The sequence below is a fragment of the Aquila chrysaetos genome, chromosome 4, assembly GCF_900496995.4.
Source record: "Aquila chrysaetos chrysaetos chromosome 4, bAquChr1.4, whole genome shotgun sequence".
NCBI classification, from domain to species: domain Eukaryota; kingdom Metazoa; phylum Chordata; class Aves; order Accipitriformes; family Accipitridae; genus Aquila; species Aquila chrysaetos.
In genome coordinates, this window is record NC_044007.1 from 74,503,818 (window position 1) to 74,575,906 (window position 72,089).

Genomic DNA, 72,089 nt, shown 5'->3' on the forward strand with positions numbered 1-72,089 from the left:
GCAGAAATTAGCTGCCAAGTAAGCTCAGTTGTTTTATCTTAATCTGGCATCCTTATGCAGTATATCCCAAACATCCTAGACTGAAGACTGAAAGAGCACTATTGTTTTGTGTCTCTGAATAAGTATGCACACCTTCAAATATTTAACAATGCTCCTGTTGGCTTTGAATGTATTAGTAGTTGCAGAAATATATTTAAAATAATTAGCACTAGAAAAAAAGATTTTCAGAACTGGAATTCCTGTTTTTCCACATGCTGTGTTTCATAGGAGCATGGGAAACATCTGTAGGTAAGCATATGATATTGTCATGGGCAATGATGGTCCTTGCCAGCTTTTGTAATACAGGTATCCAAACAGCATGAATTCGCTTTTTTCCTTATGTTCCTAGAAATTTGGAACTCAAATAGTTCATTTTAACTTCAGCATTGCTAGCTTAAAAGTGAACAAGTCTTATGTTTTATCACCTGAAATGATCTCTGCTGATCCCACTTGCTCATTAGAATTCAACTACCTTTCTCCTGAAATTTAACTACCCTAGATTGTCCTACTGTACAAAAGCATGTCATCAAAGATAGCTACCTGTTGGAGGAAGGACAAAGAAGAAAATGCAAAATTAATCTGAATGTAAGGAGGAAAAGCAGAAATTTGCAAGGAGGTCATAAGCTAATCCTTGACAAAATATGAAAGAAAATTACAATACGTGTTCTCAGAGCATTATACCTCTGAACAGATGAACTATCTAAAAGGCTGAGAAAAGTCAGATAATCTTGCCCTCAAGCTAGAAAAAGTAACTGGAACTTCCAAGATGCTCAGACTATTGCCTGTATTGTCATGTAGTATATTGTCATTTTGAGTGCATTATGGGTGAGAATTCAGATGCAGCAGTTTGTTGGGGTTTTTTATTTAGTAGAACAATAGATGTCTAGTTGCTAAAAAGTTGAATAATAATGTTCTTATGAAATGTAAATAGCAATGACTGCTTTTCTGGATGATGTTTATGTAAAAATGCTATAATGACTGATGTCTTAATTTAAAGATCTTATGATTTGGGTAAAGAGCGTGATATCTTGTGTCCTGTGAATGGAATTTTAGTTGCAAATGTGCCATCGCAATGTGTGATAAGCAATGTGAGGGCAATGAATGAGTTATGGATGATCACAAAGGTGCAAAGCAGTACAGTGGAATAATGATTTAGAACAGAACAAAACTGGATTTTCTAATTTATGAGATATTCTGCAATTTCATATATAGTTTATAGTTCTAAAATAGAACAAAAGAAAAAAACAGTAAAAAAGTCTGAATTGCTTTGGGTTAATAGGAACAACTCTGGTAAGACTAAAATACCTCATTCTCATGTGGCCCTTAGTATTTCTGTCTTTATATTTATATGCATATAAATATATGTTTATGTGTGTGTGTATATATGCATGTATGTATATTTAAAAATGCATATTTTCTTTAAAAGTCTCCCAGCTTCAAAAATTGAAATGCTTCTTTCTGGAAGGTAGCTCATTTGAATGAAGTATGTCAATTGAATTGAAAAACAATTTGGAAAATCGGTTCATAATTCAGTTTTGTTCCAAAATATGTTAGTAAAAAATAGAACTCTGACTGTTTTGAATAATGGTAAATTGAAGAAAAGAAATGTGCTCATCATGGGAGCAGGCTTTCCCTTATTTTTCCCGTTTGCTGGCCTCCTAAATGCCTTCGTATGTCTGGTGACACAACCTGTTAAAAAGATGATAACATGCAGAAATTTGCAAGATAGCACATGACACTTAAAAACTGTATTGCTCTCGTCACCTGAGTTACAGATTCATCTGAGGCAAAGTAAATACCATCAGTTTTGTTTTTCAGTGGTTCTTTCATACTGTACTTTTGGGCCAATATCGCTCCATGGAAGAGGCCACCCATCCGACTCCATGGATCCACAAAGTATGCAAGACCTGTTGGCAAGTATGCAAGACCTCGTTTTTTTACTGCAGCCTGGGTTTGGACACGCTCCCATCACTTCGTTGTTTGCTACTGCAGGAACATGGAAGTGAAGGAATCTGTACACAACCCCCTCTGCCCTAAACTATTTTTCTTTGAGAGCTCCGTTTGCCCATGGCACTGCAATTTTGCTGTGAGAGAGAGCTGAGCCAGCTGGTTTTTGTGTCTACATCATTCTTTGTGAAGAGTGTGCATGAAGTTTAGCAAGGTGTTAGATCTTTTCCCCCAAGGAAAAAATGAAAAAATATATGACTTTGCATAAATATCATGCAGTGTTGTTGTTTTTGTCTTATCTTTAAACAAATAAATAACTTCCAGAACTATGAAATGCATTTGCATTTCTTTAGTCAGTGCTGAAGCAGGACAAAAAAGATTTTTACACTGAACATGAATGTAATCCATTGTGTAAATATTGGCTGTCTGCCATGTAGTTATATCTTTTACCAGCACCTTGCATGGTGAGTCAAGACTGCTAATGTGTGCTGGTCCTAATCCTACGCTGCTGGAGACGACAGTTCTTAACTGAGGCCTAAAGGAAGTTGAAGAAACATTTGGAAAATTTCACCTTGAAGCTACCATTAATATTGTCCTCCTCCTTGTTTTTCCATTATAATATTAGCCTGAAATCACACTGGGCTTTTCTCTTTACTTCTAAATTCTGTTTTCCAACACAGTGATTCCCAAACTTTGGTCTTTGTGATTTGTACTGCCATGGAAAGTGGTCTAGCTGGCTCATGAAGCTTAAAAGAAAAGTCTGCAAACTGTCAGCCTCAGTGCCTGCGTTGATCTTGCAAGCAAGTTGAGTGTTTGAATATCATTCTGTGATTGGAAAATCTGGGAGCCGCTACATTAAAAGGTAGGAATAAAAAAATGCATAGAGCAACAGGTTAAAAATTTCAGTACATCAAGCAACTCTTTCATTCCTTACCCAGAAACAACAACTGTGCAAGAACCTCTCAGGTGCCTGTAATAATGCTCCTGATGGCACTGCTGAATATCTTAAGAAGAAAAATTGTTGATGTCTTTTTTGGGGGGAGGGAAGTGGGGAGGAGAGGGAGAGGGCAGAACTGCTGTATAACCTAACAGCAATTTTTCTATCTCAAAATAATTTTTTCCTTCTTTGGTTCTGCAGCTGAGAGCTGGCATTTTATCATTTCAGCATGTCATATTGTTACATTGCGCAATGATGTTATGCATCGAAATGTCAGTTTCACCTAAAAATTGAAAGTTATGCCACACACCCATTTTCAGCTAATAAGATGGCTGTTAGTTCATGTAGCAGATTTTCAAGGCAATATGAAGAGATGAGCTTGTCTGAGCACTGTTATATATTATTCACAGATCTCAAAATACACCTAGTTTGCCTTCATAAGTTTTGAATTCAACACTTCCTAGATTAAAATTTTTTTAAGTTATTTTTTTAATGAAAAAAAATAATATGTGTTTGTTTTCTTAATCTACTAAAAATATTTTGTCTTTGTTCAGAATAAATGAGAGTGCTTTCTCCATGGTTGAATTATTCTATATTCCATAGCCTAGTAAACAAGAATATGCATTGCTCCTTAATATTTATTTCCTGGAGTTGCGTAATAAATGTAGAAGGTGACATGGTGTGATTATGTCTCATCCAATTCTGTGTATGCTGGAAACGAGATTTGAACATGGAAAATCCTTTCCCTGGCAGCCTCCTTCATCCTTTTTACTTTCCTTAGGGCTAGGCTGCGTGAGGGCCCATCAGGAACTGGGGCAGCCCCAACAATTTATCACTCAAATGTTCAGAGTCAAGAATGAAATAAATCTATGGCAGATTTGCTAAAAGAGAGAGCATGTAAAGCATGAAAGTTTCAGCTGTACTTCTTCATGCTCTTAACAGTTTCTAAGCTCATCCGAAGAAGAGCATGACTAATAAAGCTGCATCATTCCTTATAGTTTTTATCAGACTCAGCACTAAGAATGTGTCAATTTTGTGGATCCAGTTTGGTTTAGGCTTTGGAATAAACTGTAAGATTATTTCATGCCTATGAAAATTACTGTGTAACTTTCTTGTAAAAATTCTTTGGTGGTATGGGTTATGAGTACTGGAATAAGTAAACCAGTCCCAGAATCTCAGAAAATCTGTCTTTCAGTGCTGCAATACAGAGGGAGAGGGAATGGAGATTGTAACACAGCTCAAGCCATGGATAAAAAGCTATAGATCCTCCCCTCTGCAGGCTGATTGAAGCTTGCATTTTCTCTTGGCCTTTGTGAGTAACTGCTTTCACTGTCTGTCTTTTCCCTAAGTGATGTCCTCTTTTGTTGCAGAGGGAATTAATTAATTTTCTTAAGATAGTAGTAGTGAATTGAAATAGGATGATTTGGTGTATCTGAGTTCTTTTAGCAATGGGCAGTGTCTTGGGTTTTGCTTTTTTTCAGTGAAAATTGTTTTGGTTTCTTCCACAAACTTTCACCACTGCTTTTTGGGGGTTGTAGCAGCAGCAGTGAGTTCAGTGAGAAAGAACATCAGACCTACTGATTGCTCAGGGGTTTTTCTTAGACAGTGTTTTAGAATGCTGTGTTGCAGAAACCTAAAACTTCTGTTCCGTTCTATTCTGGTCTATTCTATTCTATTCTGGTCTGGTCTATTCTATTCAATTCTGTTTTGGTCTGGTCTGGTCTATTCTATTCTATTTACTTTTTTTTTCCCCTGGAAGGAGTCATGCATGATGCAAGGTTAAATACACACACTACCAGTCTCTTCAGTATGGTAGAGCACAACCCAGGCAGATCAGTCAGTAGAACTGGCACCTTACAGTGAGGTTCTTTTCAAATCGTATACATAATGCATATGTACATTTTGACTGAGGCCACTGAAAACTGTTTGTATGCATTTGATACAAGATCCTGAAGATTAGATCTGGAAAAAGATTTTCTACACAAATGTCAGAACCCCTTTTATATTGCATTGCTGCTTCATGCAGGTTTAGTCTGAGATTTTTGGATGGGTAACTGCTTTAATTTTATTTTTTTGAAATTAATTTTTTTTCATTGAAGCAGGAGAGCACACTTACAGGTTATTCAGTATTGTTTATCCGTTGTTTTGCACGTTGTATCCCTGTACAGCGATGTAGAATATGGACCTTCATAAGTGATTTTCTTACACTTGTATTTCAACTTACTGTTTTCTATCCAAAGAAGGCCTTACTGGACTTTGCACAGACTAGGATACTACTGAAAACGGACAAAGCACCACAGGCTGTTTCTGTGCTGCTTAGTCTTCAGAGCTGTTGGGGGAGGGGGGGAAATGGAATTGCTGTTTTACAGACGATCCTGGGTTGTGGAGGCTTTGGTTTGTTTGATGTTGGAATGAAATGTCAGCAGTCTGGAACCTCTGGCCAAGGTGAACAGTCCGTTTTGGCCCATCTGTCTGCTGGAGATCCCGAACACCAGATGGGTGCCTGGGCATCTGGGAAGCTGGAGAGCAACATCAAGTCGCTCTACCAGCTGGCCGGGCAGCCAGAAAACCAGCAGCAAATCAAGCAGCCAGCAAAAGGATAAGGCATCTGGCCAGGGCGAGAATGGTGGAGGCTGTCAGGAAACTGGGAGCTGGGCGGGAGCCAGCCGTGCTCTCGGTCAGCTGGCCAGAGTCCCTGCTTGATGTCTCGCCAGATGATCACTTGTCGTCCCACGAAAAGTCATGAGGCCATCTTTGCAGTTTAGGAAAACCAGGGGCAAAAAGGTCTTTTGGGGGGGTTATTTGGTTTATCGCTCTTGAAAGGCTAAATGGGGCATTTTCCAGCTTTTCCTCACTACTACAAAAGTTAGAGATTTGCTAACTTTTTAAAAATGACAATCAAGAGTGTGATGTAGGCCCAGAGCCACAACTTTGAGGGATCGTCTGCATTCTAAGTCTTGTAGAACTGGGCAACTGTAAATAAATTTCAGATAAGTTAGTTCATTTTGCAGATACAACTTCAAAATAGCTTGCAAAATACAACCACAGATAGTGGCTTAAAATCACCTATCTTTCCGAGTACTTTCTGCTTGTAAATTCTGAATGTGGGCTGAATGTAAATTTGAAAACTCTGTCATGAAAACAGAAAATAGAAACTTGATCGAAAATTGATGCAGTATTTTCATATTTCTGTTCTTTCTTCGGACGATTCTGCTTTCTGGAAATATTTACATAAAATCACTGATTGGGCAATATTTGTAAGTGGAAGCTTTTTTAATTAAACCTAATGGAGAGAGTGAGGAAAAAAGGTTTATAAGACCTTCTTGAAGTCTAAAATAGAATCGGTAACCTTCAAAGGTAAATACAATTTTAAATCCATTATGCAGCATGATTCCGGATAAGCATTAATTGACTAGTCAGCAGTCCATATTCAGCTGCTTGAACATTTGTGGAGAACACACTCGAAAAGCTGCAAACTCAGCTGAAGTGAAATCACATACACTTCCTATCTGCAGAATGGTTTTGGTAGTACTTGGCAAATTCCGTTTAAGAGTTCTCTTATAATATTAGATTTAAACTCAGCCTCGTGCCTGGAGATTGCAGCTACAACTCTACCTAGATCATTCTGTATGCATGGGAAAGGTTAGAGTGAGGCAGATGGAGATTTCTTTCAAGTGTAGAACCCAAATCTTAGAGAGCTGTGGCAAGTCTCATTAATCACTCTGCATCCTACTTCATAACTAATACTTACCGTTTAAGAATAACTGCTTTCCTTTGTCCCTGCTGCAGACTGGAATATAAAGAGATGTGGTGGTGCACGCTGTGCATGCAAGGACAGTTTCTGTTTTAACCCTCCACCTGTGTCTGCAGGCTCTTTTTAACATATGACAACCTGAAGGACAAGCAGATGCCAGGCATTGCAGATTGTAGCTTTGCTGCAGTGATAGTATGAGTTTATAGGGTTAAAATTATTGTTGTATTTATCATTCACTTGTGTTCAATTTTACTATTATGGTGATGGTAAATTTAATAATGGGTTTACTTGCAGCCTGCTTGTGCTAGTCATTTTGTATATTCTTCACAGGAAACCGGAAAAAAAGAAATCTAATCCTGTTAAAATCTGGAGCCCGGCTATGCAGGTCAGTCATTTGCAGCTCATGAGTCAAAACAAGTCCGCTGCTCCAGCATGGATGCTGATAATCTTTGTGTCCATTTTGGTAGATACGCTAGCCTGACCAGAGCCATCCACCAGAATGATTGACGTGAGCAGTTTCTTAGGGCGGCAAAACAGCCCTGCTTGCTTTGTCCCTGCCAGTGCCTTGGAAAGTCAACTTCTTGCTGCCGAGAAAGGCAGAGAGCTGTGGGAGCAGTAGATATTGTTTGACCAACATGGGGAAACATATCCCCTCCAGTCCTAGTTCTGCATGCAGTACCAGCAGGTAAGAACAGGTTGGGCTTTCCAGGACTCGTATTTTGACTCTTCCTCCTCCTTTTCCCACTGACTTCTTATCTTTAGGACGGCTATGTTCTGCTTTGCCTCTTCTGAGAAATCGTGATACGGCTTTGAGTTCAATCATGACAAAACCAGCCAATTGACCTATGAATAACTTTTACATAGCTGAGTTATACCGTTGAGTATACGGCTGACTTAGGCTTTGTCCGTATGACTCCATTAAGACAGAAATGACTGCCAAGTATTTTGACCTGTTAGGTTGCTAATGGTAGTGCTGTAATAGTTGAGAAATTACAAAGTGTGATTTCTTCATCTTATGTATATTTTAGACTAATGTAGTAAGAAATAGCTTGCACTATTGCAGGTAGGGGGGTAGCCTGAATAAATGTTCTTTTAAGTCTTTGAAAACATCTGACACATCTTTCTAATCAAGAGAAAAATATGTTAACTGGACTGGAAGCAGTTTATGGCTTATTTGACTAAAGAATGCAGTCATTAATATGCAAATGAAATATATTAGCCTTCCATTTGCTATTAGCATAAATGGTATACTGGTTTTAGTTGCAAAGAAGTGGCATAGCAATGCTGAAAATTTTGTAAGATGTTTTAAATAGTGTGCTTAAGGTAAAATGCAGCATATATAAATATGAGTAGGGATTAGCAGGGTGAAATGACATAAACCAAACTTCAGATGACAGGCACGTATTTGACATCCCAAGGTGGGGGTTTATGGTTGACTCATTTCTATTCTAAGCTATGCCTGTGAGATCCTTCCTGGTACTGCAGTAGAAAGCATGAAAAAAATCTAATGCAAAATTAGTCCAGTACTTTGTGTGTTGTTCCTAACAATGTTCTCTGGCACTGGTTTGGGTTTTTTGTTTTTTAAACTGCTTAAGGTATATGCTGGTTAAATAAATAATGATACAATCTAAGATAGTAAAAGTAAAATCTGGAACAATCCAGGTGTGTTTTTCAAAGCTGGCTACAAATCTTTGGAGAGGCTAGTTCAGTCAGTGCAGAAACTTCTGACTGGTGCCTCCTGCTAGCTCAGTATCAGGTGCACTATGTATAAGAATTCCATATGTGGTATCTATTTGAAGTGCTACCATTAAAAAACAACAGCGATTAAATAGACATTACTCTAGGGCAGCACCCAAAAAAGAGCCCTGTTACCCATCCAGGAACCCAAATATAAAAGGTAACTTCCCGTTACTTATGTGGCTTTTTGAGTTAAGGACTAAGTGACAAAACAAAAAACAGGTTGCTTTCAGCTCTAATCATGACCTTTTAATACTCGTGTCTGTTTTCATTAAACACCTGTTTTCTTTAACACCTGCTTCTGGCTATTTTGTGCTGAGCAGGTGTGTCAGTTCTTTCAGGATCTCAGTAAGAAAGGCACTATCACTCAAAGCTGGTTAACTAATTTATTGACTAAATGATGGAAGCTGTAGAAAGGGTGATAGCAATCTTATGTCGCTTCTGATGCTGGGAACCCCTGCTGCAGCATCGGCTGAACTGTTCCATGTGGATCATGGCACACTGCGCAGGGTTCCCAGCTCAAAGTCCTCCTGTACTCTTGTAGGGTCTGGCTCACAACACAAATTCAGTGGTTACTGATAGCAGTCAAATCTGGAATATGAACTTAGAGAGGCTGTTGGACAATATGCTCCCACACCCTTATCTCAATAAAGGTATAGTTCCTGAACAAGTGCATATAATATTTCAAGTGAATGAGACAATGCACTATTACGTATAATTATGATCGAGTGTGTATTGAATACATGAGCTTTGCTTAACTATGCACTGATTACTTCTACATGGATTAATTATTGTATAGAGCAGTTGCACAGCATCCATGGTACAGAGGCATGCACTCAAGTAATCACGGATACTCTGTCATAGGTGGTTGGTAAGTGCTCATAGACTATTAAATGTGAAATCTATATACATGAGAAGGAAGCAAGCTTGTGGATCACAACTCTTTCAGTAGTCTTCTGGCTGCACCATAACACTGGTGACTCGGGAATTTGGGGTTATTTGGGGTTGAGTAAAGAAAGGAATTGCAAAATTAAAGGACCCCGAGGAAAGTGATTTGGCAGAAGTGCCCTTCCTGATATGACATAGTTCATTTTATGACATGTCTGTTTTCCTTTAAAAGAAAGGTGGCAGTTCTGATGGATATACAATCCTTTAGGACTTCTTAGAAGAAATTCAGTGTCTTAAATTCACACTGTTTAAGCAAATGAATTACAGACTTTGCATCACTCATGATGATAATGGAATACAAAAATGATTAGGTTTGAATCTAGCTTTTGCAATATGGTGATATTTAACATGTATTAGGTATTATCCATTGCATTAGAAAGTACTGCTGTTTTGTGTGGGATCAAAGGCATGACCTCTGCATTGTAATATAGCTACAAAGCATATTTATTATATTATAGCTGAACCGATATTGTTGTTTTCTTTAATCTATTATTTAAATGGGGATGATACTCTCCATTCTGAAACATACATAAAAATGAAGAAGAAAGCACAGCCAGTATGTAAAGCTAGAGTCACCAAAACTCTGCAAAGTCTGCCATCTTTGTGTCATTAACCGTGAAAGCTTTCTAATCTTGAGATAATTTATGACATAATCCTTGTGTGGGGCTATTGAATTGTTTTCACATGATTAGTTTTAAGTACATGTTTTCAAGATACGTTCTTCATGCTGTTTGTAAAGTCAGGTTATTTGTTTGTTGATTGTGGTGACACAAGCAGCAGTTTGACTAAACATTTTTATTGACTTTGGTCTGTTCATCTGTGAATTCATTTCAGTAGTGTACATGCCTTATTTGATTATCAGGGAGCACTAGAGTAGTTTTACAGTGTTCTGATTAATTAATCAAGGACAATACTCTATAATGGAGACATAATGGAGCACTGAGAACCCAGTTCTGTGCAGCATATGAGTGACTTGCATTTGACTTGAGCAAAAATCATGTATATTCATCACTTCTCAATATCTGATCATTAGGGAGCATCTCATGATTTCAAGGGTATCACCTCTTCTTCTCCCTACTGCATTTTTTGATGTTACCTCATTTAAACAGAATAGATTATATGGACAAATGTAAACTACAGACCCCTCCTCTTCCCCAATGTAGTCCACTTGATGGGAACATGACTGTATGGTGGATTATATGATGGGGTGCTACCCACAGCCAAAGGCTTCCTTAGGAGAAGGCTCATGCTTCCATACGCTGGCATGATGCAACGGCTTGTCATGGGCTTTCTGAACCTGCAAAGTGGGAATGCCAGCCTAGCACAAGAAGAGGTGCTGCAGCGGTGGTACAAAGTGTGCCATGGCACAAGACTCGGAGAACGGAAAGTTATGGAGCAGGAGGACACCTCACTTAGTTGTTCTTCCCGGTAAGGAAACAAAAGTATGAAATCTGGTATTAAGCCAAGTGTATGTATATGCATGTGGAACTTGTGCTGTACAGATTATTTTAATCTGTCAAATATCTGCCTTAAGGTAAAAAGTAGGGGAAAGCAACACCATTGCAGATGCAATTTATGCCTGTGCAGAGAGGCAGTACAAGACATGTACATCACCTATAAATCTGAGTGACACGTATGCCTTTACGTTTTTTGTATATTGAAAGACATATAAAAAGAGTGTAAACTCGAAACTGGAATTTGGCCAGGAACACAAGCCAATGATAATTCTGAAATAGGATGCATTTTTACTGTCATTTGGTTTTAATGCAGATGTAGTGCTATCTGCAGGATTTCTAAACTTCAGATTAAGCTTCTTTTTCAGCTGAAGTACAGTATTTCTAAAAGCAGCTACTAGATTTAATTATGTTCATTAAAGTAAGATTCAGAACTATAATTCTAAGAGTTATTATGAAAATTCTTCAACTTTTTTACATGTTTGGTTTTATGATGCAATTAAACATTGGCTGTGAAGTTTATTGTCATCCCATGTAATGTTTTTGTCATTTTAAAACAAGCTTATAAATAATGTGGGAAGTAAAGACATGTGAAGTAGATGAGCAAAAATGCAACATAGTACCTATAAATCTGCAGGTGTTTACCATCTGCAAGCCTATCTGTACTATTTCTGTATTTAGATATATATTACTTACATTGGTTTTAGGTTATATTGAACACTAGTCATTTATATAATGTGCAAAATAGCACAGTATCTGGAGTTGTAAAAAAACCCCATGTTTCCAAGGAAGATTTCATGACTACTAATTTTTTAAGAGATGGTGGTGTAGGTGTCTGCATGTTTTTACATATTAAATGGAAAATATATTTTTTTTTATTAACTTAGCATGTAAATAATTTATGACTGAAAGAACTTACAGAGCCAGGTTTAGTGTTTCTATCTTGTGTGAAGATTCTCTACTGTCAAATAATTTTGTTGGGCTCAGGGTACAACCTGTTCTTTCCTTTGGGGCATCTGCTTGACTACCTGTTTTTTGGTCGGTGGTTCTTTTTTCCTGACGCTAGCAAGGACTTTTAAAGCTCTATCCTGATATCAAACTTAGCTAAAATTGGCCAACAAATTCAAAAGTTAAAGGAGAAAGGGATGACAGACCTGTGATCAGTAGAACTACCTAAACTTTTATTCTGTTTGCCTCGGTGCATAGCAGAGACATTAATGATAGCTTTCACATTTCTTGAGCTGCCTCACCCAATCCTCCTGCGCCTGTGTATCTGTGCTTTCTTAGTTTCTCAGTGCGACAATGGTTAACACAGGGGAATGCTTTTAGCTCCGCTGAAACTCATGTGGCTTAGTGTGAGGGCCTGTCTACATACAGCTTCCTGCAGAGTGACTTTATTTTCATCTTTTTTTTTTTTTTCTGTTGCATTCGCAGATTGTCACCTCATTCAGCAATTGATCTCTCCTGTGCTACGAATTCACTCAACACTGCCATCCCTGCCTTAAAACGATTTCCATGGGGGAATCTTGAATCTATTGCTTTGAACTTAATCGACTTTTAAATTGAATTGAAGGAAGGAATGAAGTTCCATTTCTATTCTAGCTGTTTGGTTCTTCTGAGCTAGAAGGAAAAAAATAATTTCTGTCATGAAAAACAAGCAGGCATGATGCTGAATGCACATGGACTGTGTTGTCAAGTGCATAGGTTATATTTTACAATTTCTTCATCCTAATGTTGCTCTGCCCCTACCTGTTCAAAGGTACAAGTTGTTTAGGAAGTTTGGTAGTTTCTTTGTCGCATTCTCAGCTATTGCTTCGCAATTCTGTTCAGAAGGTCACGCTGTATGCTTGAAGTCCTACAGCATGTGGCGTGAGTAATTTCCCTCTTGGACGCAGTGGGGTTTCTAGGTACAACTGCCTTCTCTTAGGCTTTCCTAGAGGGAAAAGTCCGGAGCACTGCAAAGGTTAAGTGAGCTGGCCTTTGGGGCACAGCAGGAAGCTTTCCAGTCTGTGTTTGCCCGTTAACTTCTGTTGAAAATAGTCCTGCTTGTTGTTCTTGTTAGCTTCTCATTCCCTGAAGTTCGAAAGAACTGTTTGTACTTCAGGCACAGATACTGTGCATGTTAACACAAGAGACAAGCATTTAAAGTGGCTGTCCGATCAGCAGAGGTGGCATTGATTATATGCTCTGCCAATATCAGAAAGTACAAATTTAAGAACCTTAGTCTAAGTTTCTAGCAATTATGGCTATTAGCCATATCCAGCTTGGTTGTACAAAGCACCATCTGGTGATCATTTCAGCAGTCCTTCAAGTTGAGGCATTTTCTTTTCATAAAAAGAACTGTAAACTTCTAGCGGTTCCACAAATTATGCCTTGGTTTCTGTGGAGATAGCATAATTCAGTTATGGCAAGTAATTATGGCGGAAAAATTATATGTATGTAGCGACTGCTGTATTAGGAGGCTAAACCACTTCCCTCTTTTTGACATTTCTTTTTACTGCCTTTAGCATTTCTGTGGAAGGGATACCTGAAAAAGCATGTTCTAGACCGGACTGTGGAAGCGGCAGTAGCTTCCACAGCAATGGAAATCTTGTACCAAAATTCACCTGACCACCCTTTGGCGGGGGTAAGTCTGAGGTTTTCAGTCTTTTCTCTGTGGTATACGGAAATCTGTAGGCCATGTTCAAAGTTGTCAGTTGTATTAAATTTGCAGAACTAGCTTCCACAGTTGTCTTGGAAAATATTTAGAGGTATGTGAACCGGAAAACATTGAAAATCATTGCTTTACAAATGCAACTCCAAGATATGAAGAGAAACCCATCGTTATTTGAGTTGATACCACTCAGAATGATCTCCTTTTCTACTGACAGAAATCATAGAACCATAGAATCATTTAGGTTGGAAAAGACCCTTAAGATCATCGAGTCCAACTGTTAACCTAACAGTGCCAACTCCATCACTAAACTATGTCCCTAAGTGTCACATCTACATGTTTTTTGAACACCTCCAGGGATGGTGACTCAATCACTTCCCTGGGCAGCCTGTTCCAATGCTTGATAACCTTTCAGTGAAGAAATTTTTCCTAATTGCCAGTCTAAAACTCCCCTGGCAAAACTTGAGGCCGTTTCCTCTTGTCCTATCGCTTGCTACTTAGGAAAAGAGACTGACCCCCATCTCGCTACAACCTCCTTTCAGGGAGTTATAGAGAGCAATAAAGTCTCCCCTCAGCCTCCTTTTCTCCAGACTAAACAACCCTGGTTCCCTCAGCTGCTCCTCATAAGACTTGTTCTGAACAAGAATTACTTTATTTTCTATGCCACAGCACATCTGAACATATTTCATATATCCGAGGTGGTACCTATAAACAGAAATGTAATCAATATGTTAATTCTAGTATTATGACAATGAATAGTCGATGAAGAGGAGAGATGCAATAAAGTGCAGTTTTCTTTTCATCTTGACCTTTATCTATTCAGTTGATTGACATCTATAAATACAGACAGGAAACTGACAATAATAAAATTTGAGATGGGTCCATCAGAATAAACAACGACACTAGTGTTATAGTAGGAGCTGTAGGTAATCAAGAGCAGCATCTGTAAAGCTTATGTGGTTCTATCCATGACAATAGAAGAGAGATTACTAAAAATTAAGGACTCTTTTTTTTTTCTTCTCCTTTACTTAGTGTTACCACTAATTGGTGATATCAGCAAAAGTTAGCTGAGTACTTTTTTATTCATTAGTTATGTCTGACAGTTATTCTTTGCAATCTCTGATCAGGTGGTGAGACAGTTCATGAAATAATGAGCTTGAAGTTTAAGTAAATGATTGTAAACCCCACAGAAGTGAAGGGAGAATTACTTGCTGGATATTCAGAACTATTTTTAGGACAATATAGGTATAAAAAATCCAATGATATCACAATCTATATAATGTAGCAAAGTCAGAAAAAAAGACTTCTCTTGTGAAACTGGCAGAAAAATGGAGGGTGTGAAAAGAAGTGATAGATATACAGGAGTGGCATAAGGTTTACTTTACTGGAATAAGTATGAATTTAAATCCAAGGCTTTGTATGGAGCTGCTGATGTTTGCTGCAGATACACACCACTGCAGGATTAAGAGGTCTGCAGGAATGTATCTTCTTTTCATAATCTACCCTGCCCTTCCTATCCCCTGTCTTAATTATTTAGTCTTCAGACTTCTTCAGACTTCTGCCTTGTTCCTCCATATTCCTGCCTCAAAGATCCCTTCTTTCCTTCAGAAAACCCATTAGGCTCATTAGACATGCATGCGCCATTTGCTTGAATCCTCAGTAAGTGCCTTGGAAGCCAAAATAAGATGGATGAGAACTGAAAAGGGTACTGAAGAGGATTTAGAGTTGAATTTAAGCTTTCTGGTACAACATTGAATAAGCCTCTGGTTGTTCATGGCCCAAAAACCTCTGTAGTTTTCTCAAATCTGTCCTTTATATGGCATCTAAAACTCTGCAGAAAGGAATATGGTAAACCTCAACTCTTCTCTTCTTCGCCAGGTCTTTTCCTGCCCTTCAAAGGGCAGAAAGAGTGCCCCTTTCCCCACTCCCACCCCCCATCTTAAGATGTGGGGGACGAGGCCAACTTCCCAGTGCTCTCACGAGGTGCAAGAGGGTCACTGGGAGGCATCTGCTAACTCCAGGGTTTAAAAGCACTGAGACTGGGAGAAAAACCGCAGAACAGAGCATTTCCTGCCCTTCTTTGTCCTATTTCTCAGATTCTTTGCAGAAGGATGGTTTCTATCCCAGCAATTACTGCCTCTGGGTTGTTTTTTTTTCCCAGTCGTAGCTCTGGAACTGCTGATGAGCCAAAATCTTCCTAGCCGCTCCCAGTAATGCAATCTGTTGTTTATATTTAAAATGATTTTAATTGTCTAATTAGCATTTAATCACCTAAACTTTGGTCTTGTGTTCTGGGTTTTGATGAGTTGTGTATATTCAGTTTTGCTCTCACTTTCCTTCTGGTCTTTCTTTTCCCTACATGTAGGCTGGGAAAGTCTTTAAAATGTGCTGAAAACTTCTGTTTCCTTTTAAAACCATTGAAGTATCTTCAGCTACTAACTGAACTTAAAATTTCGGTAATAGTATTCTTTTTGAACACATCAAAATCAGATCTGTACTGGAGAAAGTCAGCTTATTAATCCAGTGATAATGCAGTATTAGTAGTTAGGTCATGGTTAAGTAATTAGTAGTTTGGTTATAGTTGAAGATAAAAGAAAAGGAAAGGCTGGGAGGAAGTATCTTTCCAAAACCAACTGACAAGAACTAACAAGCTTTGGCTGTAGGAGGTTGCCTGAGGAAGGGTAGCTTGCCATAGAGCATGTCTATATTTTCCAATTATATAATTCAGCCTAATAGCTCTGGTAACACATTGAATGTGCATCCCATTGGGATAAAAACGATTCACATGCTGTTTCTTGGTTGTGGACAAATAAATATCAGAGAAAGAAAGACATCATAAACCGAAGCAAATGTTGTTTATTGAAATAATGTATTTTAGGTTTGGGTTTTTTTTTTTTACTGCTCTTGTTCCAGATTACACATCAGAGCAGTAATCAAACTGGTGGGACATAACGGTTTCCTCAACAATCAGTTGTGCAGAAGTGGCTGTAGGGAAAGGTCAGGCTGTGGCTGGAGCCCGTGCTGGTGCTGGGAACCACTGCCCGTTTGCCCAGGTAACATGCTTAGAGGCCCAGGTCACCGTGACTTCTCCATTATGTCCCCGAGCCTCACAGGGCTTCCAGCAACACAGAAAAAAAGAGGTTGCAAAAGCCATCTCCTATCTGAGCAGAGAGGTGGTGCTGCTTATAGTCCTGTACCAACTAATGCTAATGCTGCCTGTGGACGGCTGCTGCTCTGCTGTTTCAGTTTAAAGGAAAGTAAGCTAATCTGCCTTCAGTTTAGAGTAACGTACTTGGGTTTAGACCAAAAGTGTGCAGAGAAGGAAGCTCCCCCAGCTACTGTTAGTCTTGCCTAGGAAGCAGTAAGACCAACTGAGAGCTGAGTCCATGGCCCGTCCTTCTCTCCCTCCCTCCTGTTGGATATCTGCTTTTGCCTGGTCTGGCACTGCAGAGGGAGAGCTCTACCAGCCTCAAGATCAAACTGGTCATTGCACATTGAATTTAGATATTATTGTATCTATGTTGCCATGACCATTCTTTGACATGAGGGGTATTTGCTAATATTAAAAAAATAATACTAAATTTAAGGGCCTAAGAGCATTGATTTTTAGTTGAGTGATCTAGTGGAAGGAAGAACAATGGTGTACCCAGTAAATATGCTGAAAGCTGTCATGCAATGGTTAAGGCTGCTGCTATTTCATTACCTGTAATAGCAATTGCAGTCTGTAATCATTATCTCAGCAGAATAACTCGCTTGTTACTCAGTATAATTGGTTATTGGTCATAAACTTTACCATAAACTAGCACTCTAAAAGCATCTAGAAGAATGATATTGTTGACAGTTGCTGGGCGACTTACTATTAAATTCAAATAACCAATGAAAGCAAGAAAGGAATGATAAAGCATGTTTACTAAATGAGAATAAGAAGGGTGCTGATTAAAGGTTATGACTGTCAAACCTGATAAGCTTTTCTTCGGGACAGACTCTGTCTTAGTCATACTGGGGTGAATCAATTGCAGTAAAAAGAGTAACTTTGAACCAAGATCAGTGCAAGGATCTGATTCCTTGATGTTTAGCTGTTAATACTGCCACCACTGGGCCTGTTTCTGTATTGTCTGGAATTCCCTTTTCCCATTTTGTAAGGTGTAATTTTGGGAGGTTTGGAAAATAAAAAAGTGAAATTTGTCTTATAGTCCAGAAGTTGTGCTACTTCTTATAATGATTTTAAAGAGATGGAATATCAGAATATATTTATCCCAGTTTTAAAAGCAGTAGGTGAAAATAAGAAGAGCAGAATGCATTGCAGCATCCATCATGGGCATCTGTATGCAAACCTAGAGCTGCTACCTAGAATAATATATTGGTATCAAACTGGTGGTAGGAAGAAATGGTATTATTATCTTTTTAGAGCTGATTGTAGACGGAGAAGGTTCCTTTAATACAGACAAAGGTATTAAAATGAATCTTTCAGTAGATTTAGTCTTAACACAGAAATTTGATCTTAACATTTGGAGCTTAATCATCTCTCATAGTGATTTGGAGCTCAGCAGCAAGATAAGTTTTGTACAAATTTCACATTTCATTATACATTATTAAAGATAAGTAGACTTTTTTTCCTTCTTTAATGCTGGCAAAGCTTTCCCCTGCAGGACCCCTCATAAGCTTCTGTTTTCTTTTTTTTGGTTGGTTTTTTTTTTATTATTATTTTAAGCTGCTGCATGAATGCCCAAGTTATCTGTGTCAGAGCAGAATTCAAGTACTGTCTCTACCCTTCTATCTGTCACGTCCTCTTAATCGGTAGGTCCACTGTGTCGCACCCTTCCCAGTACTAGAAATGTTGTGATGCAAACACTTATATCCTGTGACTCATATTGGTTCCAAAAGTCTCAGTATCTGATGGGCAGTCTGGGTTTGGTTTATGCCAGAATTTATGGCATGGTTTGTCTGGGTTTGGTATGTGAATTCAACTGTAGACTTTACAAAGGTTTGAAATTCAATCACCATTTTGGGACTGGGAGGGGAGGAGGGGTGGAACTCCAGAAACACAAGAACAGAATACCTATATATATATGTATTTCTGCTGAGAAAGCATATCATGCTTGACCACTCTGTAGCCCATGGAGTCTTCTCAAGCTCTTGTAGTTCTATCTACTTCACATTTTTAGCTCCAAGTCTTTCAGTCTCTTCTGAAAACAGCTTTTTTTTTTTTTCTGTACGCAGTTAGTCCTATGGTTAAATAATGACAAATAATACCTTTTCTTTTGAGCCCAAGTATGTTTTGTTCCTTTGAGTCCCTTATGCATTTATATTCTCACACAACTACTTGATGTCTCTGCCCTGTTCTTGGGAAAAGTCAATTTCATCAAATCCCTGTGAAGCAATAAGAGGAAACTTGTTTTACTCCTTATGTTGCCTTTTTGCTTCTTCTACGTGCTGTCCAGGTATACTCAAATACTGATAGATTTTAACTGTCTTCCTGATAGTCTATGCACATACTTATAGACATATTTGCACCACTTCCCTCTCACTTCAGTAAAAAGAAACTTAGAGAGAGCAGAGTAATAACACTAGTTAAAAAAACAAACCAGAATATCTAAACTGTACATATTTTAAAAGCAGTTAGTATGCAATGAAGATTTAAATATCATATATCATATTTAAGTGTAATACAGCTTGCTTTCCTCATTTCCCTTCCCCCATCAAGTTGAGGAACAGCTTATTAGAAGGGAAGCAACATGTGTAAAACTCAGTAATACAGTCAAATGTCAATGCATGAGCTGGATAAAGAGAACAACCCCATGAGTATACTTACAAGTAAATTAAAATAAGAACATTGTGTGATTTTAACCAAAATGGTTATTTTAGATGCCTGAGATCTGTGAAAATTGCAATGGGAGGTAATACAGCTCCAAATTGTGTCATCTTTCATTCAGAATGTGCTATTAATTACAGCAGCACCTGTTAGACTGGACTTACTGTTATGTCAGCATTTCAAATGAGCACGCTCTATTTAAATGAATTGTTTCATGGCTGAAAACTACGGCCTGATTGTATTTTTAGCATGTTTTTGACACAAATATTTTGGCTATTACTGTTTTTTGAAGCAAAATACAGACTTTTTAGAAACTCATTACATTCAGGGCCAGAAGGGCCCTTTGGATCATACAGTCCAGTATTGTGGTCTCTCACCCAAATATTCCTATAATGTCTAACCTGTAACTTCTGGTTATATCTTCTAGAAAATATTTTAAAAGGCATAAGTAATTCACCCAGAGGGTAACCTAAGAGATGACTCAGAAATAAAAAAATTAACTACTTACTTTAAAACGTTAGTCTTGCTTCTGGTCTGAGTGTGCCTTGGCTCAGCCATTGGATCTTGCCGTTTATTTGCTTACGTGCTTGTAGGCTCTTTACTTGCCGATACTCTTTTTCCACTTGTTTGCACATCCAGAGTCAAACACCATATGTTTCACAAGGCAGATTGCCAGATATGAATCATCATTTCAGTTCTTACATCCGCTCCCAGGCACAAGCCCCCTTTTAAGTTTGCTCATGTTATTCTTAAAAGTTATAGGTCAGACCTTGAGACAGTATCACAGTAACGATCCAGCCTTAGTGATTCTCAAAGAGCTACAAAATCTTAGTAAGCTATAACCAGGGGAAATCGTATTTGTGGGTGCATGTTCTCCTCTATCATTCCAGCTGCAGGAAATGATGAGGGAAGAAACGGGAAGAGCCAGCAGATAAATACCTGGCTCCGAGCCTGGTGTCACCAGCAGAGTTTTGGGGTTTTTGATCATGGGTTGGGCTATGCAACCACTAGGCCTGCACACGACAGATGGGGTACACCTGTCTCAAAGAGGGGAGAGGATCTTTGTGCAGGAGTGAGCAGGGCTCACTGAAAGAGCTTTAACCTACGTTTGAAAGGGGGAAAGGGAGAAGATCAGGCTCTCTAGAGATAAGCGTGGAGGTGGCACGGACGGTGTGCTAGCAAAGTCCTCTGGTCTGCCACCTCAGTGGAGGTAGGGGATGGAGATCCATGCGTCAGAAAAGATGCAAGGTTTACTGATGCGTTAGAAACCACAGAAGCACCTGACAACAGTCACATAGGAATTAGGGGTTATCCCCCCAAAAAGGTGGCAGGATCAATAGCCCAACAGAAGTGCATCTAGCATGGGCAACAACAAGTGGTGTTCCCCAGGGCTCAGTACTGAGGCCAGTTCTCTTTAATATCTTTATCAATGGTTTGGATGAGGGGATTGAGCTCACCCTCAGTAAGTTTGCAGATGACACTGAGCTGGGTGGGAGTGTTGATCTGCCTGAGGGTAGGAAGGGTCTACAGAGGGATCTGGACAGGCTGGATCACTTTTCTGAGGCCCAATTGTATGAGGTTCAACAAGGCCAAGTGCCGGGTCCTGCACTTGGGTCCCAACAACCCCATGCAGCGCTACAGGCTTGGGGAAGAGTGGCTGGAAAGCTGCCCAGCAGAAAAGGACCTGGGGGTGTTGGTGGACAGTTGGCTGAATATGAGCCAGCAGTGTGGCCAAGAAGGCCAACGGCATCCTGGCTTGTATCAGAAATAGTGTGGCCAGCAGGTCTAGGGAAGTGATTGTCCCACTGAACTGAGCACTGGTGAGGCTGCACCTTGAGTACTGTGTTCAGTTTTGGGCCCCTCACTACAAGAAAGACCTTGAGGTGCTGGAGCGTGTCCAGAGAAGGGCAATGAAGATGGAGAAGACTCTAGAGCACAAGTGAAGCGGCTGAGGGAACTGGGGTTGTTTAGCCTGGACAAAAGGAGGCTGAGGGGAGACCTGACCGCTCTCTAGAACTCCCTGAAAATAGCAAGGTGGGTGTCAGTCTCTTCTCCCAAATAACAAGTGATAGGAGAAGAGGAAACGGCCTCAAGTTGTGCCAGGGGAGGTTTAGACTGGCAATTAGGAAAAATTTCTTCACTGAAAGGGTTGTCAAGCATTAGAACAGGCTGCCCAGGGAAGTGGTTGAGTCACCATCCCTGGAGGTAATTAGAAGACCTGTAGAGGTGTAGCTTAGGGACATGGTTTAGTGGTGGACTTGGCAGTTCTAGGTTAACAGTTGGACTCGATGATCTTAAGGGTCTTCTCCAACTGAAATGATTCTATGATCAATGTAGTTTCATGTGTTTGCCACTGCAAAAGTTCCTGAAAAAAACCCTCCTTTTTGAATATGTGTAAAACATCTTCTTATTTCTGTTCCACATTCCCTTTGCATATCTCAAAGATTATAGTTTTGAAAATAATACACAGATTTTGGTAGCTGCTTAATATTTAATTGCTGGAAAATAAAAGAAATCTTTGCTGCTTTTACGGTGTGAATGCATCATCTGATGTCTTATAGCAGACATGTTAATTAAATACTATGCCATTAATCCCTCGCAGTTTTACCTTTCTCTCGTGAGCCTAAGACATTAATAAAGCAAAGATGGCACATTATAAGAATGTATTTTCAGAATTTTGGTTTGAAAAGCAGCTCTTTATTCCACAGTGCTAAAGAATCTGTAGATGTTGCAAAGTAAGATGTGAAATGTTGTGAATAATTACATTTCTCATCTAAGTTTTAACTTGAAGTATCTGAAGGTAATATAAGGTGCAGTACTATAAAAAAAAGTATTATTCAAATGTTATTACAGAAAATATTTTTTGAGACTTAAGGTTAATTTTTCTAATGTCTCAGAAAAAGATGTCAGTCTTATGAAGCAGATATTTTTAAGAAGCCTTCTGGAACAAGGCTGGATTACAGTTCCAATTTTGAAGATTCTCTATAACTTTTTTGGACACACCAAATGATTGTCCAGTACTAGATCTATTTAGCTTGGCACCATAATTAAAGGTTGTGTCCCATCTATGTGTTTTGCTGGTGGGAAAATCACTGATACCCAAATAAAGAAGTCTTTTTTTTTTTTCTTGCTTGATTCTATTTCTGAATGGATTTTCATGGTTATACGTATTTTTTTCACTTTTTTTTTTTAAGGTGAATTTGCAAGAAAACAGGTTAATTTGTGGACCCATGCAAACATGACAAAACAAAACACCTAAATGAGAAAAGTAGCTTTTTTTATTGTTGTTGTCTTTTTACCTTTGGCAGCCCTCAACTCCAGGGTTTCTGTTGTATGAGTTCAGACTCCAAGAGCACTGCACAGGCTCTGGCTTTTGTTTACCATTTACTGAGGATGATACATATGATTCTGTCTACCAATGCCTGACCAGAGGGAGTTTTCTGTAAGATCACTGAGGTGATACTGCTTTATCTGGATGTTATTCCCAAGAAATCTGTCTGTAACATTATGGAATCTATACTCTAGATTTATCATCTGTGGAACTGGACAAGAGCCACCCCTGGGCATCAGTATGTACTTGTTACTGCTTATAGGTACTTACCTCTCAAGAGGCCATCAAGTCTCACGTTGTGATTAAATAAACGCAAAGGAGGTCAGAAATTCTCAATCATTAGCACTTAATTTATATGAGAGTATGCTTGAAGTTAAAATAAAAGTTTAGGGCAAAATGCTGTCTGATTCTGGCTGAATGTAAGACAACATGAGGCCATTTAGTTGTGTAGTTCAAGGATTTACGAGTGTCATCTTCTGATCAAGCAATTAATTCAGCTCGTGGGCTTCTCCCGAGCACCCTCTCTCTTGAGTATCTCTTGCGCAAGGTCAGTCCAGAGGCTTGGGTGGCAGCGGTCTGCTCCTGACTGCCACTGCAGGGCTGCCCGTGGTCTCTGGTGTGTTGTTGAGTGGCTGAAGTAACTGTGGAGTGGGGCAGCTCAAAAGTGCATGCGCCCTCTTGTGCAGGTGCGGTAAGTCTCACATTTTTAGCATGTACTCCCCTGACTGTGCCTGCTCGGTGCGGTCATTCTAGCACCCAGACAGGTAACCCTGACCCTTGGGCTCCCGTGGACCCGATCAAGCGAAGATGGTCGCAGCGCATCCCTTCCTGCCACTGACCGAGTTATGTTTCTGACCTTGCTGAAGAACTTGGATACCACTAATCTAGGATGACACTCCATATAAATAAGAAATAGTTGAGATTTACTTGGTGTTCACATATTGAATCCAGTATATTGTGCCTGAAAGGAAGTTAACTTGTATTTAGGCTAGAACATATCCATCATGGTCTCACACCTTCATTTTCATCTTCCCTTGGTAGTTTGTTCTAATAGTTAATCACATGTGTTTTTATAAAGTGTATATAATATTTTGGTTTGGTTTAATTCTTCTGATTGAGACTGCCAACTGCCCCTTCTTCTTTAGTGCCCAAGATGCCCCTGTGAAGTGTAGTTTTCTAGTCATCTTTAAGGTTAGAGGCTTTTTCCTGCCATATAAAGTGAGGTCCTTAAGTAACTCAATTTAAACTACCTTTCCTCTTTTGCATCATTCTCTTTGTAGTGTGGAACCTATTAACAGCATTTGAGTGCTGGTCCCACATATGGTCTTGTTCTTACCCACTGTGTTGGTTGTACATCCTTAACCTTGTTTCCCACACTACTGCACTTGATTCTGTGTTCAGTGGCTTGTCCGCTATAAACTCCAGGTTCTCTGCAGAATTACAGATTTCCAGGAAACAATCAGTTCTCCAGTGCATAAGTGTAGCCTGACTTCCTTGTTTGCAGGTGAATGACTTACGGCTTATGTTGCATCAGTAATTAAATAGATAAAAATGTCATCAGTCTTGCGAGAAGGCTGCTAAAAACTCCCACATGTAGTTACGATTACTTACTGCTGATCCCATTTTGAAAAATCTGTCAGTTTAATAATCTTATATATCACAGCAGGTCCTGAAGGGGCAAAAAAAGAATGAGTTCCTCTTTTTGTTAGGTGGTGTATAAATACAAACAGTTTTCCCCAAAGAGCTTATTGCAGAAATAGACTGCTACAGGAAGGGCTGGAGTATCACCAAAAAAATATTAGTGAGTATGAGTGAGGAGATTATGATTGTTACAGATGAGGTTTTATGGAAAAAAGTTTGAGGGAGTCCAGATAGAGGAGAGAATGGTAACATGATACAGATCTAAATTTCTTAAAAGTTTTCTGAAATTTCCCAGAATTCTAATATTGTAAATAAAGTTACCCTCAATGGACTGTCTGTTTTAAGGAATTTGTGAGGATTTCTTGGCCATTAATAATAAGTATATTAATCTGATCAGCTAAGATTACTGATATCCTAACTCATTAATTTTCCACACATCTAGACTGTATCACTTACTTACAATCCTCGTAACACAGCATCTCCTAAACAAAGTGTATCAGTCTCTGACACATTAAGTAGACCCCCCAAATCCTCTACTTTTCTCATGTTCCTGAAAAAAAGACCTGTTTGCATGCATATACATAATTTATATATTGTCTATATGCTACCTTTCTGGCCTCTTTTAGTGTAAGTTCAAAAGCACAGTGCTGAAATTTGTAGATTATTCAACATTCCTTGTCAATTGGTAGGAAGCTGAGAGAAGTGCTAATGATAGCATTTCCATCTTGGACAGTATGCAGATCTGTATTATAATTCCTATAGCTAACTAAGAAGGAGAAGTTCCATATACTTAAGTTGCTATGAAATATGATTATTGTCTGTGCGAATAGGTATGTAAAAAACAGTACACTGAAATAAAAGATTATTTCAATCATTACAACTTCTCGAACTGAACTAACAAACTGAAAGGGATTTCAAGCTGAGGGTGACTTTCAGGTGTGCCCAGTGCATTTACAGTGCCCTGAGACTTAACTTGAGATTTCTGCAGTTTACAAAGCGATTCTCAGCTGATGTTTACTATTCTGAAGACCAGAAAGATTGAAGAAAAAAGCATATAATCTTTCCACAATACTTATCTTTTCAGTCAACCTTGTCTTGTCTGAGTATGTAAATAGATGGGAGAAGATAGTTCCTGTGATATGGAGGAAAGGAACTTAAAGCAGTAATCTGGGTCAAAACATTTCTAGCCTTTTGAGGCACTAATGCAAGTGTTTATTTAAACAGAATCTGTACCTCAGTGTTGTAAGAGACTGGTTAAAATATTGAACTGTGTTATACAGTAACGGAAAGACGCACAACACTTTGCATCGTTTCTTTGTAATACTGCAGTATTTTTTTCACAAGCTAAATGGTAGTATTAATATATACTTAGATGGAAAATCATCACTCCTGAACAGTGGGTATTTCTAATTCTTTTAAGTCTGAATTGAATTATCAACCTATTATGGTGCTGGGAAATGGTTTAAGGAAATGTACTATAGAAGATCCACACAGAATACCTGTGTTTTGTCAGATGCTCTATTGCTTGTAATTCTGAAAACCATATGGACATTTAGGACAGCATTTACAGTGTTTATTTTCAAAGAAAGAATTTAGTTGCGCAAATAAGGATGTATATATTTCTCTACAGTCAATGAAAAGAAGTAGGCTTTTCTAGCCTGTGGATCAGTGGTAGTCTGGAAGCTATTGGAGGTGGTTTGTGAAGCATGTGTCTGTGTAAAACTTTTACTGGCAATTGTACTTGATAAATACTGACACTTGCAGTTGCATAGGTACAGCCTTAAGCATAAAAAAGAATCAAGATTAGCTGGTAACATGACTGTAAACCCTTTAATCATTAATTTGGATAAAATGCATATACCAGAATCACTAGTAATTAATAATTTTCTTGACTGGGAGGATTTATATTACCTCAATTTCCTGCATTGCCATTAAAACACGTAAGTATTGGAATTGTAATTGTAAATCACAGCAACATACCTGTTGATGGTTTTCTTTCCTTTAATTTCTGTTAATTATTTCTATGAGAAATTTCAAATGGTAATGGCATACTGCTGAGGCAGAAGGATGTAAAACTGTTTCTCATGTCGGACAGGATAATGGCAAAGTATCCAAAGGTCAAGAGGAGTGTTGGCTATATTAATATAAAAAGGTAGCCATAACCTAAGCCATTACCCAAGCATTGTCCAAGTGATGAGAGAATATTCCACTTCGAGTGAGACACAATCTATAAGTCTTCAAAGGGCTGATATAATCATAAAAGTTTAGGTCTGGAAAGAACCCCAGGAGGTCATGTAGTTCTTAACTCTACTCTGAAGAAAAAGCTACCTGCTTGGAAACCCTCTGCAGAGATGCTGATCTTATCTATTCTTAAAATAGATATAAAGAAGAGCATAATAATATTCTATTATTACTAGATACCATGTATAGAGAGTAGTAATTGGAATAGCCTATTGTTGCCTAGCCTGCTGCTTCTCTCTGTATCTCACAGGAAAAAGACAAGAGGTGCCTACAAGGGCAGTATGTTACAGGCAGTAATAACCTGCAAAAGAAAAGCAAGATAAGAACCAAATAAGTCTGTCCTAATCTAACGAAGTTTCTACTTTTATAAGAGAAGGCTGGGGAGTAGGGCCAGGGACTCTGTGTTGAATTATGTTTTCATCGTACTCTGATACTTGATTAATTCCTTAATCCTTTGCTCTGTTTCTTATAGAAAGACCAATTTTCTTTCCTAGTCATATTCTCTGTCATAGTCTTTTCCTGGTGATATCCAGTTCCAGGCTTACTTCTGAAGTCTTCCAGTTAAATATTTCAGGGGAGTTTCTTCTTTATAAAGCCGATGAGATATGCGCAAGTTTGTGGAAACAATTCTCTTTGTAATCCAGAATTTGGGCTGTTACCTGAATAGCCATGTGTAGATCGTAGTGAAATTTGTTATTCGTATTGCTATTTTAATAATTGGTGCCTCAGAAAAATTACTTTTTCTTTCAAACCAGCTAAAGTGAAAGCCAGGAAATACGTCATGTCCCAAATTGTATAATCTTTATATTGCATCATTAGGTTGTATCATAATGTGACAATACTTCCCATATTGCAAAACCAAGCCCAACTTAGAATGTCTCCCTCTGATCCACAAAAGGTATGATATAGTCCCATTGCCTATCCCAGTGAAGAAAGAGGCCGAGAATCTTAAAGATGGTAAGCACTGTCCTGGTTTCAGCTGGGATAGAGTTAATTTTCTTCCTAGTAGCTGGTATAGTGCTGTGGTTTTGAGTTCGTTATGAGAAGAATGTTGATAACACACTGATGTTTTCAGTTGTTGCTAAGCAGTGTTTGTACCAAGTCAAGGATTTTTCAGCTTCTCATGCCCAGCCAGCAAGAAGGCTGGAGGGGCACAAGGAGTTGGGAGGGGACACAGCCAGGACAGCTGACCCAAACTGGCCAAAGGGGTATTCCATACCACATGATGTCAAGTCCCGTATATAAACTGGGGGGAGTTGGCCAGGAGGGGCGGCTCACTCCTCGGGAACTAACTGGGCATCAGTCGGTGAGTGGTGAGCAATTGCATTGTGCATCACTTGTTTTGTATATTCCAATTCTTTTATTATTATTATTATTGTCATTTCATTATTGTCATTATTATCATTATTAGTTTCTTCCTTTCTGTTCTACTAAGCTGTTCTTATCTCAACCCACAAATTTTACTTTTTTTTCCCCGATTCTCTCCCCCATCCCACTGGGTGGTGGGGAGTGAGTGAGCGGCTGCGTGGTGCTTATTTGCTGGCTGGGGTTAAACCACGGCAGCACTTACTGATTTTCCTAATTAATTAGTTCGGGAAGATGAACAAACTCCACAGGGCTATTTTGTTGTGTGGTAATTGTGTTTGGTAAGCAAGAGAACAACTGGATTGGAACATAACAGACTGGATATCATGTGCTGGAAATGAACTTCACTGGAAAATATTTAACCTGGATAAGAGCTTTATCTGAGATTTATATTCAGTCTCATTCAGACGGTTAAAGTTGTAATCCTGCACTGCATTATTTATGAATCCTCAGCATAGCTAGTCTTCAGTGCTGACCTCTCTTGCCCAGTTTAAGTGGGAGATGCGAGTAGGTGGTAAGGACCAGGGTACAGCTGGTAGAGAGACTTCCAGAGTGTTGTTTGCCTGTCTTTTACTTAGCTGATCTTAGGCTGCGGGAAGAATGGAGGAAGATGATGGGGCCTCTGTTACCCCAGTCCAAGATGGCATCTTTGACTAGTCTGGGTCAAAGAAACAGTTCTTCTTGCTTTCTTCAATTATGTATATCCCCACTGGCTGTGCCTGTATTCCTTCCAGACATTACAATGAGAGAAAGTGTCAGGATCAAGATAAACATCAAGAACAGGATTTCCTATTTGACTGTTCTGTTCAACCTCTTCCCTCCTCTGTGTGAAATGCAGAATAAGACTTAAGCAGCAGTAGAAGCTGCAACAGCACCCTTTCACCACATTTTTGCTTTTGCTCAAAAAGGGGCACGCTATATCACATCTAAAAATCTTAACACTTTGCAAACGGCAATCATTACATGGGAATAAAGATGCAAACCTTCTGAGCCTTGTTTAACAGTTCACTGTTATATACTGATAGGACCATGTTACTAACTTCGTGCAGATCTATTTTACCATGGTTACTATAATGAAGGTTGTTGAAGCTGTAGTACGCATTTCAAGAGAAGATTTTGAAGTGAGTTTACATCCTTACAAAACCACTGCTTTTCCAGGCAGCTCTTGAGCTTTACATTGCTAAAGAGTATTCTAGAGGAAATATTCAGTATGTTTGTTCCAGTTTTATATTATTCACTAGTCATTTGCTATAGGCCAATATCAGAGATGGATATGGCTAGATGGATCTTTGTCAATGCAGTATGGCTTCTCTTATTCAGCTTTGAAAGCCTGGGGTTTTTTCTCTTTTCTTAACTATTAAACTTTCTATAGTTCATAACCCCCCTCCACTTTCCCCAAACTTGGAAAGAGTGGCATGCTTGTTTGTTAAAAAAAATCCTGAGAAACAAGTAAATTAACTTACATGAAATTATGTGGTACTTCAGCTAATCTGCTGCTGTATACAGTTTACTTCTATCTAGAGTTAACTGCCTCTGTCCCTCTGCAGTATTGACTATGCTTCAAATGTTGTATTATAAAAATAATCTATGTGTACTCAGAAATTTTCAGTACTATTTGGACTTAAAATGCTTCTAAGTAACTTCTAAACTTGAAAGATACTTTTAACATAAATGTTTTTCATCAACAGATATTTGTTTTCATAATATATTATTCCTCTTTCCACAAGAAATAAGACTGCTTTACCAGAAATGATTACCTGCAATTTCTACTAAATTTCATTTTTTAAATGTTTGGTTTTCTTTTTTTCAGTTTGAAAGCCATTTGCAAAATGCCCTTCACGAATAAAGGTTTTTTTGTTTTGTCACCCTACTTCTAGGCTGTGAAATCTAAAGTAAATAAACCAAATCATGTTTCTCCCAAAGAAACTTTTTTTTCCCTGGTGGCTTATCTAAAAATCCCTTTTACCACTGTTGAACTAGAAGTAATTTATATACTATAATGTCATTGTGTTTCAAAAAAAGTATCCAAAAGGACTGATAATAGAGTCCATGAAATTTCCTTTTTAAACAGCTTCTCCTTTACAGCTTTCCCTTACTTAGAGGCAAACAACAAACTTTTTGTTATTATATTAACAAAAATAAGTAAAAGAACAAAGCTATGTCTACTGACACTTAGAGCCGTATTAATTTCTTTCCATATTAAAAAAAAACCAGAAAATATGTTTCATTTTGGAACAGAGTAATAGAACAGAAACTAGTCAATTCACTGTAGCCGAGCATGATTGGGGGCGTCTAAAGGTGCATGTTAGAAGGGAATAGGTAGGTGCCATTTCTATTATGAGAAGTAGGAGTTCATGCTGTGCCAATTTCCCAAACAATTGAAACTCCGCCCACCTCCAATTTACTATGTAAGTTGAAAGCCATGCCTTTGTTCATGTCCCTTAGACAGGTAACACTAGTCATATCTACTTATGACCTTTATTTTCAACTTTAATATTCGCATCATTTCACCATTAACTAGATCTCCTTTTGAATTATAGCAGTATGAATGTCAATAGATTCAGGAGGGTTTTTTCTAGGGCTTTTAGGATACTCAGTCCTCCTCATCTTCTCTTCAGGAGGGGAACAGATGGCTTCAGAAATTCCCCTGGACTGGAGTCAACATGTCGTGAATAACACTGTGATCTTACAAAGACTTACTCCTATGCTTCAAGGCACTGAGCTCAGTGTGGCAACTGATGTGTTTGAAATTAAGCATCTGAACAAACCTTTGCAGCAGTAAACTCTTAAACCAGGACAAAATGCTGAAACCAAAGGAGAATGGAGTGTGAGATTTGTATTCTTGTTTTATTTCAAGAAAGATAAACCCCATTCTTTTCTTCTCCAGATTAATAACTGTACAAAGAACAATTCTGCTATTGGTGTCCCTGTGTTTCTTTGCATAGTGCACCTTCATCATTACCATGTTGCATACTAATAAATCATGGAAATTGCTTATTCTGATAATATATGCAGTTTTGCAAACTCATTTTGGAATAAGAGTTTACCAAAAAAAAAAAAAAAAAATCCTAATGCTGTTTGTTTGGAATTGGCTGTTGAATGCTTGGGAGCCTTTTATAACCATAAAAAATTACAACGATACTCACTAGGGAGGGTTTATGAAAGGTGATCATGTAAGATAATTTTTACACAGGGAAATACTGAAAGAAGTTTATAAAAAAGAGCAACAGACCGCAATATGTAATTCTCTTAAGCAATAATAAATTGCCCATATAGAATTAATGATCTCCAGACATTTCTTCTAAAAGACTTAAAAAGAACTAATTAATGTAGCACATTTCAAGCTAAGCAAATTGCAATGATAAATGGGATTACTGGAAGCTATAAACGCAATTCGTAACTGAAGGAAAAGAGCAAAACATCACTCAGAACATTAAAGAATGCAATTAAGCAAAACATTTGGAAGTACTTAATTACATCTGCAGAGGATAGTTAAGTGAGATCTGGTGCCTTGCATTAGTAGCAATATCAAACCTTCAGAAGATTGCTTAAGCAAAAAGTAAGTAGACCATTTGCTGTCAGGATAATATCTGGTTTGACATGCAAGAAAAATATTCCTTTATTGATAACTTGTGCAAATATCTGAAAAATAAACAGATTATTAATAATGGCAAAGTTTGAATTACAGGAAGACAGGTGGGTGTCGTGGTTTAACCCCAGCTGGCAACTGGGGTGAGGTCACTCACCTCCCTCACAGTGGGATGGGGAAGAGGATCAGAAGGGTAAAAGTGAGAAAACTCCTGGGCTGAGATAAAGACAGTTTAATAGGTAAAGCAGAAGCCGCGCACACAAGCAAAGCAAACCCAGGAATTCATTCCCCACTTCCCACGGGCAGGCAGGAGTTCAGCCATCTCCAGGACAGCAGGGCTCCATCACGGTGACTAACGGTCCCTTGGGAAGACAAACGCCATCACTCCCAATGCCCCCCCTTCCTCCTTCTTCCCCCAGCTTTTATCTGCTGAGCATGACGTCCTACGGTCTGGGATATCCCTGGGGTCAGTCGGGGTCAGCTGTCCCGGCTGTGTCCCCTCCCGACTCCTTGTGCCCCCCCAGCCTGCTCGCTGGTGGGGTGGGGGGAGAAGCAGAACAGCCCTTGGCTCGGTGTAAGCACTGCGCAGCAGTTACCAAAACATCCCTGTGCTATCAACACTGTTTCCAGCACAAATCCAAACCATAGCCCCATACTAGATACTATGAAGAAAATTAACTCTACCCCAGCCAAAACCAGCACAAAACCATCACAGTAGGTAATACGTACACACTTTCCTGTTTGTCCAAATTTTTTTTTTGGTATAATGAATGTATGCCAAAATAAAAAATATGCAAGAAAATGGGGTGGACTGTAAATCAGCTGGGGCTTATTTCTACAAATTGCAAAACTATATGGTCCAAATTAAGCAAAACCCTTACAAACTTGTATGCTTCCATCAATTTCCCTTCCCTTGTTATAACATCATTCACTGGAGTTTGAACCTAGGACATTGATCTAACAGATTAAACTCCTAAAAGCAGGTGTTAAATCACGCACTCTCTCTTTCATAGAAAAAAAGTAAAAACTATCTTTGCAAAAGCACCAGGGAGTGAACAAGCCTCGGGGACGACCAATATGGACTGGCTTGTGTTCATGGTGTTCAGGACAAGCATCCTCTGGAGCAGAAAGGCAGGGAGAGCTCTGGTGGTTTTTGCATCTCTGCTGCTTATGGGGAGTGGGCCTTGGAAAGATCCATCAGTTCAACCGTGCCTGTTTCCTCCTGTAAGAAGGTATTTTGATCTCTGTACAGGAGCTCAGGAGTGAGGTAGCAAGTATCTGCCAAGGGCAACGCAAGCTCACAGTGTAGCTAGATTCTCCTTGCCTGCCTTAAGCTTATTCCTAATGAATAGGCTGGCTATAGGAACTTGTTTCCTGCTCCACTTTTCCTCTTCTTCTTGACCTGTTTTCTGGTAGTTGTTGTGATTTCAGTAATGAGATGCTTCTAGCTGGGTGTTTGTGCTTGAGGATGTTATGGCTGAGGTATTACCAGACATCTATAGAATCCCAAGTCTAGATTCACTGCTTAGAAACTGGGTTGTCGAATACAAGGGCCAAAAACATTGAGTTCTGTTCCTTTCTGAAATAGTAAAGCTTCACTTAAAAATTATGCCTATTCAGAACTTTGCTGACACATTTTGAATATCAAATATATATGTGTATTCTACAGCTGTCTTCTGGTTACTGATGATATTAATGGAATATGATTGAATGATAAGCAAAATCATAAATAAGGGTATTGCCCCCTTTCCTTGCAACCCAAAAATGAATCTATAATTGTTTTTATTGTGCTACCAAGCAAGTTGGGTCAATTACCAGTGAGTATTTTAATATTTGATGTTTATAACTCCATAGCTTTCAGTGCACAATTGTTTTAATGTCTTTTGGAGAATATCTAATATATCTGCTTTTATGGGTCTGTTCCACTGATCACATGGATAGCATTACCATTTTTAGTGCTGGTGTTAGGACAAAGCACTGCTGAATAAGTGATGAAGTCTTTGTTTAATGTGATATATAAATGTGTTTCTATATAATTTTTATTCTTCTTTATGGAAATTGTTGTGACCTGTGCTTACATTGCATTTATACTCTGCAGCAAATGCTAAAATTAAATAAGTAAAATAAAAGGGAAACGAATTGAAAAATAGGGATATCTCAGAAATACAGCTGGTGAAATAGAATTGTAAAACTAAAGAGTATTTCAAAAAGTAATAAATTTTGCAGAAAAAAATCAAAGATTACATGAATAGAGGAAACATTTTTAAGTTGAGAATATTAAAGTTTGATTAAAACAGTTCAGGGTGAGAAAAATGTTTCTGGATTTCTTGTCTGTGTAGGTTTTTCTGCTCCACAGGAGGATTTTGTTAAGAATGACTAAAGTTATGTAAAAAGTGACTTTTTATTATTGTAATACAATAATTTAGTGAGGAGTTTGAATGAGATTTTGTAACCAAAAAATGAAAGGAGAAGGCAGTTTGGCTTTCTTCTGTTTTTCTGACAAGCCTATTTTCCTGACCAAGTGTATAGTCCCTCTTTGTGACCGCTATGTGACTTACCCTTGGACGTCACGTAAATGTATGTCAGTGCTCTGATCTGCCTTTTTGAGACCCTTTTATGCCTCCTGACTGCTTTGATCATCGATTTCTCAGATCAATTCTCACTGCAGCAGCCTCTTAGAGATGAGGGCTTAAGATATTGCAACACCTTGTAACATTACCTGTTCTTTCTCCTATGCTTCAGTATTTCAGCTGTGCTGTACCGGATAACTGATCTGGAGCACACAGAACTACAAGACCACACTTTGTTTCTGGGTCATTTTTAAGCCTGTCCAATTCCCCACTCTAGTTTGGAGCATGTAGGGAGGACAGAGAAAGAGCAGTGCTTTTCAGCACGTCTCTTGACTGGTCTTGGACCCTGGGCTTTCAGCAGGCTGCTCTGCTCCCTGTGGTTCTCCTCAAGTTCTCCTTTACAGGAAAACTTCTGATAAGGTCACCAAGAAGCTCGTCTACCAGTACTGGTGGTTAGAGAAACTTATCTAGACAGCTGCAGAGCTAGATACAGGACTCTGCATCGGTAGCAATGAAACAGTGGTTTTTACTCAAAAAAACCCCCACCCACCTTCAAAAAAGGGAGAAGGTATTGATTTCTGTAGCTCTTTTTGGCTAGATTGGAAGAGAAAATGTGATTTTGTAGAGAAATTTCCGCTGCCTAAGATACATTAAGTTACAATACTCATCCTGCTACAAACATAGTGACTGGCCTAACGGCAGAGGAGCATTCCTCACTTTTGTTGGAAGGTGAAAGATTTAGAAAGGAGTAAAAATGAAAGCTGTCAGAATTGTAAGCTGTTTACTATCCAGACTTCCAGATGTTAGAGGCTCTATCCTAGGATCAGTCTTAGTAACAAATGAGATTAATCTGCATTTTTTTCCCCCTTTTCTTTTTAGAAAAGCTATTTGCAAATTCTATACATGAGTAATGTCTCCTGTCTGCTAACACGTACTTCTTCAGGTATGACTGGAAGTTTACACAAAAAGCTGAGCATACAAAGGTTTGGCCACTTCCAGGAATGGTTAGCTGAAGAAAAAGAGATAAGATCTCAGAAATAGGATGTTGGCAGTGACGAGCTGCTTCGACTGTATTGAGATGATCAAAGGAAGACAACCAGTTGGCTACACCTTTAGAAGCTCAGAGAGTTTTTGTAAGCATTGCAAGTCCTCAGAGTTGTTTACACATTAAAGACCATGAATCCTAATTTTCAGGAGGATTCTGGATATAGTATGTGGGATCAAACTGGGACAGGATTACAGGGTGTAATGTAGCACTAGTCAGGTATCCCTGACCTAATTAAGATCAGATGAGATCTTTGCAGACATATGTAACTCAGATCCTGAGTGTGGCAAAACTTTCACATTAATTAGTCCTGCCTCAAAATGACATTTGTTTTACTCTACTGTAATGACTTAGCTTTTCTCTACCCTTCATACTCTGGGGTATTGACACATTTGCACATTTTTTTTTCACTTTTTAAAAAGAGTAATGGAAAAACGTTGTGTAAACCTTCAAGGACTTTTGACATAAGCTGCAAAGCCCAGAAAATCAGGGCTTTTCCTGAGGCTATATCAGTAGTTAAGTTCAAAATGCTACTATGTGACTATTGCTACAGCAGATATAACAGTATTTAAAACACTTGAATGAGTACTACTGTGAATGCATTTCATAAGGCCCACAAAGTACTAAATGCACACCATTAACTGTAAAAACTATGCATTTGTTTTTGTCTGACTCAGTATAGGGCTCTCTGGACTTATTTGGAACCAGAGAAAAACGGATGGCAAAGTTGGGTTTTTTATTTCAATCCATGTAATGCAAACAGATGGGAGTCAAGTTGATGATTCATTTTAATGATTTAGTTGGCTAATTTGTCCCAGATTTGCTCATCCCCTTAACTTTCATTCATGGTTTGAAGAACCTGCAAGTATCTTTGTACAATAAAGAGTACAGTAAGTGGTGGTTGGGTCAGCCTGCTATTTCTCTGAATTTTGTCTTTAATACCAGCCGTCACTAGCAGAGAATTCATTCTCTCCTGTAGTCACATTTATAGAACTGGAGTTTAGCTGTCTGCTTTGTCTAATTGGCATTATAATTCACAGCCAGTCAGCATATTAGTGTTTCAGTTTCCCATTTAAAATCATGGCAAAACACACATAACTATAATGGGCTGAAAGTTTTACGTTTCAACAATTATATTTTGTAATGCTTAACTAACAATGATTATTCTCTCAAAACAGATCATTTACATGGGAAGAAATTGCCAATATTAAGTTGGATATTTTCACATAAGGGAAAGAGACCTTTGAAATTAATCCTTTCATCCAAAGCCTCAAACTGGTATTTTGTCTGGCTGTCCTTTGTGGCCACCCCTTTCTTCCTCACTATGTTCTGTTTTCTTCCTCTCCATTCATGCAGTTAAAGACTAGCTGTTAGTCTTTCTTTTCTTGTGCTTTCCCTCCTGCCACTGCCCAGAACACTATCCAGAGCCATGAAAAGCAAGTCTTACAGCGACATGGCACCTCAGAAAGAATCCAGTCAGACAACGGGACTCATTTCCAAAACAACCTCGTAGACACCTGGGCCAAAGAGCATGGCATTGAGTGGGTATGTCACATCCCCTGTCATGCACCAGCCTCCAGAAAAATCAAACAAGACAATGGACTGTTAAAGCCTACACCGAGAGCAATGGGTGCTGGGACATTCAAACATTGGGATACACATTTGGCAAAAGCCACCATCAAGCTGACCCTGCCCAGTCAAAACTTTTACATACTGTAGAAGGGGACTCAAAAGAGAGAAGCAGCAATATGTTTTACTGAGGTAAGATAATAATTTGACAGAGTTCAATAAATTTGATGGAGTTTAACAAAGTTTAATAGTAGTTTACCAAGGTTCAATTAGTTTGATGGCAAGATTCACCTTATTAATTACTGCGTGGAAGAAACATAGAAAGGAAAATTGAGTTAGAATTGAGTTAGAATGATTCACACAGAGACTGGAGATGCAAAGGGTAAGGAAGACCGTCCTGTTGAGTCACGATGTTCAGAGTGGAACCCCTTACTTTCTAAACTCCTTATGGAGCCCAGGTGCAGCTAGGTCCAATCTTAGTTTCAGACTTGGACAACAGTTTATGTCTAATGAAATTATCTATACAAAGTTTACAATAATTAATAGTGAGTAGCTCCATGGATTAGTAGTGTTTCATTAGTATTAATTCAGCATGCTATCTGTCACTTGCCAAGGATCTGTCGCAAGTAAGGGATCTCTCGACCTCGGGAAGGAAGGATCTCTTAGTCTCAGGTAAGGGGTCTCAAACCTTGAGAGGCATCCCTGCTGAATGGGAGAGTCACCTGGCATGCCGTCCAGCTGCAGTTCAGGGAGAGCTCGAACTGGGCTCATCCTGATGGCAATATTTATAGAGTGATGTAGTTGGCTGCTAGTCAACAGTATAAACAAGATGGATATCTTTGTTTTAGCTCTGGTATCTTGTTCTGTACTTTGGTTATATTGCATTTATGGGCTTCAAACCACCTTTTGAAATATTTTTCCAAGGCACCTTCATCCCTTTGTACATAAACCAGGAGCTTTCCAGCTCACAGGTTCACTACAGGGCTCCTTAGTCAGCCCGAACCAAAATATGGCTAGGGGCCAAGTGTATCCATCACAAACTCTCATGCCATTCATGGGCTAAAGGAGTTGGAGTGATTACTCACGGGAGTGCCTTGGCATCCTGTGGGTCATGCCACCATTCTCATCATGGCAAATATCAAGAGGAAAAGTGAAACCTAAGGAAAAGGTGGCTAACTGAGCAATACCAGACTAACAAATGGGAGCCGGTACACCTGGTTGGTTGTTCAATGGCTGCTGAGAGATCTACTCTGAAATGGTGAGCTTCAGGTTTGAAGAATGTTTCTGTGGGGTGTGCAGTTACTGCAGCGACTGTTCAGCGGCTCCTTCAGGAGAACAGAGATGAAGCCTGCTTTCTCAGTATTCTGAAATTTACTTTTTTCACATACGTGGTCCTAAGTCAGAAAATGTATTGTAAATTTTTATAGCTTGTAAAATCCTGTTTTGCTTTCTGTTTGGTAAATATGCCTTTTCTTGTGTGGGACATATTAGACCACCAGTACCTCCAAGTTCACAACAAAGATGACACTCATATTTCTGTTGGCATTTTAGACTTGAGTTAATTAACATTTTTATAGGAGCAATAATTAACATTTTATGAGCTGGATTCCTTCATCCCTTGAACCTACTTTGGCTTCACTTCATACTGGAACATATAAGTGGGTAATGTTACAAAATGCTAATGTTCAATTTGGGTTTAAGGGCAAAATGAACTTCATAAAAGCTGCTGAATTGCGGTAATAGCACAGACCTCCATTTGAAGGAAAAGAAATGGCAGGAAGCCCTTAGCGCCAGTCCAAATGTTAAGCTAACACTGAATAATAATTATTCTATAAATGTTATTCTGTTTGCTGCTATGCTGGCTAATATTGTCTTAGTGATACGACAGTCCCTCAACTATCTGTATCTGTGGTTTTTTATACTTAGATTGTAAGCAAATAGGGGCAGGCCTCTGGTCTAGTGCCACTCCTAGCAAAATAGGGTTTGGAGTAAGGTGCTGAAGTGCTACCCCAGGTCAAAATTTTAATTGTAATGAATGATCCATCAGATCATTTGAGGAGATGCCTAGGGAAGCAGCATGTTTTAATGCCATGCCTAGATTAGTTGCTCTCAGTCACTCTCCAAAGTCTAATTTCCTTCTGCCTGCAATAGCACTTTTGACAACTGCAGACACAGGGACCTAGAATTCCAGCAGTAACAACAACATGCATATTAGTGCCTTCTTAGACATAGTATCTTGCATTATACGGAAAATACAATAAAATAGATATCTGTTATATTTGATTCAGTTTCTACAGTGTCTATTCTTTGCATGAGTGTTTTTCCATGTAAGGTGTCCCATTAATTTAAAAAGAACTATTACTGTGATTAGTTCTGTTATTAAAGAACGGTGCTGAGGAATGTAACCCAGGTGAAAGACTTGGCTTCCTATATTGAAATACAGGAGAAGTGAGACACAGATAGATGTCAAAGTGCAACCACGGTATGTTCTTAATGTTTCTATGACCCAAATGACTTATTTTTTTTAAGATTTCAGTTCACAGAGATGTGTACTTATAGCTATTTTTCTCTTAAATGTTCTTCTTTATCAATACAGTATTCCAGGGCCAGTTCTTTCAACCTCCTGGATCTTGGTTTAATTGGGATGAGTGATCTGATGCATGTGTTGTGCAATATATTCCTTTCCACACTTGAGAGAAATATCTTATTAAGGAACAATCTTATTTTTTCAACTTTGAGATTTTTAAAATAATTTAGCTTAAGTTAAACTTTTGTAGAATTAAACCAAAAATGCCTGTTCAAGGCTTATCTACTCAAGATTTAAGTCCTTCCTCTTACATTTTGTAGGAAACTTAGAGAAGTACTGGAGGTTTGCTCAGCTACATTGAGTTTTGCAGCAAATGTCTCTTGCAATCTGTTTTACCTGTCTCCTGATACTGTTTGAAGTAGCAGGAAGCCTATGTGCATAGAAGAATGCACAGACTGTGGCATAGTGGAAAACAGTGTTATCTGTATTATCTGCTGGAGAGATCACATAGAATGCAGCATTATGTCATTTAATGTGAATAGGTTTAAGGCACTTTCTTGGCTCCAGCTGGCTAGGACAAATGTTCTCTTTCAAAGTCCCCTTACCTAAGAAACCCCAAGGGGGTTAGATGGGACAACAAAGAAAGGCAAATGACCTTGTTTCTAGTTGAAATGTTTTGGACTGAAAATTAATGTAGTTTCTGCAGCATTACTTCATGTGTAAACTTCAGATAATTTGTTAGCTTAAAAAAAAAAAAGAAGTAATAGGTAAAAGAATTGCTGATGATACTAGGGCAAATTGCTGTTTCACAAACATTGACAAGCAATAGAAAATTTCAAAAGCCAAGCTCTTTAATCTTCTTCACCTGAGTTGTAGTGTCATCTTAAAATGTAACATATTAATGCTACGTCTTTGACAGACAATATAGTGTCAGAAGTAAATACATCAATGCCAATAATGAGGAACAGTGTGGATTTTGAAAAGAAAGTTAAACCTTTTGCACAGTAAAGAGAAAATACTATGAGTCACAGATAATAATAAAAAAAGTTCAAGGAGGAAAAAGACACCCTTTTCTAATGGTCTAATGAGGTCTAATGAATTCCCTAGATGGCTATTTGCAGCTTAGGGTTACAATCTTGATTGATTACTTGCCAGCAAGTAATGATGTAAATGGAAATCTAGTCGTTTTTCTACATATTCTTGTGACAGAAAAGAGATGTAAAGCTGTGTTTATGAATGTTGAAGTTATCAAAACACACCTAATTCAAGATCTAGAATTGTAAAATCCAGGAGCAATTGAAAAGATGCACTATACATAGTTTCTTGTTTTGATTTAATCTTTTAGCACTATTGTAATGCCTAGCATTAAGTTACCATACAAAAGTAAACAAAATCAATTTACTTATCATTAACATCTTTATAGACTTCCTCTGGGAAGGTAACTATCCTCTCAGGAGACTAAATGCTGGTACCAGAGCTGGCCTACATGGCCATTGCTGTTATAGCTGTTCACAATCTGCCAGTTATAATCTTTCTCAAAAAAATTTTCTCTTCTGCAACTTGCTCAATAGTTTCCATAAGGTATGATTTAAAAAAATTATTTCGGCATTTTGGCTGGGCAAATAATAGTTCTCCTCTTCCATCTCCAGCTTGTGACTGTAGTTTGAGCATTTGCTGTATGTATTGAAGTATGATTAAGTGATTTTTATGAGATCAGCCCTTCCACATACATTTCTGTGCCAATTTAATGCTGGTACAAGAGAGTGCTCCAACCAGTTGCCATTGTGACTAGTATAGAGGTTGGCTGAGTTCAAATGGACCACAGGACACAGGTTAAGGATGTTGCTATAAGTGGCTCTACTAAAGTTTGAAAGTGTGCTATCCACGTTAAATCAGTTGCATCGTCATTCACCAGAGAGTGGGATTAGATGTAGGATACCTGGCAATGGAAGAAACCAATCACCATGGAAGGTCCGGAGGCATTACCTAAGGTATGTATAAATTAGGTAGAAAGTCTGTGATGAACGTGGGCCTTATTCTCTTTTTTCCCACGTTTCAGGTTAGAGCTTCTTTCAGGAGTGCAGAACGACAGTCTTGTCATTGTTCTTCCTGTACTGTGAATTCATTGCAAATGACAGCATTGCAGGAGCTGTAAATTCATTAATAATGTCCCTTTCAATCAGCAGAAGAATAAAGTCCACTGGAAGAAGTGTATAGCCTGCCAAGTTTATTCCCGTGTTTTTAGTCCATCTGAATAGATCAAGAATATTGTCATCACACAGTGTTCAGAGAACCACAGAAGGTGGAAGGGTGCTCTGGAGGTCATCTGGTCCAAACTCCGTGTCAGCTTTCTAACGGTAGATCAGATCAGCTGTTGTTTCATCCTTCTAAGTCTTGAAAATCTCCAAGAAGAACATGCTGTACCTCTGCACCTGGTCCAGTGCTATACCATGCAGCTAGTAAAGAAGCTTTTACCTATGTCGTATCTCAACATCCCAATGTACTGTTTGTGGCCAGTGCCACTTGCATAATGAGCTGGGAAAGCAAGCTTTCATGAGCATGCTCTGTGGCAGATGAATTTTCCATATTCTGTGGTCTGTGGCCTGCACATATGGACTGTGAGTATCTCTACACTAGGTCAGGAGGGATGCTGTGCTGAACAGAAACTCAAGTTGCAACATCCAAAATAAATAGGGTGGTTATCATTCATCAAAAATGAGGGTAAGGTCTGGAGAAGCTCATCAGGAATATAGGCTGACTGGTTAGCAGTGGATTTCCTTACAATATGTCCTGTTGGCCCCAGTGGTATTTCTGGAGTGTAATCTAAAGATCAGATAGGAGTATGATTTTCTTTCTAACCAAAGGATACCTCATGAATTTTCCTCAAACCATATTTTCATATCTCTAATGCACCAGTTCTTAAGCTGTGAGGGAGAGTGCAAAGCACAAATACAATGTGGATACATGACAGACTTAGTGAGAGTCAGTGATGTGAGTACATCTTTGCACACAGATTTAGATTTCATGTTCATGGGGATCCGTCTGAAGTGTCTTGTAGGACACCTGTGCTGTGTTTCATAGGACTCACATGCTTAAGACATTCCTAGAATCAATGGGGGTGATGATGTGTTTGTTCATAATTGCCGTATGCTTATTTTATGGGGTAAGATTTAGTTTAGCTAGTATTGTAAAGCCGTATTAACTTGAAAAAAGAATCTACATTTTTTTTGTAAGTATATGTAAAAATACACCCCCACACATGTGCATGTACAGAGAGTTAGCAGTTAACCAAACTTCATTTTCCGGGTTTATTGTACATACCTGGTGTTTACATAAGAAAACATATATATATATATATATATGTATTTGTAATATGTTTCTTCATCTATGAATCTGGCCATCTGTCTGTATTCACTGTCATATTCTGTCATTTCCTAAGATTAACTGGTAATAGCTGTGTCATCTTAGTTCTTCCTCATGGTAAATCTGTAAACTGAATGCCCTTTAATCTAAAAATTTCTTGTAAAGTTTAGGTGAGAAACCACATTACCTTGGTTTTATAGACCTATTTTTGACTGTGTCCAGGACTTAGTATTCTTCTAAATGGAGTGTGTTGTTCGGTAAGTGCATGTTTATTAGGTAGTTGGCTATTACCTTGGCAGCTAAGGAAGGTCTCTCTTTTGTCCCTTTATGGGAGCTAGAGCAATACCAGAAACACTTCTTCTCACTTCATTAAATCTAGATACGCCTTAATGGTTTTTAAAGCCATGCCCCTAGTAATAGTAATAATATTGCAGTGCATTTGATACCTTGTTGCTAGCTAACTGTAGGCTGAACCTACTGCTGTTAGCTCTATGTACAATTACTTTTTTATAATTTGTATGGAGTTTTAATTTGTAGATAAATTCCCTGATCAAATGAAATAATTTATAGTAAATAATGTCAGGAGCACACGAAACAGAGCAGCCTACTGGCAATAATGTGTTTTGGGGATTTCTTTTTCTTGGTTTCTTCCTCGGAAAAGGAATGGAGAGAGAGCATATTGCATTTGCTGAAACTATTGTAAATTACCAAAGGGTGATATTAATAGGAAAAAAGCCCTGTATTAAATTATTTTCAGATCTAAAAAAAAAGAATATCTATATTAGCTACTTGCTTTTTAAAGAGAAAAACCCCTCACTTTTTCTTCTGCTGATTATTTTGTTATTCATCTATGCTGAATTTACAAAATTACAGGGCAAACAGTATTAGAAAAGCAACTCGCTTTAGTGTTATTTCATCAAATCAGTTGTTTCTTAGATTTTGAAGTTGAAGAATACCATAAGAGTGCATGTGTTATATATGAAAGTACTGCATAATATCCATAGGACACACAAAAAAATCTGCTTTGAACCCCATGGATTAAGAGGAAATAATGAATGCATCCTGCTTGGAACAAATGCCTTCCAGAAGGGTATTGCAGGCATATTGCAAGCACTACTGTCACAGACAGGTTTATCAGAATAACTACAGAAGTCTTGTTTAGCAATCTCCAAGTAACTGAACAAAATTAACTCTTGACTTTTTTCTGTCACGGGCTTTGCAGACAGTTTGGCTGGTTTGCATAAATTAAATAATTCTGCAAGACTTGCAAGCTTGAGTCAGAGGACATAGTATTAGGAAGCTTATTCTTGTGGTATTATATGTGCCTATCTTTACTTCAAAAGAATTCCAATACCTACTGCTTCAAGGGCAAGAACTGTCTTACACAATCAATGAAATGATTGCTGAAAGTAAGAGGGGAGGAGGAGTCCTAATTGGACACTGAAAAATTGGCTTGTTAAATTGAACTTAGCTGGAGGTGGTTCCTTAAACTAAGAAGCGCCTGTTAAGATTGACATGAAAAACGTGATACACAATTATTTGTTTTTACTGAATTGCTCATTTAAGCAAACTAAATCTCTCTTTGGAAACTGTATTTTTTTAAATCTTAGTATAGTCATTACTGTGTGTCATATTTCCAGTGCAACAGACTACTTAAATTACTGGTTTTTCCATAGGTGTCTTACCTTGTCTTTCATTAATATCTCCACATCTCTCTGAATGTTAGAGAGATGAGTACAAAGAAGCCAGCTACTTGTGCAGTGCTTTTTATGTGCTCTTGCAGTTGTAGTACTTTGTGTGGAGGTATAGAAGTTGTTGCTTTCCCTTGTTTCTAATAACATTTTAGAGTAAATAATTAAAATGGGATAGCCTGCTCCCAAATACAAATTATACTGCAAGAAAATGTTTTATTTCTATGCACTGCATAGACTATACCATTTCCCTTCCCTTCCTACAGGATACGTGGAGCATTGCTGTAAAAAAAAACCCAAACAACTTTTTTTTTTCTTTCCCTTATGAGGTAACTCCAAGGAACTCTGGTATCATCCCTGGTATGGCATCAGGGTGCCATAAATGGGAGGCACCTGCCCCGGCTCACACTGATCAAACTCCAGAGCAAGTGAACCTGGGTTTAAACGCAGATCATATAAACTGTTCTGCTGTCTGTGATCAGCCATCCAAGAACCCTGACATTTATTCTGCCACACTTTGGGGCACTGAATCCTCAAGACACATTGTAGTGGTTAAAAAAAAAAAGAAGAAAAAAAAGAAGTATGTGCTGCAGAGTATGACAGCACGGCTATGAGAACAAAGTTGCGTGATAATAAGATATAGTGCATCATTTTTTATGAATTCATTTAGAAGAGCCTAACTATTTGTAGTCCATCTCCAAAAATACCCTCAACCCAAACTCTCAAGAAAGCCCTAGCTCTTGCTTTTCTTATTATCCTTCTGAAATTTTTGCTTGTTTATTTGCTGAGCAGTACACCTTACATACTATTTTCCACTGATAACAACATATAAAGCAAACCAAAGTTACAGTCCAATTATCCTACTAAGATTATAATAATCGATGTGACTCATGGATGTAAATTCCTGGGTTTTGCCCTGAAAACCTCTTCACATTAGCTGTTTTGCCTGCTCTCTTGAAGCAAGTTGATAGTTACTGCCCTTATTTTAAAAAATGTTAGAAGATTTTAGATATTGCTTTGAAACAGCAAGAATTTAAGGAAATTGAATATTCAATGTAGAACAAACAAATCTTTAAAATACATGAATGGATACCAGTGCCATGCCTTTGTTTGATCCCTGAAGCCTTCTGTCTGGAGATGTAGTTAACATGCTGTTATCTACTGCTGTTTCCCAGTGTAGTGCTCTTTTTAACTGCTTTTCCTGCTCTGACTTCATGGGTTTTTTTCAGCATTTGTAATTTATGAGCCATTAAAGATGTTGTTTGATGTAGGTGCAGCACAGAACGAGTAACTACTGCTGTAAAACACAAGTTTTGGCAGTGTCAATCAAATTATGCTTTCTGCATAGTAATGTGAGTTTTAATGGTATCTGTGAGAAATTGTTTAACTCATTACCCCTGTGAATGCCAAATAACCCTATAACTAAGATACAGGTAATTGTGCTGAAAATCAGAACTTTTATTCTCATCAGCTGTCAAGAAATGGGCTGTGACTGTGTAGGTTATGCGCCTCTGGTGAAAAAACTCTTTTCAAACTCCAGCTATTGTCTTGATCCTGACAATTGTCAGAGCTGGGAATTATCAGAGGACTTCCTCAATAATACACAACAGTAGCTCATCAAAATCAAGACCATTTGCTACCAACAAATAGTATTTAATAGGACACCGTCTCAAGCCAGGGTGCTGTTTTGATAGAGCGAAGAGTGGAACAGAAGAGTGGAAGTGGACAGTCACCTCGTAGGGATGACCCTGTCTGCATCTGTTTCTTAACAGAAGCAGTAACTTGCACCTACACCGACTGGTTCCCAAGTAACCATTTGCTAGTCTAGGCTTAATCTATTTCTTTTTTACCAACTTTGTTGAAAAACCCTGTTTTTGCCAAACACATCTATATAGAGGATGTAGTTCAGTGAGCAATAGATGGAGCTGATCAGGTTAAATCAGATACTGGAGGGACTGCTGTCTTTTTCCTCTGTTCTGTGTGCACTTATCCACCATTTCATCAGTGACATTACCATTTTATTCTTTAAAACCTCTTATTTTTCCTGTACTCTGATGTGTCATAGGCAGCAGGTGGCTCTATTCTTTTTCTTTTTTTTCCCAAAATAATTTAAATTGAACATATGTGATCATGAAATGGTAGAGTTTATCGATTCTTGGAGAAGTAAGGAGGGGAGTTAGCAGAACTGCCAGCTTGTACATCTGGAGGGCAGACTTTGGCCTGTTTAGGAGATTGGTTGACAAAGTCCCTTGGGAGGCAGTCCTGAAGGGCAAAGGAGTCCAGGAAGACTGGACATACTTCAAGAAGGAAGTAGGTTATGACCTTTGGAAGAAGGGGCAGGCAACTCAGGAGGACTACAAGGATGTCGTGAGGTTATGCGGGAAGAAAATTAGAAGGACCAAAGCCACTAGAACTTAATCTGGCTACTGCCGTAAAAGACAATAAAAAAAAGGTTCTATAAATACATTAGCAACAAAAGGAGGGCTAAGGAGAATCTCCATTGTTTATTGGATGTGGGGGGAAACGTAGTGACAAAGGATGAGGAAAAGGCTGAGGTACGTACTTAATGTCCTCCTTACCTCAGTCTTTAATAGTAAGACCAGTTGTTCTGCGGGTACCCAGCCCCCTGAGCTGGAAGACAGGGACGGGGAGCAGACTGAAGCCCCCATAATCCAAGGGGAAATGGTTAGTGACCTGCTACACCACTTGGACACGCTCAACTCTATGGGGCCGAGTGGGATTCACCCAAGGTACCGAGGGAGCTGGTGGAAGTGCTCACCAAGCCACTTTCCATCATTTATCAGCAGTCCTGGCTAACCGGAGGAGGTCCCAGTTGACTGGAGGTTAGCAAATGTGATGCCCATCTACAGGAAGGGCTGGAAGGAAGATCGGGGGAACTACAGGCCTGTCAGTCTGATCTCAGTGCCAGGGAGCTCACCTTGAGTGCCGTCACACGGCACGTTCAGGACAACCAGGTGATCAGGCCCAGCCAGCATGGGTTTATGAAAGGCAGGTCCTGCTTGAATAACCTGATCTCCTTCTATGACTAGGTGACCCACTTAATGGATGAGGGAAAGGCTGTGGATGTTGTCTACCTAGACTTTAGTAAAGCCTTTGACACTGTTTCCCACAGAATTCTCGTGGAGAAACTGGCTGCTCATGGCTTGAATGGGTGTACTGTTCACTGGATAAAAAACTGTCTGAATGGCCAGACCCAAAGAGTGGTGGTGAGCGGAGTTAAATCCAGTCGGTGGCCGGTCAAGAGTGGTGCTCCCCAGGGCTCAGTTTTGGGGACAGTTCTCTGTAATACCTTTATCAATGACCTGGACAAGGAGATCAAGTGCACCCTCAGTAAGTTTGTAGACAACACCAAGTTGGGTGGAGTGCTGATCTGCCTGAGGGTAGGAAGGGTCTACAGAGGGATCTGGACAGGCTGGATCACTTTTCTGAGGCCAATTGTACGACGTTCAACAAGGCCAAGTGCCGGGTCCTGCACTTGGGTCCCAACAACCCCATGCAGTGCTACAGGCTTGGGGAAGAGCAGCTGGAAAGCTGCCCAGCAGAAAAGGACCTGGGGGTGTTGGTCGACAGTTGGCTGAATGTGACCCAGCAGTGTGCCCAGGTGGCCCAGAAGGCCAACAGCATCCTGGCCTGTTTCAGAAATCGTGTGGCCAGCAGGAGCAGGGCAGTGACTGTCCCCCTGTACTTGGCACTGGTGAGGCTGCACCTCGAGTCCTGTGTTCAGTTTTGGGCCCCTCACTACAAGAAAGACCTTGAGGTGCTGGAGCGTGTCCCGTGTCCGGAGAAGGGCAATGAAGCTGGTGAAGGGTCTAGAGCACAAGTCTTATGAGGAGCAGCTCAGGGAACTGGGGTTGTTTAGCCTGGACAAAAGCAGGCTCATGGGAGACCTGAAAGGAAATTGTAGAGGTGGGTGTCAGTCTCTTCTGCCAAATAACAAGCGATAGGAGAAGAGGAAACGGCCTCAAGTTGTGCCAGGGGAGGTTTAGAATGGCTATTGGGAAAAATTTCTTCACTGAAAGGGTTGTCAAGCATTGGAGCAGGCTGTCCAGTGAAGTGTTGGAGTCACCATCCCTGGAGGTATTTAAAAGACCTGTAGAGGTGTAGCTTAGGGACATGGTTTAGTGGTGAACTTGGTACTGCTAGGTTGACGGTTGGACTTGATGGTCTTAAAGGTCTTTTCCAAACTAAACGATTCTGTGATTCTATGATTCTAGTCATAACTAATGTGTCAGGTTTTTAAGTACAGGCTTGAGGGAAGCAAAGGCCCATAGGTTTCAATCAAGAAGAAAAACTTTTCACTTTCTTAATGCTTATATTATGACACACTGTTAAAAAATGTGTAAAGAGATTCAGATTAAAACCTGCTCGTGCCACTCCAGTCCCATCCATGCAAAAATTACTAGCAATAAAAATATTTCTTAAGAGGGAGCTCTTAATATTTCTTTTTTATGCCCTCTGTAAGTGTAGATACTTTCATGATACCATCTGAAAATACAATAAATATCCCTAATTTATTCTGTATTATCCTTTTCTCTTTTACATATTCTTTGAAAATTATACCTCGAGTGATAACAATAGGAAAAAAACAAACAACCCCCCAAAATTCTAAGTGCTGCCTGAATAGGCCAAAGCTAAAGAGTCCTTTTTTCACTGTCCCATGAAGATCATAGTGTATCTCAAGCAAACATAAAAGGCTAAGTCACTCCTTAAAATGGAGTTTCAGCAGGGGATCAGTGGGAAAGGTGCCTACAAATATTCTGCCTAGATTCTGCAAGCTGTGCTCTCTCTAAATCAATCTCTTGGGTCAGTCCAGAGGTGATGTAGATTCCTGGCTGTACCTTTATACAGTGCCTACTCTTCTTCAAAAGCCCAGCTGAGATATCTGCACGAGATTAGAGCGGGGCTGGGGCTGCCTGACCCGCCTGGCCTTGGTCACTGCAGAGGGATGTGAAGGTCACAGTTGCTGCCGTACCAGATTAATGCAGCCAAAGTGTTGCACTGTTGCTGACAGTGACCATTGTCACGAACCGCAGAGGGGGAGGTTGTAACAAATCCCCAGTACAAAAATGTGGAGCAGCCTGCTCACAGGGAGATAGTGTTTCTCATCACTTTTGGGAAAAGGTTGAAAAGTGAGATATGGTCCTTTGAAGTTCTTTTTTTCTAAGTGTTCTAATGATCACTCTATGTTCCAACTTTTTTCTGAATCCTTCTAAGCTTTTACACAATTTTTGCATTTGCTTCTTTTCAGCTGCAGAGAGTATATTCTTTGGCGTGTAAATACATCTTTCAAAATTCAAGCACGTGCAGAGTCATGCATCAGCTGATCCATGAAGTGTGCATTATCTCTGTGCATGCTTAAGTCATTGGCAAAGTGTTGATTTATTATTTATTGAAGCAATAATGGCCAGCAGTTTTAAACAGATCTTCAATCTGCATTGCTTAATGTGTCTTGGGAAAAAAATCTTTGCCATCTAAATAGCTGTAATGTATTTTAAGCATCTCTTCCTATGTATCCTGTATTTCATGTGGAATAGAAGTGCTCAGCAATTAATTTTGCCTAACACCAATGTATATAAAATACTTACAGTATATTGTAGTTTCCTTGCTGAGAGGCTAGCTCCTTTATAATTGCTGCAAAGGACTCCATTCTAATTGGATTTATTCTCAATAAACTTGATCTTTCTACTCATTTTATATTTTTCTGCACCGTAAGTATCCTAATTATCCTTTTCTGCTAATAGAAGTTGTTTCTTTCCTTGTTTTATGCTGTCTCTTTCATCGTACTTACTTTTTTATTACTTTTGAACAAACTGTAGCACACACAATTTGCCATCTGTTATGATATTTTTCTTAGAAAAACATTTTTTCTTTACAATTTTCTAAGTAGTCTTACTTTCTGCTAGGAAACAGCCATTATTTTATGTATCTGTTTGAAGCCTGAGAAAAAGGGCTCAGTTTGATACTCCCTCCTTCCATCCCTCTCCTCCTTCCTCTCTCCCTTCCTCTTCCCCTCCCTCTCTCAATTTTGTGTGTGCATGTGTAGAAATTGCTATTCAGCTGAACTGTGCTCTCTTTGCCACGTTTCCAACCCTCTTGACAACCTGGAATATGAGACAGAACAAGGCTAATGGGCAGAAGTTTCAAATTCTTATAGTCTATCCAGTATTTGTCATGCTTTGAATGTGATTAGAAGCTGACCTGCAGTGATTTTTATGTAAAAAAAAAAAAAAATTTCTAAGACAAAAACTCTGAGTGGCAGATGTAGCTGTTTCACTTACTGCAGCCCTTTTCCCAGGTCTCCACTCGCTGTAAGGAAAGGGTATAGTCCAGAAACTGCTGAGATTTCTTTCTGTATTTTTTTTAATGAAAAGAAATATCAGTTATTCACATTTGTTAAGGTAAAAAATGAGTCTTCTGTTAGAAGTCATGGAACAAGCTTCTACAATTGGTCATGCATCTGATGATCCTTTAAGCATAATTCTCATAAAATGATTCATGTTCTCTCTTAAGGGAAAAACTTCAAATATCACACCTATTTGTCCATTTTTCATGATAATATTAAACATAGATGCTTTTGTATGCTTTTAGGCTAAATTCTTTCCCCAAAGAATACAGGACTGAACTCTGTATGTAAGCACACTGAGGCCTGACTCAAAGCCGGTGGTCAATGCCTGCAATACTACTTTAGAGGAGGCCTATAACCTCTCTTCTGTTGCAAATTAGGGAGTTAAACAACTTAGAAAATATGAATCTCAGTGGGGTTTAGAGTGAGAGAGCATTGCACTGCCCACCCCTCATTCAGGACAGTTCTGTTTCTAAGTAACGTAGCAGTTGTAACCAACAGACTTGCACAAGTGTCTGGACGCAAGATGCAGCCACAAAAAGCAGCTTGCAGGATGGATTTGGAGCTATTCTTAGCTTACCAGAAGGTTTTAAATAATAGAGAATGAGGAAATATGTCATTTTTGCTGTTGATAATCTAACCGCTACTGAGAGTTAATGCTAATTTTTGCTAGTTTTTACTCCATATTCCAGCAGAGCGTGGTATGTACTCAGGGGCTAGTGAACTATGTGCTAAGTCCCATGGCTGTTGTGCAAAGTATAATTTATTATCCCCATTTTACAGATGGGAAGACTGAAGTGTGGAGCGCCGACAACAAATGAGTCCCTCACTGCTGTAGTCAAGAAAAGAGCCCAGACCACCCGAGTCACGTCTGTGCTTTCACCTTGACACACGGTGATGGGTATGTCATGTTTCTGTCACTGATTTAAGCGACAACGCAGCTGCGAATATCTGGCACAGTGGAGCTGAGCCTCTCTGTACTTAGCTGCTTCTTTGAAATATTATCCAGAGGCATCGAAGGTGTTCGTAGTTGTTGCTGAGAAACCGAACAAAAGGCACGGATATTTTAATTCTAGTTGTGAGAATGTTCACAGCTGTCAAACCTTTTGAGCCTTCCTGGGAAACATTTAAATTTGGCTTGATTCTGAGTGCTTGCCATTATGATTATCAAACACTTTGTCATTTAAAGTTGATCGATGAAGCAGTTGCTTCCTTGAGCATGGCTCTTAATAGAGACCAGGGCTATAAAACATTCCTTTCGTTACCTCTCTCCTCTGTTCATGGGGGCATTCTCCACAGAGGCAAAGCTCTAGTGAGCAAATTATATTCCAGTGTGCAAGCACTAGGTGGCACGAGTCATTTTACGGGCACGTCAGTATTTCAGCTAACTCCATCTGTTCAGTACACCAATTACAAATTCAGCCACAAACATTGTTTAGAGGCACATCATAAAAAGTTACCAGGAAGTGATTTGTATCCATTTATACTGTATGTTCTTTATTCTGCACACTATGCGGCTGTAACATTTGATGATTGTTCCAGGCTCAAACTGAGGCAAAAAAATAGTGATTTTCTGAGGCTGTTTGTTGTAATAAGTGCCATGTTTTCTGTGGTTATACAAAGACATGGGGTCTCCACATTTGGGCTACTGTTCGAAGGACAGAACTGAAAAGGGGAATTGCATTAATACTAGCTTGAAAACATCCAAGGCCTAGATAATTCTATATTAACATATCTAAAAAGCTTGTTACTATTACTCCCAAAATTTTCAGCAATAATTTGTTTAATAATCCTTAAATGTGTAAATTACATAAATTAACAACAATGCAGTTTTATCCATTTTAAGGATTACAGCGTTTGATGAAGACAGAGGTAAACTTGCAATTTGTAGACTGAGACATAGGTACAAATGCCCAAAGGAGTCCAGTGGACAATATTTTCTCCTTCCTCAAGAACTGTTTCTTTTTTTGTCCATTAACTACTTCTTGGAAAACACAGAAGGAATTCCTTGAATAGGGCTTGTAATTCACATCTTCAACTCCTACCACTCTTAAATAATTTCTTTAAACAGTAGATAGGAGAATTTTGTCCCTTCCTTCGATCCATCCCACTCAGCCAGTGGGATCTTGACTGAACTGCTGCAACACAAAGTATTTGATAATACCCCTTTCTTTACCTCTTCTCCTCCCCTACACATGTATACCTGTGCCCTTTAACAGGAGAAGGTTGTGGGCTGGCCACAGTTGCCAAGGAAAGGATCTGGACATTGAATCCCATAGGGAGGGGCACACCTTTCGGTAGCCTGCATAAAGTACCCGGATCCTGTAGAGCTGCCGGATTTGTAAGGCACGTCTTGCTTCTCCATATGCCTCTGTTTCTTGGCTCTAGCAGGCTCCCATTTGGCTTTCTAGATGTCCTGGATCACATTCAGATGTGTTTAGCTCTTCCTGTAGGCATTGCAGGGGCTCTGGGTACCCAATGCAAGATTGTTGGGCACAGGTACCAAAGAGCCCAGGCACAGACAATCATTTTTTATTCACTAGTGGATGTCTAAGCCAGCTCACTTCTACATTTGAAAGTTCATGAGGGTGGCAATATTTCCTTTCTCATGTGCAAGTGATGTGGCATGCCCATTTTTCTTCTGCCTAACAGTGCACCAGGCTTTCAAGCATATGACTCCCATTTCTTAGGTGAAAGTCTCTACTTCTTCTAACTTATTTGGTCTTCCAGAATAGAGCTCTTAAGTTTCTCAGCTTGAAGACATTCCCAGGCCCAGTAAATATTAAAATCTTCCATGTCTAAACTGAAAATACTAACTTCAGAGGGGGAAGGTGGTACAGCTACTTCAACACGCACTGTTCAAAGTTATCAAGTGAGTCAATGGTTGAACTTGTCATTTCCCATCCCCTGCCTCACAAATATTCAATCAGTGATGCATCCCTTTAAAAAAGCTGGAGATTTTTTAAGAGCGCTAGACTCCAGCTCGTGCTGCATCCCCTACTTTTTTTCGTAACACTTGCTTGTGAGAATATAGTATTTTGTGACTCATTATTTACTCTGTTGCACAACACATCAGTATTTTAAGTTCACAGTATCACTGCAAAGAATTTCAATTATCAATTTAAACATACGTTTGTGCTATTAAGTGAATGTTTTTTTGCAGGTCTACAGGTTGATCCATTATATTGTCATCCAAGCATGCAATAAACACATCTCATTGTAAGAAATTAACCTTTATCTTGGAAAGAAAAAAGTAGTTATTTGACTCATTGTATTTGGATGAGCTAAATTACCTAGTAGAAGAGTCCCAAATGTTAAAACAGATTTTCATATGAAATAGGAAGATTTCTCTTGGAAACCTTCAAAATTCTATCTTCTGTTTAATCTTACTTATTATTAATTGAAATTGGCTCTGTACCAACTACCAGGAGTTGGTATACAAGGCAATTTGACTTTGATCATGAGTACTTATCTGGAATTATGTTCCAAAATGCAAAACAGCAAAAAAAGATGTAGCTTGATGTAGAAATAAGCTGAGAAATGCCTTCTTATGTCAGAAAAGTTTTACAGAGATTAAGAGAAAGAGAAGTCAGCTGAAGGAGAGCAAACTGAAATAGAGCTGGCAAATAAAAAGTTAGTGTTTTAGAACATCAGAGAAGTACCTAATGACTTTTTTTTTTTTTTTTGGTATTTTCTGCACTGGCACCTGTATAAGTAACCTGAATTTCCAAAAAGCCTGATGGCTTCAGCAGGAGCTACTGAGTGTCTAGGGCTGTTCAACCTAATAAGGACACATCTTGAAGTATTCTTCCTTTACCCTTTTGTAAATTGTAGCCATCAGCTGCCTTCACACTTGAGGTTTATACAGAATTCCTCTATCCTCACACTCTCAAAAACAGCAAACGGTTAAATGTTGAGAAGTGGAAGAAAAGGGCAGAACAATTTCCAAAAACTTTCAGAGCAAACAAATTTTGCTTCACTTACTTCTAGTATTCCCCAAATAATTCACCAAGTCAGTCTACTTCCAAGGAACAGACCTCATTTTGCTGCTTTAACTTCTAAACTTTAGATATTATAGTTGTAGTTCAAAGGTGCTGAATCAAAGGTCAAATAGATACTGATTCATCCTATCTAAGTGTAGGCTTTTATGCTTAATGGACTGAAATTTCTAAATAAAAAGAACAACGGTCGTTTAGGGACTGGAAGTGAGTCTGTGCCCCAAATCTGTATATTGTGGAAAAGTCTGTGGAGTTTGTTATAATGGTAACGTAGTGGAAGTTCAAGCTACAACTGCAGTTTAGCTGGCTATCAAGACTGTGCTCATGTGCATATGCAGTGTGCATGGTCATCACTTCCCTGGGTGGTCCAGGTGCTCGCCAGCTATTCTCTGCACAGATGAAGCAATGGACTGACTTGAGACAAGATGACTGATTAAACTCCTGGCTGGCTTCGTGCGGAGCTGTGACTAATTGTTACGGGAACACTTCAGGTGGGAATTTCAGAGAGTCCTGTAGATTCCCCCAGGCATCTGCTGCTGTCCACAGGCCAATTGACAGGCATTATTTATATGCTTAAATGTGCTGATTAACATCCTGGGTAGAGGATCTGGCTGTTGCAGAGACTTCCCCAGGCAGTTCCTGCTGTAGAATTGACCAAATATTACACAGGAAAGTTGCTTGTTAATACTCTGTAGAAACTGTTTCTGCAGATGCAGAAATGCTCACCTGGAACGGTCTTTTGCACAGAGAAAATCAGAGTATTTTGTTTGTAGTTTAAGGTAATCGATGGAAATCAATCATGCATGCCCTGGAGCGGTCATGTAGGACCACAGCTCAGCTGGTTTATAAAAATTTACTAGAACTAACAGTTTGGGAATTCCCTCCCTGTCTGGCTAAGGGCCCTTAAAATGGACTCCCATCACCACCTGGACAGTCACTGACCAACTTGTGGGAGAGTTGATTCCCACCTGAGTATCATCCTACGCAAAATATCCCAACAAAGTAGTGGGTTTAGGTTTTTTGGTTGTTTGGAATTTTTGGTGGGTTTGAGGTTTTTTTTAAGCAGTCTGTCTGCAATTGCCTGTGCAATAGTATGTTCCCCTGACCTCCTTCCAAATTCTTGCTGGGATAAAACACAGTCACGTACCTTCTCCTTTGCCTATGGTTTGATTTCTGTAGGGAAGAAACCTGAACTTGAAGCTAGAAGAAATCAAGGTACTCTTCAGTGAGTATTGATGTGTAGATAACCAAGAAACAGGATGTTGAGGTGTGCTGCAGACCATAATAGCCTCCACAACATCAACCCTCTCTAAAGGTACCTGAAGATAGAAAGACAAGACATCTGCACAGGGTGGCTCAGATAAATGGATATACAGCTCACTTAATAGGACTAGCACAGAATAGCTCCTGCTGCTAAGGGAATAGTTAACATGTTTGGGATGGGATGGGGATGGGCGGGGGAAGAAATAGTGACTCTTGTTGATAGTGGGTGGAAAAGGTAAAAGAAAGTTGTCCATCTCCTTGACTCAGCAAAATTTGATTTTGCCTACTGCCAGTAGAGCATGGGCTGGCAGTCTCTGAATCAAAGTACCTCGTCAAAGTGGCTGAAATTGTGTGAGTTGAACGAATGCCTTGTTTAACTTAAGGTCGTATCCCATCCTGAGGCAAATGACACTATCTTCCCTCCCTTGCAACCTACCAGTTTGTGGCAGGGAAACCTGAAGAGCCTCTGCCTGCATGAGGCAGGTGATGCTGGGAGAAATGTTCAGACCCCAGAAGAGGACATTTTGTTTAAGAAAGAGCTAATCAAATTAAGATAAGTGCTTCACAACCATTTTCTCAAAGAAAAATGCAAATGTTTGGGGTATCTTTTCATAAGTTGCTTTAGAATTATTAAAATTTTGAGGATTTTAAAGTGAAAAGAAGTCTGGAAGAAACTGTAACCTAATAAGAAACTCATTTTGAGATGTGCTTGCATGTCCATGGTTTAATTTGTCAGTCCATGTCATCCCACTTTCAAATATTTCAAAATTTCAAGAAAGGAGAAAAACAATGTCGTATGACCAAAAGCAGTCAATAGTGAACTGTCAAAGTTGACATTTCATGAACAATCATAAGATGGTATTCATATTAATAAACTACTTGGAAGATATTTACTCATCATATGTATCCACAGAAGTCAGAACTGACTTATTAATCATATGCAAACAGAAGATAAGAGCTACATTTACACTGTTTAGTATAGTATAGTTTGACTAGCTCTAAAATAAACACTGATTTCTAGGAGGTTTTGGAAGAGATTTGTCATGAAAAACAAGAAAGAAAAATCTCTTAGACTGATTGAATTTCTTGTAGGCAAAAGAAGAGTAGGATTTCAGGTTAAATGTTGTACTAATGCCCAGTCTGGCCTCAATGTCATAATTATAGTAATCAAACGCTATTTATTTATACCATGTCTCTTTTGCACTAGTCTCATGCATACTAAATATTTACAATTCAATCTGCAGTTTATAGCTTCACACTGGCAGCAGCTTTTTTAAATATTTAATAAACTACTCCACTTAGCAGCTTATATATCATTTGGGAATAATGCAACAGAATTGCTGGCAAGTTATACCACCTCCTAGGGTGCTTCTTCATTCCAGAACAAACCTGACTGTTATTACTGTAATCAGTTTTACAATCTTATGTGACATCTGAGGTCACATTGAACCGTGTTACTCATAGCAGTGGATTCCAAGTTTGAGATCCTTATTCTGATATACTTGTGCATGGTATGGAAAATGGCTATTTGGTCTGATTCATGATTACTGTTCTTAAGCAAATGTGGACTGTGTTTTTATTAGAAGAGAGAAGACCCAGACTTACACCTGAGCTGTATCTTTAAAACAAGATTCAGCAATATTTTAGAGTGTAGATTCTCAAGTCTTAGCTTTGCATGCAGAACCTGGAGCTTAGCAAAATTTAGAGACATTATTAATTGAGCAATTACAATAATAAATTTTAACTAGAAGGAAGCACTTGCTAAACTCTTGAATCCCATTAGATTGCTCACTCTTAATCATTTATTTTCTAGGGCTGCAGCATAGGTTGAAACACGCAAAGGGACACAGCACCATATGCAGTAATCTAACAGCATAAAGGCACCTGTCCTCTTCCTTACTGTGGGGAACTGCTGAGTTGTAAGACTGGAAAATCATCCAATTCTCAGTACTTGCTAATTGACTGAGCATTTGACTACTGGTCCACAGGAAGAAAAAAAAAAAGAGGAAAAAAAGGCTTGGGGGGAACACTACACAGAAGAGGCATGTACAAATCAGCTGCAGCCTTTAATTTGCTGGAAGTAGAAATGATAATGCTTGTGCAGTATCAGCTCTACAGTATTCTAACTGAGCTTTTGCAGCTGTGAATTGCTTTTGCCCTGAAACCAATTCAAAACGCAATGTTTGTTTTGGAAAAGGCCAAATCACTGCAGAAATCTGTGGTCCTCTGCCTGCTTGGGAGCGGAGGGGCTGAGGTTGCACATAATTTGTGCTTACCAGGCTGTGGAGGAAGGAGTCTTGAAATGTAGAATAATAATAATGAAAAACAGAATCGTAGACTTTTAAAAAGTAAACAGGCTTAATTTAGCCGTTCTTACACATGTTGAAAGTTGGGCTTTTTTGCATCTGAAAGATTATTTTGCTTCTGGCTGTTTTTAATAAGTCATGTTGAATATTTAATGATGTTTCTTAAAAATGTCCACATTAACTAGCCATGACCCCTTATCTAGGGCAAGAAAAGAGAACACTTTCATTAATGACCCAATGTCTAGGGAACCCTATTTTCTTTAAAGTACAGAACAAGTAAGGACATTTATATATCTGGTGGGAGATAATAAAAAGTGCCCGATTTGCATTGAAAGTCAACAGGAGTCCTCTTTGGACCTTTAAAAAACTCCCCTTTTGTCAAATAAAGAGAGTGCACACAGGTTATGTCATAAAGTTAAGTGCAGAGATAAAGGCATTTGGGAGGAAAAAAACTATCCTGGAATCTTCACAGGCAAATTTTGACTTAGGTGAATCATTTTTCTGCTTCTATAAAATGCCCCATCAGTTGTCAACAGAGTAATTTAAGATTGCTCCATTTGTGTCCTGCGAGGGTAGGTGGCATGACTAATTGCTACTGCCTTTCCAGCAGTTTTAGCTTCTTGGTCTGCTCTTTGTGTGAAACAAAAGCTGGTTCTTTTGAGGGGAGAGCTAAGAACGCGGTTCTTCAGGGCTACAGGCAGCCTTCCCTTCCATGTGGCACTGTTCTCCTCACCCTGTATTCCTCCCACTTCTCTTTAGGCACTGCGTGAAGAGGTCCAAACTAGAAGCCTGGTTGCCCCATGGCTATTGCCTATAGGCACCGGCAGGAGAGAGTGGTCCCTCAAGGGACAGCAGAGCCCACTGGTGAGTTGTATCATCTTTTGTGAATACCTGTCACTCTGCCGTGGTGATAGAGGACTCCCTGTTGTGGCAATGGCCGTGAGGATAACTGAGTTCAGTGTGTAATGTAGAATGACTCTGGGCCTGCAATTCTCCTCCTGAATGACAACAGAGAAAGGTAGGAAACGGTGACTGATTCATCTTCCTGCTGAACTTTTGGCTTTTGTATTTTCAAAGCCATTTTTGCAAGTAAAAGCAAGAGTTTAATGGAAATTTACTTTAAGCAAATAATACTACAACTCTGCTTCTTGCTAGAAAGCATTGAATAAAACTAATGTTTTATTCAGCAGAATAACAGTGGAAAAATTAGCAACCTTTTCATTGAAAAAACATGCTTCCTTTTGTGTTTATCCCTTATGAAGCATTTTTAACTCATTGCATTAATGATTTTGAAGGCAGTTAGATGCAAATTATTGCAAATTCCCTTTCCTTGCAATAACTTTTTTAAAAAATCTCATTCTTCATTATTGTTAACTTTTAAGATTGAACTTAACTTATTCAGGAAGTTCAGTGTGATTTCTAAATGCTTGTGAAATTTTTGGAAGGTATCAATACCCTATAAGAAGATCACAAGCACAAGTATGGTCAAGAGTATTTGAACTATCTCATAATAACTTTGTTGATGAAGGGCAACAAGAAACATACATAAAGCAATTGAGGGATTTCTCTTCATCTTTATGATCCTGACAAGGTCTATAAATCCATTAATGCACAAGTTCAACAGCCTCTTTTGGCTACAATGCATTGAATGGTAATTTAGCAGGGCAGAATCCTTTCTTTAAGAGATATATAAAAGGTTTTCAGTTTTTTTCCAGTCCAGAGAACAGATGTTTTCAGGCAGGAACAGAATGTTGAGTTTCATTAGAGACCCATACGATAACTAAGCTGTTTCAAAGAAGTAATTCTTAGCCAAATTGACCGTGTGTCTCTTGTCTTGGCAACGAGACATCTGGGGGTATGGTTTCGAAAGCATCTTTAAAAAAAGAAAAAAAATCAGAAGGACATGCTTTCTGTTTTGTCAGGACAATTACTCCCTCTCTAATAGTTCATTTTCAGTCAATTATGGGTCCACTTTTCTGACCAAAAGGGATTGGTTGAAAACTTTGTGAAAGCAGTTTCCTCTAAATGAGAAGAAAATTTGCGGGGGAATGGGCAAATATTTGTTAATTTCTCATAAGCATGGAATTTCAAAGCCAGATCTCAAAATTCTTTTCTGTTTATATTCAAGTGATTGACTCAACCCATTACACACACACACACATGCTTGTACGTCCTCCATATATGCTAACATACATGTATATGTTATATATGTTGTCCAAATATGTTATATGTACAACATTTGGGCCACTCTCCAGGGTTTAGAGTCAGGATTATACTTAGCATTTGAATGTTCTATGTTTGAATGAGTTAAAAAATGTAATATGGTACTTGGTTTTAATTTTCATTCCATAAATGAGCTCATACTTACCCAAATGATCATAATACTAGCCAGCATCCATGGAATTTAGCATTCGTTTTAATAACGCACGTTTGAATTTTTAGGATTTCCATCCGTATCCCTTTCCCCTGTCTTTTCTATTCCTTTGAAGAGAACATCAATATAATGATGGATGCAACTTGAACGATGCAAAGTTGCAAAACCTGTAAGAGAAGCTCTGGTGAGTCAGACCAACATCTCATTCATTTTCTTTGGTATCTCACCTCTGACAGTGGCCATAAATGGATGCCTAAGAAAAAGTAACGAGAAGAGGGCAAGAATATAGTAAAAATTTTCTAAATGCCTTCTTAACCTCCATCTACATGTCTCAAGATTGCCATGTCTTTAATAATTCGCAATAGTTTTCATTTCTCTGAATGTACCTATCTCCCTGCTACCCATGTACAATTTTAGCAACTGCTATATCGGTGGCAAAAGAGTACCAGATTCATTTCACATTAAGTTATAAGTGTTTTGCAGGTGTGTTCAGCCCTTCCCTGTAGACAGTCTGTAATTTCTTTCTCAAGGGCAACAAGATAGTATATCGCATTTTGGAAAGTCTAATATTATGTGGATAATCAACATGTCTTTCAGAAAACAGCCAGAGTTAAAGTCAGAGATTATATTAAGGTATTCTGAGGTAATCAGTAACAGGGTGTTTTGCTGAAATGTAATGGGTTTGAAATTTTATAACTGTATTATTGCATTAATATGACTTACAAATACAGTTACTAGCTTTTTGTTCATTTAGAGGCTTTAAGCGTAATTTCATCCTTTCCATTTATTAACATTTAAAAGAATACACATGGAAGTTGCCAATACACTAAGAAACTAGTGCAAATTCAACTGAATGAGGCATAATGTAATTATATAATTTACGTATTTCTTTTTTGTTCCTTTGTGTCCATTTGCCTACTCTACTTTTCAGCTTAGAAATTAAACACATTTTCACTCTTTTTCATACTAATACACTGGACCAAGTTAAAGAGTGGCATGTAACATATTGATAAATTTATGAAAATGAGAGGAAAAAAGTGTAGGATTGCCTGGGGAAATCTAAAGAGAGTATAAAGGGAGTTTAGATTAGTACAATATGCATATTAATGAGTCAGAATAAGGTATCCATTTATATCATTCCAACGTCTTCAATCCATTTCTGAAGTTGGTCCCTGGTGAGGAGGCTTAATTTAAAACGTAGAAATGCTCTCCCAGTTCCTGAACTCAAAGAGAATGCAATTAACATCACTTGCCAAATGAGCCCACTGCTTTTTTTTTGAGACTGTGGGCAGAAGCATAGGTGGTTATGCTGAATCTGTGAGACGAGACCACACCAGAAGGGGTCCTGTCCATTGCTCATGGTCACCACAGTTCTCAGCTGTAGAAGATGTTTAGTGGCCAACAGTTCTTATATGTAAACTATGAAGTACGTAACATTTATTTATACGTAAAAGATGAAAAAGCAGCACTGATGCTTTCATTCAAACAAACAAAAATCCCCCACACCAAAATGTTCCGTGATCACTACTATCATTATAAAACAATGGCCTACATTATAACCAGTGGTGTTGCCATAGGCAACATTTCCTAGGCTGAGGACGGATGAAAAGGTTGTGTACCTGTTTAAAGATAACTACTGGCAAATGTTGACATTGTAATACTGACTTCTGTCCCTTCATTATCAAGACTTTGCACTGAAATTAGAAACATAATTCCTTGTACTGAGAAACTAGTAATGGAGTAAATTTTTCTTTTCATCCTTCTGTTCCCACTTTCAACCCAATTCATAATCTTACTGATTAAAAATAAGTTTGTGCTGAGATTTGAATGCCCTGTATAAATGAAGTTTTAGCGCATTTAAAGCTGGTGAAAATAATTTAGAATGTTTTTCTAATCACTTTTATATTGTTTGTTTTTCTAGGATATTTCTGCCAGCAGGTTTTGCTGACTTGAATTGAGGAAGAACGGTTGTTATTCAGAACATATTTTTGCACGCAAAGTTTAAGCTAACTCCAGGTGAGAACAGGCATTTTTACTCTGTGATCCAAGAAGTTTCTCTTCAGTTTACCTGAGATTTCAGTCATTTGATCAAGTAGCAGAAATAATGCTCTGATTTAGGTAGGTGGTTACCTAGGTTTGGATAATCTCCAGTTAGGTTAGCCATCTACCATGCAATATCTCCATGGCAGCTGTTTCTCTTCAGTTTCCTTTACAGTGAGGGGGAAGATGTATTCACTTTTGGCAGTGACACCAGCCTGAGGTCAAGGTAAGATGTGCACTAGCCTCTGATAGCTGCCTAAGTGTAATAAATCGATATCTGTGTAAGCCTACATTTATTCATCCTAGCCATATTATTACAGGCACTGTTGAAATGAGTGGTTTGTAATGTGTGCTAGATTGAAATCTTATTTGCCTAACGTGTTTAAAAAGTTATACTCAATAATTGCAAAGAAGTCAATATTTGTTGCAGGATAATTTGCAGAAATGAAATGAGATTAAATTAAATTGGTTAAAATGCTTACTATCCTATAACATAAAGCTTCTGCACATCCCCAGCAATATCATTTCAACTGGTAATAATCAAGAATCTCAGAACAGCTATCAAGGACAGTATAGATATAGATTAAAGCTTACTCTGCTTTCTGTAGCAGTGATTCCTTTTCTTCAAGCTTAATGCATACTGGAGGATTAAGTGGGTTTGCAGACTAACTGTCTTTGCATTAATTATGTTGACGTCCTTCCTGTCATTATGAGTCATCATGTAACTTTTCCTGTACAATGCAATCTCTTTCCTTAAATCCTCTCTTTTGTGTTGTGCAACATTTCAAACCTTAGCTTGTTTTTATTTTTTACTTAGCTTACTACCTGTGTCACGTCTAAGGTGAGAGAAGTCTTTCTGTCCCCATCCCTTTACACTGAAAAACCTGACTTCCATTTTGTACTTGGCTCACTTCACAGAAATACTTGTAAATAGCATTTTTGCAAACATGTCTATTTCTTTATTTCCACCAAGCGGAATACTGTTTAATCAAACTGTTTGATGTAATGACTTTGAAGCAAAGCACATCCATGAATCGTAAAAGTTTGTCTGAGACACCCCAGAGTACTAGTGGAATGAAATGAGGGTCAGTGCCATCTTTGCAAATAAATACAGGTACATCCTTCCCTCTTTCCTTTTTTTTTCTTTTCTTTTTTTTTTTTTTTTTTTTTAATGCATCTGTGCTCAGTTAACTGGTGAGCAGTTCATATAGCAGTCATGCTGCAGGTTGAAAGAAATTGAGAGAACAAAGATTGTAAGGATAAGCCTTCCTCAGTCCCAGCTAACCTAAATTGTTTGTAACTTGGTAAGCAAGGGCTAATAGCTTGTTCTGTGAGCAGGCAATGAAGCTTGGTTGGCACTGTTTTTCTCTTTTGCACACTCTCTGATTTCTAATAAAGAACATGCAGTTTAGCCTTTTCTTTATTGGGGGCACTAAGTAGCTATGCCCTCAAAATACCTGTCAGTTTTTACAAAACTCTTACAGTGATTTTGTCCCTTTTATATAAAAAGGAGTTGTGCTGAACCCTCTGGAGTAGGCAGTGGGCTCAGGATTGCTGGGGGAGGAGGGAATAGGAGAGGGAGACACCGGGGTAGCTTAAACCACATTCACTCTGGGAAACTGGCCTCAAATAATTCTCCCTTCTTTATAAAGGCAGTGATCAGATTAAGCCACAAAATTATGAGTCTTGGTAAGAGCTGATTCAAAGAAAAATTCAAATTCAAAGAAAAAAGTTTTGACCAGAAATGAAATCTAATTATAGGTGCACTCAGTTTTGGTTGGGCTTTTTTTGGGTTGGGTTGGGTTGGGTTGTGGTTCCCCCCCCCCCCCCCCCCCAAAAAAAAATTGTATAAGCTGATGTGTGCTGTTTTGCAGTGACCGTAATGGATCTTGAACTGTGTTAAATAGTAGGTTCAGTTTAAAAAGAGAAGGTCTGTGTACATTTCAAAAAAGCTTGAAGCTATGAGAATTTTTAAATGAAACATTGATTTTTAGTTTCAAGTTACACATTGGTTTAGAAAAATTGTTAAATGTTTCTTGTAAAATTAAATATCTCAGTTGAACTGATTTTTTTCTTCTTTTTCTATGCCCAAAGAAACACAAAAATCATAGGGGATTGACCCAAAACATCAGTTATTACCAGGCTGTAGTCAGGAGTACATGGTATAGCTATGTTGCTAGAAACACACATCTTTAGACTGTAGTTTGAGTCATGTGATTATATTTTCAAAAGGAGAATACTAAATTTTAGATTTTTAATCCAGAGCTTGTCACAGAAATAAGGGGTTTTGTTCTTAAAAATGTCAAATGTTAAGGCTGGTGAGTTTTGGCGGTTTTTTTACAAATGTAGAAGTAATTTTGCTTTGTAGGTTTTCTGTATATCTTAAAAATACTGCTCTGTGTCATTGCAAACATGGGACAAGCTTACTGTTAGATTACCCTCCAAATGCCCGTCCTCTTTTGCTGCCATGCCTTTACAATTCTCATGTTATTAAAATTCTACCATTAATTGCATTAGACTGTTGTAAGAGGATTCATGTAAATACTTCTCCATAATAATTTACTGCATTAAAAATGTGTTGCTCTGTTACACTGTGTCTGTCTCCTCAAAATTTTGGGCCCTATCCGTATTTATGGTAAGGAAATCGTAATAAAAAATAATAATAACAACAAAAAAAAAATCACCTCATTTACAGTAATAGATTGCTTTCTTAGGGAACTGTTTCAGGATTCCTGGATCCAGCTCCTACCTTCTTAACTGGCACTGTGTGGCTTTGGCACGTCTTGAAGTCAGATATAGCTCAAGTTTCTTGCCAAACCGCGGCTGGTGGTGTGCTCTGTGTCACGCAGCGGTGTCAGCCTGGTCGTGCGAGGGGAGAAGACAGCCTTCACTGCAGCTCAGGCACCTGCCCGCTAATAGCAGAGGTCTTTTCTTCGTCGGACCCAGTACGTGAGGTAGGGAGAAGACACGTTGTGGCTAGCATGGGGTGCTGTGGCTTCTCCCGGGGCTTGGCGGGCAGAGCAGCCGTGCACGCACCAAAAAGTCAGCAGAGAAGCCGTGGCACTGGCTGCCCGGGTGTGCAAGGGATGCTCCTCACCCCAGAGGACTGCCAAATTGGAGGCCAGCTCCGTGTGCCTGGTGCTCAAGGTATGAGGCTGGGCGGTTCTGCCTGGCTTGGCCTGAACTGCAAGTTCTTCATTTGTAAAGCAAGGATGGTCTTCTCTTGCTACGTTGCTCTGGGGAGGTTAAATACTTCCCTGGTTAAAATTTGGTTTCAAATGGGAGTTCATCTTAGGCATTTTTCTGCTGTTTCTTGTTCATTTTTTTGTGTAAGGAACAAGTAGGTGTTGTTTGTCTGAATTTAAATTAATATAATAGTAAGTTGTCAAAACACACTGAAGGCATTTAGAAATAGGTCCTTTCATTATGAAGCACACACACCCACTGCAAAGCTGCTTTGAGAAGCTTCTGATAAGAAGTTGTAGTAGCGCAGGGGTGGAAGTATGATTTAAAGTATGACAGGTGTAACAAGGTTCTTTGTGCTGAAGGGAATGATTATTTTGATGGCTAAGCTTAAAAACATAGCACAATAATAATGTTTGTGGCAGTAACTCTTGGTGAAAAATCAGTTCTATGCTTCTTTGGACTGAGCGGTCTGCAAAGAAAGACTGAGTCTAACAATGATGCTGAAGTGCCATGTAACTATACCCTTACCAGACTTTGATAAGCTAGCTCAGGTCCTTGAAACAGTACAGCCATGTGAGATTAACTCTCCCTGGGCTGTTTAGGCGTGCTGAGAAGCAGGGTTTATTAGCCTGGACAGAGCACAGTCACTGCTTCCAAGACCTCATTTGTTTCCTTCAGCTTCATCTGAAATGTGCCAAGTAAGCATCCAGCTATCCAACTCTATGAGAAAACTGCCCCTGTCCTTAAGAAAGAATTTTAAATGTACTTAGTGTGTAATTCACTGTTGAAAAATACCCCAAAATATGTGCATATGAACCACAGCTGGTTGAAGATAATGTAGGGTTTCATTTTGAACATGTTGATTTATCAAATGGATCTGGTTAGGGGTAAAGGAGTGGAAAATATATGACTTCAAGATTTTTCTCAGTTATTCTGGGAGCTTGCTTCCTACTTCTACACAGCTTGAAAGCACTATTGCCATTGACCTCTGCAAAGTTTTCAGAGAGTTTTTATTATCACTGCATCGGTGCTGGGAACCTGGTGCTAAGATTCAAGCTTTCCAGTGTTGATCATCGCTCCAGGGATTTGGGGATTTTCCATACCAGCAAAGCAAAAAAGGAATGGAAGTCCTGGAAGCAAGGGCTGTCGTATCTGGATTGAGTGCTTCAGACCTTGGGCTCAGCTGTGTAGAGCTGTTAGGCATCTGTCCTAAGGATGAGAAGAAATGTCTACTGAATCTCACTGGAAGTAATGCATTTCAGTAGACATTACCTGTGACTAATCTAGAAGCACTCTGAGAACCCAACAGACTATTAGAATGTGCAGATCATTTCTTCCATCCACCAGTATCTTCTCTAGCTTCCCAGGATAAGTGGTTAGCACAAGCTCAGCCCTATAGTTCAACATCCCAAGTATTTCACATAAACTACCTAACAGTCCACAACACACATGAGCTACCTAATAGTCCACAATGATGTGCACAGCTCTGTCTAAACAAGTGACAAACAAATAACAACTCTGTTTGTAGACATGAAATATGATTCAGGTGACTAAAAGTAGAAAGATAATGAGGAGAGAGGTTTTAATAGCATCCTAGGTTTACAGGTTCTCTTCTCATGATGATTTGCATGTCCAACAGGTGCAGTTATATATAATTACTTATATATAATTATTTATATTCTCTCTATTTTTTTAATATTCTCTGAATATCTTCTATCAGCTACACTGCTAAGGGTTCTTACACTGATTTGCCCTGGTGTAATCCTGGGTTATATTGAGGTAAAAGTACTACCTGATTTCCCTTGGGGCTGAGTAATCTATTGGAATATTTGAATATGTTCTTGATGTCCCTTTTACAGCACCTAATTTCTTAACTTTAAGTAGGACCTGCTGATAGTTTTGCTCCAGAGGAAATTGGGGGGGGGGGGGGGGGGGAGGAGGGAATATATAACATTTTATTAAAAGGAAAAAAATCTAAATGTTTTAAGTCTTTTCAGATACAAAAATGTAACTTAAACAAAATTATTGAATTGTTTCAATTTCAATGAAAATACAATTTTGGAGGAAAAATTCTGTCTGATGTTTTCAGCCAAGCACTAACTGTGCAATGGAAGAAACAGTTTTTGCAAGTTAATTTATGAATAAGAATATGTGAACATATGGCCATATTATTACTTACAGCTTTGAGTCACACTGACACCATATTAAAAAGTCATCTAGTTGACTAATGCATGTTAATACTTTTTCGATGGTTTCTTAAAGAAAAAAAAAGCAAAGCCAAATGAAACAATTAAAAGGTATTATTAGGCTAATAACAAAGTTTCATTTTGGGTGATTATAAATCTAGTCAACCAAATCAGGAATAATAATGGCATATTAAATGGTAGAGTGTGTCAGGAAGAAAAGCAAAGAAAAGGGGGAGCTAAAATAGACAAACAGATGAATAGCTCTGCTTTTTATGTAGAATAGTGGGAGTCATGCTGTGAAAAACTGAATTTATTTGAAAGTTTTATTAAGTATTAGAAAAGAGCAAATAAGAAAAGAAAAGATTCTTGCCACAGAATTTCCAAGTAGAACATGGATTTTCCGTCAAATAAGTCCCATTAAAATCAGTTGAATCTGGTAGTTACAACTCCATTTTCTGCTTCGGTCAGATTCGGTGAGGTTAGCAAACCTTTGGTCTCTGTGTACCAGAAGGGCTTAAGCCTTTGAAGCAAAGGTATTACAACTGCACAAACAGTGATTTGTAAGCAAAATGCATTGTTTTATCACAGCACGACCATGCTGTGAGTAACCCGAGGTGATGCCATATGAGCGGGATATCTTCCTCTCACCAGTAGAGTACTCTTCATTTGGTTTTATGTAGATTTTTTTTAGGTGGAGGGAAAACATTGCTCAGAACATAGACCCACTGCCTTGCCCTCAGTGAGATAGATACCCCTCCTAGCTGCCCTGTAGATACTGACAAGCACGTCCCCTTTGCCAGAAAGTTATTATCTGCCATTTCTTTTCAAGACATCCCTTAACCTACCCCAATGACATGAGTCAGACATGGGCTGCTCTTCAATATATTGACATACAACTAAATGGCTAGGGAATTCAAAAGGGATCAGATGTGATGGCAGTGCAGATCAGGGAACTCCAAACACACCGAAAGTGTGCTGTAGCCTTTCTCGCTCCACAGACCATCTTACCTGAACCCTACAAATGCCCTAAACAAGCAAGGTGTGAGAAGGGAATTGTGCAGAACTCTGCAAGAAAGATCTGTCATGCAGAAAAGTAACTGCACATGGAAAACTTGATAAGACTTCGCAGAGAGAAAGTAGACAGGCAGTTGGAGAAGGGGGTATGATCTTTTTTTTTAATTGCTTCAGACAGTTTACCAACTGTAACCAGTTTGCTGATTAACCAACACCAGCTTGTGCCCAGCCATACTCTAATTTGCATCATCATACGTGGGGTAGGATATCATATCACAAAACTAAGCTAGTCCAAGCTCTCTATTCAGTATAGATTACCTCCTGACAAGTGGCACCATAAGGTTATTGTATTATGGTTTTAGGTTTTTTCCCCAGCATCATTTTGTAGGTTCTTGAAGCAAACTGGGGTCCTAAAATGTATTGATCAAAGATCGGCCAACACAATGTACTGTGTAATCAGCATAGCTCCCAAGTGACCAGTCTTGACGCAATATTACAATAAAATCAGAGGGCCAGATGAGTCTTTAAGTGGATATATTGAACTTTGATACCCAGCATTACTAACTGACTGAAAACTCTCACAACTTCTTCTTGCCTTTAGGTAAATCCAATTTTATTACTGCATGCTGTTTCTAGAAAGGGGAGATATCACAGGGTGCATTTCCTTCAAATTTGTTGTAGTCTTTAGAATTGAATGAAAAACTGGCATACCTGTGAACTATTGAGAAACTGAGAGATAGCGTAATTCTCTTCCTCTCTCTGTTATCATTTGGATAATTCAAGTGATCTTTCATAACTTGTTAAGTAAAGGATGCACAGAGTGTGGAAGATGGAACATAAAACCTATAGTCACCTCATCCCTGCAAATATCAGAGGTGGTTTCCAGGCTAATAATAATTTGTTTCATTAATTAAAGTAAATCTTTAAGCTCACAGAATACCAAAATGCTGAGCTGAAAGGAGACTTAGAAAGTCAGCTTGACAATAGATGCCTGAGTCCTTGAGCTGCCTCCCTGCATAAGACAGTGCACAGGCAGTTTGCAAGGAGCTCCTAAAAGAAAGTGCAGGCAGAACTGCTGTGGCTGCTGTGCAGACGGATGCCTTGTCTTTACCACGAGAAATGACATTATTTATTTTGGGTTTCTGGCAGACAAACCACAGAATGCTACTGCACCATTTCTGGCAAGAGCACTTGATGATGCGTGCAAACAAGGTCTGTTTTAATGAGCTGCTGGCCAAAAGGAGGCAGCAGAATTTAATCTTAAGACTTATGTCCTCTTGAACATATGGTGCTAAATGCGCATCTTTCACAGCCCAACTAGTAATGAGAACTAATCTGAATTGGGCTAGCAGTAATCCGCAACAGACCAAATAGGAGAATCATATTTCTTATTTTCAGTGAAGAGTTAATTGCATTTTTAAAATTTACAGTACGTTTTTGACATAGAAATTAATTTCAGGAGGTGGATATGAACCAACGAAACGTCAAGTCCACACTGTGTCATAAAAACAAGAAAGAGACAGGAGGGGTCAACAAGTAGAAGGTTTTGGTATAGTAAAAATTACCATAATACTTTTGTTTATATAATGCTTCACATGTGCTCATCCATATCATGACCACTGCAGCATAATCAAAAATCTGTTTCTAATACATTCTGGAAGCCCTTACAACATCCGCATCTTGCATATAGCCTCCCATTGAGACTCAAATGCAAAGGCTGAATGGAATGAAATCAGCTAATATCACGGTTCTTAGATGAATATTTAAAGCCCTGCACATATAGAAAGAAAGAAACGATGACGGAAAGGAGGAAAGGAAGGAGGGATGAAAGGAAGAATTAATTGGTATACACACTAAAGCCAAGCAAATTCCACACCCTTGAAGCTGCTTCAAAAAAGTAGGAGTGCCTGACACCTAAATTGCGTGGATACAGTATTTTACCCAAGTGTTTGTAAGCACAGATACTTGTCAAAACAATGTTCAAAGAGAAGACCTGGAATATAGTCAAAATTGATACTCTAAAGGACTGGAAAATTAAGTAAAGCCATCTTGACATTAAATCAAGTATTTTGTAGACAGCCAGTGTAAGATACTAAATATTTGCATGGTACATATGCCTGATCATTGTGTTGCAGCTGCAAACGAGGTGTGGTACTGCTTTCTGCGCTGACTGCACACAGCAGCTAAGTGCTGAGAGCCCTGCTCTTCAAATATCTTATCTTGGTAGCTATGAGGAATGGAAGTATTTCTGCTATGACTTGATTGCCAGAACATTATAGAACCAATGAATGCATAACCAGGCAAACTGCAGAGGTGACAACATTCATATAAATTTACAATGACATTCTGGATGTGTTGGTATGGCAAATATCTAATGTCTTGGAGGAGGGGAAGAAATACAGACACACACACATATATTTTGCATATGTATCATCTTGTACTTCTGGAGGGCAGACTTTGGCCTGTTTAGGGACCTGGTTGACAGAGTCCCTTGGGAGGCAGTCCTGAAGGGCAAAGGAGTCCAGGAAGGCTGGACATTCTTCAAAATGCAAGCCCAACTGTGTGATTATTGTGGTGATTTTATGCTGCTGGGATAAAATAGAAAATAAGAAAAGATTAGTGCTGGTGCTAGATGTTAGATCAAAACCAAAGGGATCACAGAAAAAAGGATGAACTAGGTGTGTATTATTACCATATTATCCCTCTTTCTATAGAAATCTTATTTGCTTTCTATTTAAAATATATACACACATAATTTATGTAAGACATTGCTTAGCTAGCTACTTAAAAAGTGTAGCATTTAGATAGCCCAAATTCCTTATTTGCCTTGTATTTTTTTTACTCTCTGGCTTAGGATCCTCGGGTCTACTTGGCCAATAGAAAATACTACACTTTAAAAAGTTAACTATCATGTCATTCAAAGCATATGAATATTCTTGCTCATGTAAGTAGCTTAACTGGACTCATAGTGCTTAAATATCATGAAATCCATTCAATAAGAAATCCATAAGTCTAGGAGACCTACATTAGAAAAAAGTATTTTTTTACCACACTCTTTTGGCCCTCCAATCTATGCTCTTCTCTTATTTTTGTAAGTTTATTTTGGCATTGAAAAGTATTTACAGCTAAGCGCATGTAAGGGTTG

The 72,089-nt window shown here is 38.8% G+C and overlaps 2 long non-coding RNA genes across 3 annotated transcripts in view; both read left to right on the forward strand.

The window, feature by feature from the left end:
• LOC115340806 overlaps positions 1 to 2,058 on the forward strand; it is a 6,780-nt gene extending 4,722 nt beyond the window's left edge. For both annotated transcript variants that reach the window (XR_003923181.1, XR_003923182.1), the window contains exon 3: positions 1,858 to 2,058. This is a non-coding gene — a long non-coding RNA (uncharacterized LOC115340806). The remainder of the gene's footprint in view (positions 1 to 1,857) is intronic.
• Positions 2,059 to 7,040: 4,982 nt separating this feature from the next.
• Positions 7,041 to 59,009, forward strand: LOC115340425. The gene is made up of 3 exons (XR_003923051.2): positions 7,041 to 7,362; positions 51,361 to 51,478; positions 58,904 to 59,009. It is a non-coding gene; the product is annotated as an uncharacterized LOC115340425 (long non-coding RNA).
• Positions 59,010 to 72,089: the final 13,080 nt, after the last annotated feature.